Raw genomic sequence first — 72,089 nt, 5'->3', positions numbered from 1 at the left:
TCTTCATGGCTGATTAAGTGGTCAGTGGAAACTTGATGATAGCATGGTGGTCAAGCTTGTTTCTCCAGGGGGCGCTCTTCCCAGGATATCTGGGCTGCCTCCGGAGTCGCAGTGTCTTGGGACGCTGGAAGGTGGGTGAGGTGCAGATCTTCTTTTTTTGGGAGTCTGTGGACACATTTCAACACTGCCTTCTTGGCCTTTAAAGCCTTTGCTTTGGCTTTGGCTTTAGGAGGGGCAGGAGCTTCCTTCATTTTTGGTGCCATCTTGTGAAAAGCGAAAAACATTCATTATTTCAATAATAAGTTTTTTACAGTAAATCTGTCTAATAGTAGTTTCCAAAATACTTTTGGTAATTTTTAACCTTAAAGTTAAGCTAAGTAAAATATTTCCATTAAATATCTACATCATTTATAAATAAGATACAATACTAAAACATTAATTACTGAACATAAGTAATTCAAGTTTACATACTTTTGGCTTCTTATTTTTACAGAGAAACTAGATATTTTGGCCTGTTAATAAACATGTTTTTGCCTACCACACTGAGAAACTCAGACGGAGTGACACTCAGTCTCAAAAAAGAAAAAGAAAAAAAAGAAATATCTTTCTCTTAAGTTAACTCTTGTTTTTTTGTTTTTTTGTTTGTTTTTGTTTTTTTGAGATGGAGTCTCACTCTGTCGCCCAGGCTGGAGTGCAGTGGTGCGATCTCGGCTCACTGCAAACTCCGCCTCCTGGGTTCACACCATTCTCCTGCCTCAGCCTCCCGAGTAGCTGGGATTACAGGCGCCCACCACCACACCGGCTAATTTCTTGTATTTTTTAGTAGAGATGGGGTTTCACCGTGTTAGCCAGGATGGTCTTGATCTCCTGACTTCGTGATCCTGCCCATCGTCGGACTCCCAAAGTGCTGGGATTACAGGCGTGAGCCACCACACCTGGCCATCTCTTAAGCTAACTCTAAATCACAACAATTTTAGTAGATTACTGACTTTTCGTAAACATGAAATAGAGCATTTACTCTTGTTTCCATACTCACCCAGTGCCTTGCACCTTTCTCTAGAATTGTTGACATATTTCTGTACTCGAATGACTCTTACTTCCTCTATGAGCAGATATAGTTGTTAGCAAAAGTCCAGTAAAAATCTGTTCACCTTGTAACAGGACATAATTGGAAGTTTTACTTTGGAGCTAGTATCATACCTGCAGTAGGCTATGGTTACTAGAAATAGGCCTCATGATTTAGCGACAGTGTACCTCAGACTAGTTATCAGACCTTTAGCAATTGTAGAGGAACTAAGGTCTCGACTTTTAGTGGAGGTCATATTGGATTCTTACAAAGCACTCTGAGAAAAGCCAGTCTGGGATACACCTAGATGTGAAAGGTGGGCCCGTGTCACTTTGCAGCCTTATAGATTTCAGTAACGGAGGAGTCATTTCCTTGTAGGCCCAGGATATTTCAGGTGGCTATTTTGAGGGCCTCAAGCTAGACGAGTGAAGGTATCAGTGAGCATAAGCAAATATAAGGATCTGAAGCTGAAAGTTTGATGAGTATGTTCTTGAGCTTGCCAGCTCTTAGCCTCAATAAGGTTCCTCATTTTGAACAAGTCCAATCTGAGATTCAGTATGAAAACTTGCTAGCAAGTTTGAAGTCTTGTAAAGCACAGAGCTATCAGTGGTCAGACTCTTGTTCTTAGCTGCACTTACATAAATGATTCAGGCAAAATCTAACAAGGCTGAGACTTATTTTTGAAACAAGAAATAATCTTACTTTGATTATCTATGATCAAAGAATGATGGTTACTACAGAGATAAATTTTATGTCCTTCGAATGGAAAACTGTAAGTCGGATTGGGCATGGTGGCACCATGCCTATAATTCCAGCACTTTGGGAGGCCAGGAGTTCAATGACCAGCTCTGGGCAACATTGGTGAAACCTCATGTCTATTAAAAATCAGACAAAATTAGATGGGCATGATGGCATGTGCCTGTAGTGCCCAGCTAAGCTTCATTGGCCCAGGCTGAGGAGGGAGCGATCGCTGTGGCACCCAGGAGGTAGCAGGTTGCAGTAAGCATGAGATTGGTCACTCTTTTGCATCTCCAGCCTGGGAGATCAGATGCCAGACCCTGTCTGGCAAAAAAAAAAACATTCTTTGAGGACAAACTCAAACGTAACGTAAATGACGGGTAGATGGGTGCAGCAAAGCCAACATGGGGCACATGTAGTACCTACCCAGTAACAAACCTGCAGCATTGTGCACATGTACCCTAGAACTTAAAATAAAATAAAAAATTTAAATCAGAATAAAAGGAAATCTTATAAGCCCTTTCCCAACTGCAGGGGCCTGGTAAGTTCAATTAACTCAGCTTTTTGAGCTGAGGTAGAGGCCAGCAAGGCTTGTGCCTTGACTCTCTTGTGCTGACTAATAATAGCATATCTAGCCCTCCTGTTTTCCCGATGCATAAAACAACTTGCATCTGTTAACCACTCTTCCTTGGGATGATCAAGGGATTCATCTCTCTTAAGTCTGGCCTGCTAGAATAAATTTGTTTCATAACCTGTGACATGCTTTGGCTGTGTCCACAGTCGAATCTTATCTTGAATTGTAGCTCCCATAATTCCCATATATCGTGGGAGGGACCCAGTGGGAGGTAATCGAATCAGAGGATGGGTCTTTCCCATGCTGTTCTTGTGACAGTGAATAAGCCTCATGAGATCGGAGGTTTATTTATTTATTTATTTTTGAGACATAGTCTTGCTCCATTGCTCAGGCTGGAGTGCAGTAGCATGATCTCGGCTGACTGCAACCTCTGACTCCTGGGTTCAAGCGATTCTCCTGTCTCAGCCTCCCAAGTAGCTGGGATTACAGGCGCCCACCATCATGCCTGTCTAATTTTTGTACTTTTAGTATAGACGGGGTTTCACCATGTTGGCCAGGCTGGCCTCGATCTCCTCACCTCAGGTCATCCACTGCCTTGGCCTCCCAAAGTGCTGGGATTACAGCTGATGGTTTTATAAAGGGGAGTTTCCCTACACAAGCTCTTTTCCCTGCTGCCGTGTAAGAGATGTGACTTTGCTCCTCATTTGCCTTCTGCCATGAGTGTGAGGCCTCCCCAACCATGTGCAACTGTGAGTCAATTAAACCTCTTTCTTTAAATATAAATTATCCAGCCTTAGATATGTCTTTATTAGCAGCATGAGAACAGACTAATACAACGTGTATGCCAGAAAGGCTAGGAGCACCTGTGGACTCTGGCAGATAGGTAGCTGCGTTTATGGTTTGGCAGGCTTTAAGGGTTACGTCTGGAGTGTCTAGCAATAAGGCCTGATGCTTTCATAAATATTCTCCTATTATCCACTGGTGCCCTTTAGCTTCTAGGACCACCTTCCCTTGGTGTGGGGTCAAAAACCTGTAGGTGCTGTTCTAATGTTAGTTTATTAACTTTGCCTACTAGAAAAGTGGTAGCAGCAATAGCTCTAAGACATCAAGGCCACCCTGAGGCCACCTGGTCTATCTGCTTAGAAAATTAGGCTACTGGCCTTGGAATGTCCCCCAGTTTTGGGACAAGATTACCCAAGGTCTATGCCTTGCTTTTTGGCTACATAAAGGAAAAAATGCTTCGTCTAACTTGGGGACTCCCACGGCTGCAGCAGAGCCCAATTTCTCCTTGAGAGTAATGAAGGTTTGCTTGCAGTTCTAATTACATTCTAGGAGTTCTAAATCTTTCCCTTTAGTGTATCATATAAAGACTTGGCTACATATCCAAATCTGGGTACCCATAAACAGCAGTACCCAGCCATCTCCTTAAAAAGCCCACAGTCATTTGTTGGGCTGGGACCCTTGGATGACTAAAATAACTTTTATCTTCTAGGGATGTTGATCAGTTGTAGAGGTTAAGATAGATTCCAAATATTTAAGTCTTTGAGTCAAAATCTGTGCCCTGTATGGTGATACCATGTATCTGCAAGTTCCCAGAAAATTTACCAACTTAACAGTATTATTATTTGAGTCTTCTTTAGTTGAGCTAGCAATGAGCAAGTCACCTACATTCTAATAATTTTGTCCCTTTCCAACTGTAGATTTCTTAAGTCCTTAGCTAGAGCATTTTCAAATAAGTGGGGGCTATCCCAGAACCCTTCAGAGATGACTGTCCACGTTAGTTTTGAGGCTGAATGTGTATCTGGATCAGTCCATTCAAAGGCAAACATATTATGAATCTGGATGCAATAAGATGCAGAAAAATCCATCTTTCAGATTTAAGAATGTAAACCAGCTTGCATCCCCTGAGACTTGGTAAGTATTGGGGACAATGAGTTGTATAGAGACAACTGCATTTATTAATGCTCTAAGGTTTCTGACAAATCTGTACTTGCCATTAGGCTTTTCATCTGGTGACGTGCAAGTATTGTAAGGAGACTCTCATGGCCTTAGTAACTCATGTCATTAGGCTTTTCATCTGGTGACGTGCGAGTATTGTAAGGAGACTCTCACGGCCTTAGTAACTCATACGGCAAGAATTTGGCAGTAAGGGGTTGAATTTCCCCACTCATGCTTCTTGCCTTAAAATGTATTGTCTCTTCTGAGGGCGAGGAGCACTAGGCTGAAGTTGGATTTGAATGGAAGAGGTGTGTAGTGAGTTTCCCAAAGCCTGTGTGGCCCAAACCTCAATATTTACTTGAGACAACACCTCAGGTGGTAAATGTGACAGCTCATTCTTAACTTCTTTTTTCCCCTGAGGGGTCAGGAACAAAAGTAACACTCTCTATGCTTTATGATCTGTGAAGGTGACCATGACTTGGTCTGAGTCAATAAACCTCTCCCCAGTAAGAGGTCAGGCATTCAGACAGTACTAAAAAGGCAGGTGAGAAACCCAGAGGCCCTGGAGGACAACTTAGAAGATATGAAAAGCAGTGTTTTTGGGCTTGTCCATCATGAGAAGACAGGAGCCCATTGTATTGAATCAGGACAGAGTCATCTGCTCCCATATCTAATAAGAAATTAATGCTCCTACCTGCCACTTCAAGAGTCACCTGAGGCTCCTCCATCTCTTGATAGATAATAGTCCAATGGGAGTGGAGGTAGGAAGTATCAGGCCCTACCACTTTTGAGTCTGCTGGGCTCTGATGATGACTCCCTTGGAAGCACAGTGCATTTCCTTCGGCAGTGGCCGACCTTCTTACAGAAGGCACATTGATTGATATCCAAGGCACAGTGGCCCAGAGGCACAGACTGGGACTTTTACCTTCTCACTTCCTCTGCGAGGGCCAGGGGTTAAGGGGCTGCCTCTGAAGTGGTGGAGAGCACAAGGCTGCAGCTAGAAGCTGGGCCTCTTGGGAGATTTGCTTTATTTTATGTTTTCTCTGCCCTATTCCTGTGATGGAAAACTGCAAAATCCAAGTCTAAAATCTGATCCATGGGAGTCTGGAAGCCTAAGGCTGCTTTTGGCAGCTTCCTGCAGATATCAGAAGCAGACTGGGCTATAAAATAAACTCCTAGCAATGCCTGTCCCTTCTTTGAGTCAGGGTCAGTGTTAGTGTATTTCCTCAAAGTCTAAATTATCCACCCTTGTAATAAGGCTAGGTTTTCATCTTTTCCCTGAGTAATTTTCCAGACTTTGTAAAAATCAAAAAGCTTTATCACACTTTTTTTATTCCTTCAAGGAGTCAAATGATCATAATTTTTTCTCTCTATGTCCCACTTTCTTCCTAATTCATTTCCCTTTTCTAGATTCTAGTTCTCTTTTGGGTCCTAGTCAGGCACTGCTGTGCCTCCTACTTGATAGGTGTCAGGTCCCTGGTTGCAGGCTGCCACCCTGTTAGCTTGTGCTCTAGTCACTCCCATAATACTCTGCTTTTCTACCATGCAGCAGGTGAACATAAATATATGCAAATCTTGCCTGGTCAGATCATACATCAAGATTAGCCTCTCAAATTTGTCTATGAATTTTCCTGGAACTTCTGAAAACTGTTTTAGTTTTTCCTTGCATATGGCTAACTCAGACATAGAAAAGGGTCCGTATACCTATATAGTGTCCCTATTATCATCTGTCACTTCCCAGAGAGGGCAAACATTCAACTTTGCCAGCTGATAAGAGGCCCCACTGCGTGTTGTTCTGGTGAAGCTCAGGTGTTTTGAGAGTGGGGTATGTATGTAAGCCAGGACTCGAAGGGCAGGGAGAAGATGATGACAGGACACTAGAAAGCTCTGGAAAACCAGAAGAAATTAATAACATGTTGCACACCTCACCAGAACTGGAAGGAGTCTGACTGTGTTCTTATGGGGTGCTCGAACTGACAGGGGAGAGTTCAGCCCCAGCTAAGAAAAGCCTAATATTAAGAGGCACTTGCATTAAAAGGGTAATCAATTATCTGCCATCCCTATTTTGTCTTTTCCTCAATCAAACATATAGAAACCCATTTAAATTTTTTATCCTGACCAAGCATCAGAGAAGCCTCTATGTAAAGTATTTCCTCCTATTTAGTTTCTCTTCTATAAAACAAATTAAGCTGCAAAAAAGGGAGTCAGACTGAACAGGGGAAATGGGGAGGCTATAACTTGTGTATTGTAATGTATTAGTCCATTTTCACACTGCTATGACAAAACTCTTTCAGGAAAAAAGTGACATGCTGGGTTTAGAAAGTAGTGTCCAGCTGCCCTATATCAGCTCATCAAAGATGACCTTAAGGTTAAGAAATGAGAGAAAACTGTTAAGAAAAAGTCTCATGTTCTCCATCTTGAGGCTAATTGTTTGCAGGCGGTTGTCATAAAAGAGGCTGTCACTAAACAGGCATATCTGATCCTATCATGTAGGGCTGTTAAATACCACATTTCAACTCCTAGTCATAATGATGGAGAGGTTATTGCTGATCTTTTCTGATAACTAAGGTACAAAAATACTAGGTTCCAAGACATCTCTTTTTTCAGTGTCACTTGGACCAATGGCAAGTTAAATAAGCAATCAGCTAAAAGTCAGAGGATCACTGAGAAAGTAAAAGCTAAACTGTTTGGGGCCTCTTTCTTGGGGCAGCCTCCAGGCTACTACAAAACAGAATCGGTGAGCAGAAAGGTGACAAGATGCAGAGCACTCAGGTAAGGGACAAAGAGCACAAGGTGGACAGTCCAAAAAGAGAAAGTGGCAAACATCTTCTTTAGCTACTTTACACTGTTGGTGGGACTGTAAACTAGTTCAACCATTGTGGAAAAGAGTGTGGCGATTCCTTAAGGATCTACAACTAGAAATACCATTTGACCCAGCCATCCCATTACTGGGGATATACTCAAAGGATTATAAGTCATGCTGCTATAAAGACACATGCACACGTATGTTTATTGCACACTATTCACAATTGCAAAGACTTGGAATCAACCCAAATGTCCATCAGTGACAGACTGGATTAAGAAAATGTGGCACATATACACCATGGAATACTATGCAGCCATAAAAAAGGATGAGTTCGTGTCCTTTGTAGGGACATGGACGCAGCTGGAAACCATCATTCTCAGCAAACTATCGCAAGAACAGAAAACCAAATACCGCATGTTCTCACTCATAGGTGGGAATTGAACAATGAGATCACTTGGACACAGGAAGAGGAACATCACACACCGGGTCCTATTGTGGGGAGGGAGGAGGGACGAGGGATAGCATTAGGAGATACACCTAATGTAAATGATGAGTTAATGGGTGCAGCACACCAACATGGCACATGTATACATATGTAACAAACCTGCACATTGTGCACATGTACCCTAGATCTTAAAGTATAATAAAAAAAGAAAAAACTTGCCTTCCTGGAGGGTATTTGTAGCTAAAAATAAACTAGATTTCAACTTAGATTGCCACTAAAATACATTATAAACTACAAAGTATTACAAAAATACATATATAATATTAAGGCTATATGTGTATCTAAATTTTACCTAAATCTGAATTTGCTTTATTTGACAAAGTCTATAAACAACCCCAGGACAATAAAAATTTTATCCTTAGAAAGTTTGTACCAATCCCCTTTCATCCTATCCCCAACTGCACCTGCCTATGGGTTCCCAGCCTGCCCAGGCTCTGTAGCTTCCATACACTTCTTCCATTTCCAACCGCTCCTGTGTTGTATATTTTATAATAAATGGTTAAACACAAGTACAGTGTTTGGCTGAGTTCTGTGAGTATTTTAATCAAATTCTTAAACTTGAGAAGGGGGTTATGGGAGTCCCCATTTCTTAGTAGCTCAGAAGTATGTATGGGTACTTGTAGTTTGTGACTGGCATCTGCAGTAAGAGCAGTGTTGTGGGACTAAGCACTGGACTCTAGGGCCTGTGCGGACTTTGGGTGGTGTGAGATGTAAAATGTTAAACAACTAGTTGGTGTTGGAGAACTGCTTTGTATTCCTCAAACTCTACAGATGTAGTGTTAGAAGAAAGACATCGGCCAGGCGCGGTGGCTCACATCTGTAATCCCAACACTTTGGGAGGCTGAGGTGGGCAGATCACAAGGTCAGGAGGTTGAGATCAGCCTGACCAATATGGTGAAACCCCATCTCTACTAAAAATACAAAAATTAGCCGGGCATGGTGGTGGGTGCCTGTAGTCCCAGCTACTCAGGAGGCTGAGGCAGGAGAATCACTTGAACCCAGGAGGCGGAGGTTGCAGTGAGCTGAGATCGTGCCACTGCACTCCAGCCTAAGCGACAGAGTGAGAGTCTGTCTCAAAAAAAAAAAAAGAAGAAGAAGAAGAAGAAAAAGAAAGAACAAAGAAGAAGATATCACAGGGGCTGGAGCTGGAGAAAGACTGGGTGTCTGGGGAAGAAAGGCTCTCTTCTCCTGTATATAGGCTGTCACACTGCACATTCTCCTGTGATTCCAGATCTTCTCCCCAGGTGAGAGGGGACTAAAAACTTCAGAACAGACCCCCTTCGCCTACAGCTACCATCACATACATTTCACTCACTTATAAACATACTCTTAGGAGATATTAATGTGGCCATGCCCCTCCCAGAACTAAGTACCGCCCTCAGCAATCCCATCACAGTGCCTTCTCTTCTAGTTTCTTGCCAAAAACCTACACAAGTGCCCATGGGTATCCTGGTTTAGTTCTACCCTCAGACCCTGAATCTGCAGCAGCAATCTGTTCTCTCCACCACCTGTTAATAATCTCAACTGCCTGCATGGACACAGGAGTAATTCTGAGTATAGCCCCTCCTAGACCATTATCTTTAACACAAATCAGTCCTTCCACCTACCTTTTACTCTCCCCCACTCATGGATTTTTGGTGGCTCCTTTCTCTTTTCTACATTTTTCCCCACAGCCTCTCTTTTACATGTACACAGTGTGTCCAGGATCACCCATTAGATACCTAAATCCAGTGTATACTGAAATTCAGATGTCTGGAAGTTCAAGATCATGTCCATAATCCGGCTGTTGCTTTTCTTTAAAAAGCATTTAGCCTACATGTACATTTTTCTTTGCTTCTTTTGAAATATACATATATACAAATTATTTTAACAGCTAAATAAACCTTAACTTTTTTTTTTTTTTTTTTTGACTCAGGATTCTCTTTACCTAGGACCTGAGAACCATTACTTTGTTTTTGCTTTTGATTTGGCAAAGATTTGCTTTTGATTTGATTTTTCCCCCCCCCATTTTCAGCCTTTTAAAGAAGACACAGATTTGTTTAGAATAATAAAGCTCATTTTAAGGTCACACAAAAGTTGAGCACAAAGAATAGGATTCAATTCAGCAATACAGAGTAATGAAGAGTAAAAGACACTAAGTTTCTCCAACAGAAAACTAATCATCCAAGGCGATTATATTAAAGGTGATAATATCTGGAGCCTAAAGTATTTAACGCTGCAAAAGCAAGAACAGTTTAGGGTATAAACTGAGCAGTGGAATTTTTAGCTGTGCCTTGGTTTCTACTTATTACTTAAGAAAGATTAGCATAGTTTTGTGTAGTCTTTAGTAGACAACATGCATCCATGTAAATTAAACAGTATTTTCTACAATTGTGTGACTATAAGGCCACAATATTTATTTTGAATAAACCTCTTAAATAGTAATTTTAATATTAATATTATTAATTTGTTTGAAATATAAAGCATTATAGCTTTATTTAAGTTTATATAACTTTATTATAAGTATTAATTTGTTTGAATTAAGTTTATATAACTTTAATATAAGTATTAATTTGTTTGAAATATAAAGTATTATAAAATATTGTAATTAAGCTTACAGATAATTTTAAAAATATATACATTATGACTAGTATATTAAAATTATTTATATGTAGACATTTATATTTAATACCCAAAGAAAATTTACTACCACATTGCTATAGTAGATATTAACCTGACATGCTTATTAATTGATCCTATAGGTATAATTATAGGTCAACATAATTTTACAGCCTATTCTTTTATTTTACTAAATTAGGAATGCCACTATTCCAGGACAAATAAATGCAGGTGATGTGGCCACCCAAGAATCATAGTAGCTCTTTAGTTAGCTATCTTGCAGTCTCTGATATAACTCTACTATGTGAATAGAGCAAATTCCAATTCTTCATCAAAAAGTGCCGGTGGAGGTTGTCAGGTGTGTTACAGTATAGATTCCCAATCCAATGGCCAGCAGATGGAAGAGCAGCAGAGGTGGAAATTCTGCTCAGAATAAGCTCTCTTTCTTCATAATACTTGTGTGTCTCATGCTGAGAGTAGTACTGCACTTTCAGGTGTTTAGAGAAGAACTTCCTTGGGGGAATATTTTCTGGTCAATTTGACCAATGTTATATGTAATCTGAATTTGTCTTTAAGATTCTTTCAACCTCTTTTCTTCTCTCAGTACAGTTTTACTCAGACTGAGAGCTGTCTTTCTCTTCAATGCTCTGGGTATCTGTGTCTAAGCCCTATTACTATCACATGGTGTCTGTGAGTGAGGGGGCTGTCACTGTGAGAACTCCTGGAGCTCCTCTATCTAGATCCATGCTGTGTATCCAGCAATATTCTTTTTGTGTCACTATTATAAACAGAAACTGAGGCTGAAACATTGCTCCTGTTCCCCCTATCGCAAAAGTGCAATTCTACCCAGGAGCCCTGCAGGCTCTCCTCCCGCAGCTCAGGGACCCCGCTCTGTAACGCAGCACTGCAGTGCATCTGTGGCAGTTGTGTTCCATGTAAAATGTGAGCTGCCAGCTGTGGGCTGTGCCTCAGTGGTCGATGGCAGGGTTTGGGAGAGGACACAGGCCACCAGGAGAGGGCAAGCAGAATTGCTGCAGCCCAGGGCTTAGGGAGTAGGTCTCCATTGTTTGAAATATAAATAGCCAGCCCGGCACGGTGGCCCACGCCTGTAATCCCAGCACTTTGGGAGGCTGAGGTGGGCGGATCACAAGGTCAGGAGATCAAGACCGTCCTGACTAACATGGAGAAACCCCCACTTACTAGTAAAAAAAATGCAAAAATTAGCCAGGTGTGATGGCGAGCACCTGTAGTCCCAGCTACTCGGAATGCTGAGGCAGGAGAATGGCGTGAACCCAGGAGGCTGAGCTTGCAGGGAGCCGAGATCGCACCACTGCACTCCAGCCTGGGCAACAGAGCAAGACTCGGTCTCAAAAAAAAATATATATATATATATATAGCCAAGATGATAGTACCCTATCTCACTGTTTCTGTAAGAGATTGAGAGTGACTTAGAGCTGAAAGTAAGGTAGGCTTACCTGCAACAGGCACCTGGCTCTAAGTTGCAAAACTGCCTCCTATCATGATGTTGGAAGTTTATTGTTTCTTTGCATATAGCATATAACCAACCAGTATACACAGAAGACCTCCCCAATTACCAGGTGAGTTTAGGATGAACTATGTATGACTAATGGTTTGTACAGAAGGGAGGCAGGAGAATGGGGTCTGGAGGCAGAGAACTTAAGGCCAATTTGTGCTGACTTCCTAAAAGAAAAAAAAACCAAGGTCTGGAGGCAGGGACCCTAAGGCCAATTAAGGCAAACTTCCAACAGCTAAACCAAAAGAAAAAAATCCCATCTCCCCACACCTGAGTAGCAAAGGCTCAAAGGCTACTCTCCCTACAACCCTTCCCCTTCTACCACTTCTCAGATGGAAAGGGAAGGTGCCTTGGAGTGGCTGCAGGCCAAGCACCAGCCAACCCTTCATCTGCATAGGGTGCCAATTTACCTAAGCCTTTAGTTAGCCACGGACCAAATCCTTCATCCAGATCAGTGGTAGCTGATAGGGACCTCAAAAGGAGTAGTTAAAACCCAGAAAACTTCGTAACCACGACCTTGAGTCATTTGCTCAAGCCCACACCCACTTTATTCCTTACCTTAATAAATTTCTGCTTTTGATGCTTCCTTCCTGTGTTCCTTTGTTACTTTGTGCATTTTGTTCAATTATTTGTTCAAGTTGCCAAGGACCTGGACAACTCACTCGCGGTCTTCCTTCTGGGAACAGAAGTACAGGTAGATGTGGATGCATGTGATTGGTGCTTAAACTCACACAGTGCCCCACACCACAGGAGAAAAACACACAGTTACAGCCTGTGTGTCCAAATTAGGTCCAGATTAGGTCCAAAGACAAATAGCAAAATAAGAAGATTGCCTTTAATCTTTTCCCTCCACTTCTAAACTCTGGAGGACAAGGCGGTGAAGAGATCTGAAGACATGGTGCTCTCTCCTCCTGTGGCCCCAACATTCTTTGTTTATTGTCTGGTATTTGAAAGGAAGAGGAGCCTTTGATAGAGGAGGTGGTCGGAGGCTGGTTAGGCAGGTAGAGACAGAGGGTCTGGGGAGAAGGAAAACACCTGTAGGACCGCACCTGCACCACCCCTGTAGCTAGCGGGAAGAAATGTGGTTAAGAACTTCCTCTAAGGCCAGGATGTTGCTCCAAAGGGACTGTCCCAACTTAGGCACAGGCGCAATAAATCACCTAAGTGTCTTTAACTTGACCCAGCTCATTATAAGGTCATTAACATGACATTAGCATTGTGGTTTTAGCTCCCCCCCCCCCAAGTTTCACTTAGGCACTCATGGGTAACAACCAAAATGGAGTCACTGTGGCCAATCCCAAGCATCCGCAGATGCAACACCCTTAGTGGGGAACTTTACCCATCCCATTTGGGCAGAACCCACAGAAGACATACTTGTTCTTGCCACATAAAAGACCTAGACCTCAGCCTCATTTCTGGCAACCTGCTTTCAGGTCCCCTCTTGCTTCTGAGAACTTTCCTTTTGCTTAATAAATCTTACTTTGCCTTACTCACTCTCTGGCACCCGTGTGCTTCATTTTTTTTGGTCGTGGCACATTTTTTTTGGACCTGGCTCAATCAAGGAGACCACCACATCTCCACCAAACAGTAACTGGGAAACCGTGGTCTTCACGTGGATACTCTCAGCTTGCAGCCCCTGGTCTCTCTGGGGGCACTGTCCCACCCACCCTTGAGCCTGAGAAAAGTTGGTAGAGAGGCTGGTCCCTTACTTCCAGCAGAAAAGAAGTGTTCAGGCCCTCACTTCCCTGAGGGAAGAGAGGCCCTCATGGCTGCGCTCAATGTGGCAGCCACCTGCCATATGTAGCTACTGGGCACCTGGAATGTGACTGGTTTGAAGTAAAATGTGCTGCAAACATAAAATACACCGTGAGTGTAGAAGAATTAGATCAGAAATATACTTTATTTCTAATTGTATATTGATCACATATTAATACAATATTTTGGATACAATGGATTAAAAATTATTACCAACAATTTCACTCTAAAAATTATTTTTGACGTGGCTAATAAAAAACGGAAAATTCACAAATAGCTAACATTTTATATTTTAGAGGATTGCTTCCCTCTTAAATCAGGTGTCCTACTCAAAAGACTAGCGGCCAGAAGGGTTATGAAATCTAAAATATTAAAATAATTGTCATATTGCTTCCACTTGTGAAAAAGTGTGTGCCTGTGCATGCATGTGTGTGTGTGTGCGTCCGTATCTACGTGTGCGCGCGTGTACGTCTGTGTGTCCGTGCGTGCGTGTATTTTATAAGTGGACATAACCCTACACACAAGGTAAAAAAGAGACCCCTGGGCTGCTTCAGGTCAAGCCCGGAGAGAAAGCCCTGCCTGAAAGGGCCTGGAGGTCCCAGCTTGTCACTCTTGCCTCATCAGTGGAATGTGTGGTCGCGAATTCTGTTACTCAAGGCCCGAGGGCGGGGATTGGAGTATTATCCAATCAGAGTGTCGGACTGAGAACTGCCCAATCAGGCGCGCAGCCAGAGAGGAGGCGGCGGCTTCCGGGATCTGGCGCGGCCTTTTCCTCTGGCTCCTGCCAGGGCTTGGGTTACGGCTTCAGTTGTTTGCGTCCTCGGCTCCGGGAGGCCTCGGGGATTGGGCAGCAGCCTCAGCCTCCCGTCCCTCAGTGACCAGCGGGTATTGGATGATTTGTAGCTAAGACTCCCGGATCCCCTGAAGTGGGGAAATGGTGAGTGTGCGGGGCAGGGCGTCCCGAGGCTGTGGGGGCCACATAGGCAGCGGCGGGAAATGGCGGCGGCGGGACCGAGTCTGTGAACGGAGTCCCCGCTGCCGCCGCTCAGCCCTCTGTCCTCAGTCCCCTCCGGTGAGGGACCCGCGCTCCTGTCGGTCCCCGCACGGCGGCTCTGCCCAGCCTGCAGCCCTCCTCGTTCAGCTCTGCGCCCGCAGCCCCGCACCTTCCCCGGGCTGTGGGGTGAGGAGCTCACCGGGAAGACGCCGGCGCGGCGTGCGCGGGCACGTGTGGGAGGAGCTGTGGTCCGGGGTCCTGTCCCTACTTTACCCGGTTCCGAATGAGATGGAGGCCCCGTCAAAACATAGAGTTCATGTGAGGAAACGGGGACTCATTAATGGGACAGCGCCGGCCGCGGCTGGCGGTTTGGGGGCTGCCAGCGGGTCTTGAAGGAAAGGCTTTTGTGAGGTGTGTGAGGAAGGGAAGCCATTCACCCGCCCGCCCCAACTTTCCACCGGTCCCCTTGCCCTGAGCGCCTCCTCCGCGTGGCTGTTCCTGGGCGGCATCTTTTAGAATACGCTGGTGTCGTGTGCACAGCGCTTCGCTGGGTTCTGTGAGTGGTTCTGCCACATTATGGAACTTGAGGAGGGTGTGGGCGCCCCTGGTTTGTTGGAGACGTTCAGAAATGAAGACGGGTGTCCAGAGGCAGGGACTGGCGTCTGCAGGGGGGCAGTTGCGGGAAGAGCGCGGAGCTTGTGGGTCTGCGCTGACTCTGGGTGGGGTCGTTAGTGAGTGGCTGGACAGCCTGTTGAGGTTGGAGCATTGACGGGTGTTGAGGAAACTCCGCAAGTTTTCTGTCAGAAGAGAGACATGGCTGAGCCTGGGCTGGAGGGAGCCTGGTGTCTGCGGGAGGCGCGCCTGGGTTCTGCACATGCGCTGTCCCGCTGGGCACTGTCCGGTTCCTCCAGGTCTCCTCCTGGGGAGAGGGAACTGAGAACTCAGAGGAAAGGAGTTCTGAGGAACATCCCTTCCCTTCACCCTGCTGCCGGCCCCCACCCAATGCTAACCCACTCCTGAGCGCGCCCACCGGGTATTCGCATTGCCCCACTCCTCCCAGTACAGGGTTCCACCCTCAGGAATTGTGCCCATGGCTGCTTTGCTCCTAGCGTTTTCTGCCAAAAACACACACAGTGCCCAGAAGTCTCCTGGCTCATCTCAACCGCAGACACTGGATCTGTAGCAGGAACTTACTTCCTTCACCTACCCAGCCTTCTGGACCGCCTGATCCTAATCTCTTCTGTCTTTATAGATACAGGAATCAGAGCATAGCCCTGCCTCAGCCTGTACCTGTAGTACAAACCAGTGCTTTAGTCAGTCCTGCCCTGCTGCCACCCATGGCTCTTGATAGCTTCTTTCTCTCTTCTGCTTTTTCCTTCCCCACAAATTCTCTACGGTGTCCATCCCTCAGGTGCCTATGAGAATTCAGACGTTAGTGAGTTCAAGACAAGGTCTTTAGGCCTGGATGTTGTAGGAGCAAACACAAATTAGAAGAGGCTTAATGCTTTCTCTTTAGAATGAGGGAAGAATTTTTGCTCTTCTCCCTTTTCTTAAAGCATTTAGTTTGAGAACTTTTATATTTAAATATTTTCTCTGCTTCTTTGAAATATATGTAAGTCATTTTTTATCAGTTAAATAGGTCATTTGTCTTTTTTGGCTCCAAATTGCCTTCATCTGGGACCTGGGAACTATTGCTTTGAAATGTAAATAGCGAGAACATACACCCTATTTCACAGTTTCTGTAGGAGACTAGGAGGCTGCCTTCAGCAGGTACCTAGCCACATTGCAAATCTACATCCTGTCATGAAGATGTGGATGTTTTTTTCTTTAATTGTTAGAAAAAATTAGAAAACCCAGATGACCTCTCAGATTACAAGGTGAAATTATAATAAATCGTGTATAACAAATGGTGCTTTCAAGGCTTCTACTTGAGATTTAATTATGGTGACTTTCTGTGTTTGCATTCTCTTAGATTGCTTGTGATGCACATCACATTTTGATTTAATTATACAACAAAACATTTTCTTGCGGTTCTGTTATTGTGGAGACTTTTTTAGGATTGCAGATGTTTTAGCTTTTAGTTATATTTTCCACACACTGTCCAGAATTACCAGATGTTGTACACAAAATGTCCAGCAGTCTTCACTTCAGAAAACATTCTTTCTTAAGATTCCAGTCACAACCTAAAATTGTGCGGCAAAGTGTTTCCCAAATCTGCAAACAGAATGGTCTCTCTCTTGGGATCTACAGTCCTTTCTAGAGCAGTTAGACTAAATTTCTACAAAAATAACTTTTCAGGACAGTAATCAGTTATTTCACCTCCTTCAGTGCTCCTGGCATCTTCCATTCTGACACTGATTTCAGAGATTTGGGGCCCATAAACCTAACCAGAATCACACATACGCATCGATTAAACCTGAGAAATTCTGCTCCGTCCCACCTCCCCTTCCCCAAATGCCCACAAATGTGCATAGCTCACCAGCCCTCCAAGACCTAAATGTGCAGTTCTAGATTCTGAATTTATGTCCTGGAATTTGATAAAAGAACTTTTATCTGAGAAATATAAGTTTTTAAATGTATCAGACCCAGAGATGTGTTAAAAAGAGACCACACTCACATACTGTTCCCCTCCTTGAACTATTTGTCTTTTGAAATTGCTTGCTTTTGCCACAGGTGTCTGTAAATTAACCTAATAATGCCACGCTGGACACTATAACCCATATCCTATAGCTTAACTATGTATATGACCAATCACTAACCAATGTTACTTCTATAAACCAATAAGAATATCTGACACCTTTCTATCAGTCTGCTCTCTGGCTTCCTTTTTGCCTTTAAAAATATGCTTGTAACTGCTTCTAATTGGAGTGTATATTCAGGGCAACTTTATACTCCAGGATTGCAGTCTTCAAGCTTTGGCTCAAACTCTGTACTTATGTTTACCCCAGTTTTTTCCTTTTAGCTCAAAATATTCTTTAGAATGTGTTGAAGGAGGCTTCATGAGGTCTTTCCTCTGATTTTACTCTGCTTCCTGTAACTCAAGAATGCAGCACACATTGATCTCACCTAGAATCTGCACGTAAAAGCTGGCCTCTGCCTAAGAGTCACAAGACAGGGCCAGACTGTGGGTTGAAGAGATACAGAAAAGTCACAGAAGGTGTTTTCTGCATCATGAGAGGTCAACATAGACATCTTAAGCCCCACTTTCAGAGTGGAGCCCTTTGAGTTTTCTGGATCTTGTCCAGTGACCTGCTACAGCTGTGTAAGAGGCTTCTGGTGTGAACACAATGCTGTGACAGAATCTGTAAATGTAAACAAGCACCTTAGCAGTGGGAAGTCAAGGCCACTAAATATCCAGAGCCATAATCCCAACTATGCCTCCCTGTGTTACTAGAGTACTTTTGTCCTTCCCCTGCCTAGTTAGCTGATCAGGGACAGGGGATATCACATCCGGATCCAGGATCTGCAGCTCCATCAGGGCAGTTCCATTTTCTGTTTGCACCTCGCAAAGTCAGCCTGAGTCTCTCCTGCCTGGATCACTATGGGGGCATCAGCCCAGGGTCACTGGGGACACTCTCAGCAGCGTCAGTGAGTATTTGAGACATTTGAGGATGTCCTGTGCAGACTGGGGTCAGTGTTTCATATGGTCATTAGGAAAAGAGATGACATAGTCATGGTCCCTACCATCAAGGAACTTGCATTCTAGAGCACATGAATAAATGATTAAATTCACTGTCATGTATTCAGTACAAAGATGAAAACTGTACAGGAGACTTAAGCTTCATTTGGGTTACTTCCCTTTTATTGTTTGGTGAGTTTTGATGCCACCACCTGCAGGGCTGTTTATGGACAAAAGAGAAGTCATTATTTGTATTGTGTTTGCCTTGCTAAGAATAAATATTTAGCTTCAAATATAATTGGTCGGGAAAAACAAAAGGGTTTTGGTTAAATTCCTTGTTATTGTATGTTACAGATGGGGAAGTGGCAAAATAGATAAAAATTACACAAACTCTGGGAATCAAATTTCTCTTGGATGGGCTTAGAAAAGACAAAACTGAAACTACTTAGTGGCCTAGAAAGCAGAAGCCTAGGGCCCATTTTCTGTCCCAACTCTGCCCAGATCCACCATCTACTGAACCTTGACCCCACACTGCAATGCCTCACAGAACTGCTTAGAGAAGATGAGAGTTTGGGGTAGCTATTCGTACTCTCTCCAGAGCTGGTGCTCCCAATTTCCTGAAACCCAAAAGCAGATAAATGGGGAAAAGCAATGTACTTTGGGGCCTTAAATTATTTTACAAAAAATTAAAACCAGTATTTCTAGAGACATCCCATCCAGCAACCTGTTCTCCATCTTTGCAGTTTCAGTGGATTTTTCACAAGTCTCATAGTAACTACAAACACAAAAATAAAAAATTCCTGAATTGTACTTAAAATTTTCTTCTATGTCTGTCCCATTTATCTACATTGAGCTATTATTCTATGTATTTTTTTTTAAATCACCGATAGGAAAACAAGAAAAAACAGAAAATGCTGGGACCCTGCATTTAAATCCTGGAAAGTATGACACACTTTGTGCCCACCTCCCAGGATGCTATGAGAATTAGCACACATCATATGAGCTTCCCAGCACAGTGCTCTGTTACATACTCCTGAGCACATAGTACATGCTCCATAAATATCGCATTAATGCATGTGGATGTGCTGTTTTTCAAATGCAGACTTACTCAGACATTGCAACCATCTCCAGCCTCTGTAACCTTTAAAGGGCTTGCAGAGAATGCCATCTTTCAAGATGATGATTGCTGGTCTTGTCTTCAGATGAAAAGTATTTGTATTGTGATAGGGGTGTTGGGGTAAGGGACTCTGCTGTGTCTGCTTTCTCTAGCTGAGTGGTACTGTAATGGATCTAGGGGGAGAAGCATCAGCATTAACGGGAGACTTGCTGTAAAAAGCTAATTCGTGGACCCTTTTCAAACCTGCAGAATTGTGTAACTTACAGTGAGGCCTAGAATACCAAATTTATATGCACATTGAAGCTTGAGAGGCAATGTTTAACTAAGTAACCCTCAGCCCAGTCTTCCAGTAGAATCACATGGCAGTTTGAAGAGAAACAGTCACCTGTTCCCTCCCTACAGATCCTGTTAAGTTTCTTGTGTGACATTAACAGCAAGGCCAGGGTCAAGCGTGAGGGCTTCCATACTTTAATGAGACGTGAGTTCACCTTTTGTTCCAGGAGGTCATAGGACCTGCTTTGCTCCGTTTTGGTAGGGACAGGTGAGTGTAGCCTATATTTCTACTGCAGCAACAAAAATTGCTGGCATGCCCTCCTTTTTCCTCAGAGTTATAGAATACTTTAGATAACATTACTGTGTTAAAAGTCATTTTATCAGATAATTCCAGTCAGTCCCATAAGTCACAACTAGTTCTCTTATTTCACTTATGGTCAAATTAAGAACTCTGTCACATGATAAATATGTGTTTTCAGGAACTCTTAACATTCAGGGATGTGGCCATAGAATTCTCCCCTGAAGAGTGGAAATGCCTGGATCCTTCCCAGCAGAATTTATATAAAGACGTGATGTTGGAGAACTACAGAAACCTGGTTTCCCTGGGTAAGGATAACTTTTAATACGTACTTCCTAGTACTTTATCAGAGTTTCATTTTCTTTCTTTGTAGAATGTCTCTTGGGAGCTTCTGCTTTGCATTAATTAATTTTCAGTTCCTTTCTACAAGAAAAAAATTGGGAATTTGCTCGTGTAAAAAAAAATCTTTAGGATGTTTCATCATTGCATAAACCTTCTCTTTTCTTGAACTAATTTGTGTTCTTCACTCTAGGATAGTAGTAATTCTAGAAATCCAGTGATGTAAAATACTGTTTTCCACATCTTAAAATCCAATTTGCACCACTTATTTTTGATTCAGTAGTACTGGGTAGTGGAACTTAGAACCCGCAGATTTAAAATATTTAAGTATTCTAAAGATTCTGTCAGGAAACAATTTTTGGATTAAATTTCTTTATTCTACTTAGCATAGTAATAGATTGGTCATTGGAGTATCCCCAGCAATAGTCATGTTAATTTTTTTTTTTAATAAAACAGGTTTTGTGATCTCCAACCCAGACCTGGTCACCTGTCTGGAGCAAATAAAAGAGCCCTACAACTTGAAGATACATGAGACAGCAGCCAAACCCCCAGGTAGGTGAGAGTGAATGAAGGAGAGGACACAGGCAAGGAGGCAAAAGGTCAGGAAGGAAGCCAGGCCTTCAAATGTAGTTTGGGAAACTGTGCCAATGAAAATAATTTCTGAGAAGGCTGCATTTTTTCTCTTATTCACAAATAGAGTCATCTTCTGTTCCATGCTCTTAAATCTTCTAAGAATTTCCTTTTTTTCTTCAGTGATCTCCATTCAAGTTTACAGGGAGAGCCAGTGTCCACTTTATCGCTTGTAAGGGGCTGCATGATCTGACTGCTGTTGCATTGCTTTTAGAGACATAGGAGTATTTGTATTATTGAAGACCTCTATGTTAAAGTATTTTTTCAAATATTATTTTTGCATCAGGCCTAAAATATGTAAGGTGAGTAGTGGACATAATGGGATTTGGTTTAGAAATCCCAGGAACACGAAGGACAGATGTTGCATCTTTTCCGCTTAGTGATTTTTAATCCTGTAGAAGTTGCAAATGTAATTCTACAAAAACTCTTACTCAGAAGTTTATCAGAACAATAAGTATTTTTCCAAACATGAAAAAAATGTTATTTTACTTCAAAATGTTATTTAGTATAAACTGAAATTTGTGATTTAAACTCTATATATTCAAATTTTCAAATTATAATATAGTTTAAAGCACAGGTTTTCAAACTCTTGGCTTCCCTGGGCCACTTTGGAAGAAGATTTGTCTTGGGCCACACTTAAAATTATAAAATACATAAACAATAATGATAGCTGATGAGCTAAGAAACAAGAAATAGGTTTGTGAATAATTTTTGTGATACCGCAAAAAGTCTTCACACTCAAAGGATTGGATACCATTGGTTTAAAGTATCTACTCACCTTCTAGATTTTTCTTTTTTTTTTTTTTTTTTGAGACGGAGTCTTGCTCTGTCACCAAGGCTGGAGTGCAGTGACATGACCTCGGCTCAGTGCAACCTCCGCCACCCTGCAACCTCCACCTCCTGGGTTCAAACGATTCTTCTGCCTCAGTCTCCCGAGTAACTGGGATTACGGGTGCCTGCCACGGGGTTTCACCATGTTGGCCAGGCTGGTTTTGAACTCCTGACCTCAAGTGATCTGCCCACCTCCGCCTTCCAAAGTGCTAGAATTACAGGCGTGAGCCACCACGCCCAGCCTAACTTCTAGATTTCTTAAATGCACTATGTCATTAACCAGCTTAGAACATTCCTAAGTGTATGTTAAGCTCTCATTTGTTAACCTTATTTCTTAATAAACTATTATCTTATAATTTTGTGTTATTTAGTAGGAAGCCTACTGGGATTCTGTCATTGAACTATAATCCATCTATGTATAGAACTATGTGTCACACACATACACATACCTATATAAGTCATATATGTGTATAGGAAATTCTCACTTAACATTGTTGATAGGTTCTTGGAAACTAAGTAAAGCAACATATTGTTTAAGCAAACTAATTTTACCAGAGTTTAATTGATAAAAACAAGTTATGTTTAAATGGCATATAGCAACATTGTTTCCTTTAAAGATGCAGTTTTCAAGAACATATTTTGAACACTAAATGAGGACTTAGATATATCTGGGTTTGTGTGATATGGATTTTTCTGATAAAATTGTATAACTATATATTTAATTTGTACAATGTAATGATTTGATATGCATATACATTTTGAAACAAAATATTGTCAAGTTGATGAACACATCTGTTACCTCACATAGATAACCATTTTTTTGGTCATAAGAATACTTAAGGTCTACTGTTGTAGCAAATTATAAGCATACATTACAGTATTACTGTAAAGACAATGGTGTTTTGCTAATCTAATGCTAATGTACATTAGCTTTCTCAGACTTACTCAACTTATAACTAAAAATTTGTACTCTTTAAACAGCATCTCCTCATATTCCCACCCTCAGGCACTAACAACCACCATTCTATTCTCTGTTCCTATGAGTTTACATGTTTAGATTCCCCCCATCTAACTGAGAACGTGCAGTTTCTTTGTGTTTGGCTTATTTCACTTAGCGTAATATCTTCAAGGTCTATCAATGTTGTAAATGGCTAGATTTCGTTCTCTTTTATGGCTGAATAGTATTCTACTGTGTGTGTATATATAAATGTTTTTGACTATTTTAAACAAAACTAAAATGAACATGGGGCTGAAGATATTTCTTTGAGGTACTAATTTTATTTCCTTTGGTAGTATACCCAGAGGTGGTATTCATACTTCCATTTTTATTTTTTACTGATATTTATGATGACTTTATCAATTTATATCTCACTAATGGCATACAGGATTTCCCTTGTATGTATGTCTTCTTTGTGGGAAAAACAAAACAACTAACCTTTTGCCTATTTTTGAATAGGTTATCATCACTATTGTTTTGCTTTGAATTGCAGAAGTTTCTTACACATTTTGGGTATTAACTATCAGATATATGGCTTGCAAATGTTTTTCTATTTTGTAGGATTTTTTTTTTTTTTTTTTTGAGGCGGAGTCTCGCTCTGTCGCGCCCAGGCTGGAGTGCAGTGGCGCGATCTCCCGGGTTTACGCCATTCTCCTGCCTCAGCCTCCCGAGTAGCTGGGACTACAGGCGCCGCCACTACGCCCGGCTAATTTTTTGTATTTTTAGTAGAGACGGGGTTTCACTGTGTTAGCCAGGATGGTCTCGATCTCCTGACCTCGTGATCCGCCCGTCTCAGCCTCCCAAAGTGCTGGGATTACAGGCTTGAGCCACCGCGCCCGGCCTGTAGGATTTTTTTAAATGTCATTTTTTTCCTTTACTGTACAGAAGCTGTTCACTTTGATGCAGTCCCACTCTTTTGTTCTTTTCTTCTGTTGCTGTGCTTTTGATGACATACCAAATTGCCAAGACCAGTATCAACAAGGTTTTTCCATATGTTTTATTCAGGAGTTTTACGTTGTTGTTGTTTTTTTTTTTTTTAATGAGGCAGAGTCTGGCTCTGTCGCCCAGGCTGGAGTGCAGTGGCCGGATCTCAGCTCACTGCAAGCTCCGCCTCCCTGGGTTCACGCCATTCTCCTGCCTCAGCCTCCCGAGTAGCTGGGACTACAGGCGCCCGCCATCACGCCCGGCTAATTTTTTTGTATTTTTAGTAGAGACGGGGGTTTCACCGTGTTAGCCAGGATGGTCTCGATCTCCTGACCTTATGATCCGCCCGCCTCGGCCTCCCAAAGTGCTGGGATTACAGGCGTGAGCCACTGCGCCCGGCCAGTTTTACGCTTTTATGTCTTGCATTTAAGTCTTTTATTTTGAGTTAATTTTGGGGTGTGGCATAAGAAAATTTTATTTATGGTATAATCTAATTTTATTCTTTTGCTTGTGGATATCCAATTTTTTTGGTACCATGTATTGACAAGACTATACTTTCTGCATTGTATATTTTTGGTGGCCTTGTCAAAGTTGTCATAGTTGACCTTGTATGCATGGATGTGTTTCTGGGCTCCCTGTTGTGTTGCATTGGTGTTTGTATCTGTTTTTATGCACATACCATACTCTTTTGATTACTGTGACCTTTAAGTAAAGTTTGAAATTAGAAAGTATCATGCCCCCAGCTTTGTTCTTTCTCAAGATTGCTCAGGGTATTTTAAGTTATTTAAGATTACACTTATATTTTACAATTGTGTTTTCTATTACTGTGAAAAATGCCACTAAAATTCTGATAGGGATCACATTGAATCTACAGGTCACTTCCTTGACAATATTAGTTATCCTAATGGAATATATTTTCATTTATTTGTACCTACTTCAATTTCTGTCATCAATAACTTAACTGTATTAGTGTATACATTTTTATCTCATCCTTTACTATTTTAATTTATTTTATGTATTTACTTATTTTTTGAGACAGATTCTCGCTGTGTCACCCAGGCTGGAGTGCAGTGGCGTTAGCTCACTGCAACCCCTGCCTCTCAGGTTCAAGGGATTCTCCTGCCTCAGCCTCCCGAGTAGCTGGGATTACAGGCACGCGCCATCACGCCTGGCTAATTTTTTTGTATTTTTAGTGGAGATGGGGTTTTGCCGTGCTGGCCAGGCTGGTCTGGAACTCCTGGTCTCAAGTGTTCTCCCCACCTCGGCATCCCAATGTGCTGGGATTACAGGTGTGAGCCACTGTGCTCGGCCCCTTTACATTTATTTTGATTAAGTTCCTTATTTTTATACTATTGCAATTGGAAACTTTTTCTTTTTTTTTGGAAAGTTTGTTGTTACTATATGGAAATGCAACAGACATTTGTTTGTAGGGTCAGGTGCAGTGCTTCATTTCTGTAATCCCTGCACACTTTCAGAGGTTAGAGGCCAAGGAAGGTGGATCACTTGAGCACAGGAGTTTGAGATAAGCCCGGGCAACAGAGTGAGACCCTATCTCAAACAAACAAACAAAACCCCACAAGTATTTTTTTGTTGATTATGTATCCTGATACCTTAATGAATGCATTTATTAGTTCAGTTTTTGTTGTTTTACTCTAGGGTTTTTTATATATGCATGATCATATTATCTACAAACAGTAACGTTTTTACTTTTATTCCAAGCTGGAAAGCTTTATTATTTTCCTTGTCTAATTGTTCTGATACAAAACTTTTGGTAATATGTTAAGTACCTTAAGTACTTAACAAGCTGTGGCCCTGGAGGCATGCTTGCAGATCTTGGTCTCAGCTTTGGTCCCTGAAACAGCCCCATGTCTGTACGTTTGAAGGATCTAACAACTCTTACAGTTTCTATAAACTGTCTTTGGCAAATAAAGATCTCCTTTTATTGGGTCCCCAGGCTGATGAGATTATCTCTGGGGTTGCTAAGAAGAAAGGTCGTAGCTGGGTCACGAGGGTGCTGCTGAGTCTGTTGTTTGAATGGCATATAGCAGCATTGTTTCATTTAAAGATGCAGTTTTCAAGAACCTATTTTGAACATTAAGTGAAGACCTACCATACATCCATTTTGAGTGATATGGGGTCTGCCTTTGATGGTTGTATTACCAGAGATTTGGACAGTCATGGATTCTTTCTGGGCCATGGAAAGATTAAATATCCTTGAGGACATTAATCTATATGGCAGGCAGTAGGGTAGGGTTTTGAAGTTTGTCTGCATATGATGGGCGAAATGCCATGTGTATGAATGGGATTGGCTTCTACTAACTACCTGGGAAAAGTTTTCACAAGTCTCTGTGTGGGTCTGGGTGTGTACAACTGGCCATGAACTGTGGCTGTGAGCGCTAGAACTGAGTCACAGGGCTGCTTCAGGGACCACAGCTGAGGCCAAGATCTGCAGGCCTGCCTCCAGGGCCATGACTGGGTGTGTTTCCCTGCAGATCTCTTGACAGGAAGGACCACTTTTGGATTATAACTGAAGGAGTTTGAAAGAGGTTGCAGAACTGCTTCATAATCTTCAGTAAAACCAAGCTTGGTGCCCCATTTCCTTATCTGTAGCCATGTCTGTGGACCCTTGAGTTGGCCACCTGGGTGAGGGCCTGCTTTACCCAAATAACCCTTTTTGATCTTTGGCACCACTGAGGTTTCACAACCCTAACCATAGGCAAGCACCTTTCTACTTCCGTTTTCCAGGAGTTTACTATTTAAAATATCTTGTATATGTGGAATCATACACTGTCACTTTGTTGGTGTCTTATTTCACTTAATGGCTTTAAGATTTATCCTTATTGTAGCAACTGACGAGATATTTTCATTTGAGGCTAAAGAATATTTCATTGTATGTATAAGCCACATCTTTTTAAATCATTCTTCTATTGAAGGTGTTTGAGTTTTTTCACTTTTTGGCTTTTGTAAATTATATGGTTTGGATCTGTGTCCCCATTCAAATCTCATGTCAAATTGCATTCCCTAGTGTTGGAGGTGGGCCTGGTGGGAGGTGATTGGATCATAGGGTTGGCTTCTCATGAATAGTTTAGCACCAGCCCCTTTGGTACTGTCTTTGCCATAGTGAGTGACTTCTCCTGAGATCTCATTTTTCAAAAGCATGTGGCACCTTCCCTCTTGTGCTCTCTTGCTCCTGCTCCCACCATGTGAGATGACTCACTGTCCCTTTCTGCCATGACTGGAAGCTTTTCAAGGCCTCCCCTAAAGCAGAAGCTGCTATGCTTGCTGTACAGCCTGCAGAACCATAAGCCAATTAAACCTCTTTTTAAAAATAAATTACTAAGTCTCAGGAATGTTTTTATAGCAGTGCAAGAATAAAACAGTGAATATTACTGCAGTAGACATGGATGTGCAAATACTTCTTTCAGGTATACATTGCACACTTCAAGTAGATGCTCAGAAGTGGAATTACTGGGTCATACAATAACTTGATTTTTAATTTTTGGGGGAACCTTTACACATTTTTCATGTGGCTGCATCATGTTTTTTCCACCAACAGTGTACAAGGGTTTCAATTTCTCTACATTGTTGACAATATATATTATTTTTTGTTTGCTTGATATTGGCCATCCTAATTAATGCACAGTAATACCTCATTGTGGTTTTTCTTTACATTTTTCTAAAGATTAGAACTTTTTTTCAATAATTGTTTGTGTATTTCCTCTTTGGAGAAACATTTTCATCTCCTATTAGTCATGTAACTTTTTGTTTTTTGTTTTTTGGAGTTGTTCTGGATGTTATCTTCTGTCAAATATATGCATATATTTTGGCTTTTCTGCTGCTTAGGTGGGACTCTTACTACATATTTAATGTGAAGAGATAAATTTAATGTAGTCCCACTTTTCTGTGCTTTTAAATTTTTTGCTCATGTATTTGATGTTACATGCAAGAAAACATTGCTGAGATCAATGTCATAATCTTTCTTCCTATATTTAACTCACTCAAGACAGTTTTTGTATATGGTTCAGGGGAAGGATCCAACCTCAGTATTTTCATATGGATATAGAGTTTTCCAACACGATTTATTGAAGAGACTGTCTTTTTCTTATTGTGTGGTTATTGCAACCTTGTTGAAGATCATTTGAACATGTACACAATGATTTGTTTTTGAGTTCTGGGCTCTGTTCCGTCATCTATTTGTCTTCTTGCAAGTACCACACTATTTTTATTTATTTAGTTTTGTTATCTGTTCTAAAAACAGGAAACATCGTGCCTGTAACTTTGTTCTTGTTTTCTAAGAATGTTTGGGCTATCAGTGGTCCTTTGAAATTCCATGTAAAAGTAAGAATTGTAAAAAATACTTTTTCACAAAGTATCATTTTTATTTTCATTAGGATTACATTGAATTTTAATATCACTGTGTAGTATGGTCATTTAACAATATTAAATCAACTGACACAAATAAAAATATGTTCAAGAGTGTGTTGAGTTTCACATATTTTTGAATTTGGCAATTTTACTTCTGCTTTTGATTTCTAGTTTTATTACAGGTGGTATGAAAGGATGTGTTGTATAATTCAGTGTTGTATAATGAGAACTAGGCTCAATACTTTGATGACCAAACAATCTATCTGTACAACAAACCTCCATGACAGAAGTTTACCTGTATAAGAAACCTGCACATCATATACTCTGATCTTAAAATAAAGTTTAAAAAAAAAAAAAAAGTTGTTTTGCATTCTAACAGGTTGTCCATGAAACAACAGCTACTCATTTTCTTCTCCACTTAACCCCGACACACTTTAGTCTTCTTTCTGTTTCTATGAGTTTAACTACTTTAGGTATCTTACATAAGTGGAATTATATTGTTACTCTCCTTTTGTGCCTGGGCTTCTTCCACATAAATAAAGCCTTAAAAATGTATCCTTATTGTGGATTTAGCAAAATTTTCTACTTTAAAGAAGCTGAATAATATTTAATTATTTATATATTTGAAATTGTCTTTATTCATTTATTTAAGAAAAGTTGGTTCTTTTCACATACTTGCTTTTGTAGATAATGCTACCGTGAATATGGATGTGTAAATTACTCTTCCTTTGATAATATGTGCAAGGGATTATTTGTGTGCTCTGTTCTGTTTCACTGGTATTTTATAAAGTATTTCAATTACTATAACTTTATAATAGGTTTTTGAAATCAGGATGTATGGTGCTTCTGATGTTGTTTCTCTTTTTGACAGTTGTTCGGCACTTCTGGTCTCTTTAGTTCTGATATGCTTTTAGGATTGCTTTTTTTTTTTTTTGAGATGGAGTCTCACTCTGTTGCCCAGGCTGGAGTGCAGTGGCGCAATCTCAGCTCATTACAAGCTCCAGCTCATTACAAGCTCCGCCTCCCGGGTTCACGCCATTCTCCTGCCTCAGCCTCCTGAGTAGCTGGGACTACAGGTACCCACCACCGCACCCTGCTAGTTTTTTGTATTTTTAGTAGAGACGGGGTTTCACAGTGTTAGCCAGGATGGTCTCAATCTCCTGACCTCGTGATCTGCCCGACTCGGCCCCCCAGAGTGCTGAGATTACAGGCGTGAGCCACTGCGCCCAACCAGGATTGCTTCTTATGTTAATGCAAAATATGCATAGCTGTCATCCGAAGTATACCACCATCTCCTTCAGCACTCTACATCAGGGGAAACAAAATTCCTCTTTGGACAGTCCCTCAAAAGACAGGAATGTAGATATACATTCCACGTTTCTCTTTCTTTCCTGAGGAAGAAGCATAGAGTTGGGAGTTTCTCCTGGGTTGCACTATGCTATATTGGGAGGAGGTCAGGCTGTGCTGGGCATATGTAATAAAATTTTTCTTCTCTTCTACATGTTTTTGGCATTGTGCTCAACTGAAGTAGTACAAATTCTTAACTACGTTCAGTAATTCTCACAAAGGCAATGTGATCAGCATGGTGTTAAGTTCATATATCTGTGAAGAAATGAGGACCAGTGGTGTTTGTTTTTACACTTTTCATTTTAAATTTATATTTTATTTATTATTATAATTTTTGTGAGTACATAGTACCTATATGTATCTATGGGTTATGTGAGTTATTTTGATGAAGGCATGAAATGCATAAAAATCATATCAGCATAAATGGTTATTCATTGCCTCAAGTATTCTTTGTTTTACGAACAATATAATAACATTCTTTTAGTTACTTAAAAATGTACAATTTAATTGCTTTTGACTATAGTCCCTCTGTTGTACTAGCAACTATTAAATCTTACCCTTTCTAATTATTTTTGTATCCATTAATCTTCCCCACTTCCCCCAACCCCTCACTATACCTTCCAGCGTCTGGTAACAATCCTTCTGCTCTCTATCTCCGTGAATTAAATCAATTTAGTTTTTAGCTCCAGCAAATGTGTGAGAACATGCAAAGTTTGCCATCATGGGCCTGGCTTATTTCTCTTAACATAATGACTTCTAGTTCTATCCATGTTGTTGCAAATGACAGTATCTTATTCTTTTTTATGATTGAAAAGTACTCTGTTGTGTATTTGTACCATATTTGCTTTATCCATTCATCTGTTGATAGACAGATAATGGATAAATCTTGGCTAATGTGAACACTGCTGCAGTAAAATGGAGGTGCAAATATCTCTTTGATGTCCTGATTTATGTACATACCTAGGAATGGGATTATTGGATAATATAGTAGCTCTATTTTTCATTTTTTGAGGAACCTCTAAGCTGTCCTGCATAGTGGTTGGACTAATTTACATTCACATCAAGAGAATAGTAGAGTTTTTTTCTCCACATCCTCACCGGCATTTGTTATTGCCTGACTTTTGGATAAGAGCCATTGTAATCGGGGGCGAGATAATACCTCATTGTCATTTTGATTTGCATTTCTCTGATGATAATGATGTTGAGCACCTCATCATATACCTTTTTGTTATTTGTATGCCCTCTTTTGAGAAATGTCTATAAACATTCTTTGCACATTCATAATCAGATTATTTGATCTTATCCTATAAAGCTGTTCTGGTTATTGATGGGCAGTTTGCAAATATTTTCTCTCATTTTGTGTGTCCTCTCTTTGTTTATTGTTTCATTTGCTGTTTAGAAGCTCTTTATGGTGATTGTTTTGTTTGCTGTTTAGAAGCTCTTTAACTTGATGTGATTCTGTTTGTTCAGTTTTGCATTGGCTCCCTGTGCTTGTGGGGGTATTATTCAAGACATTTTTGCCCAGCTTAATTTCCTGGAGAGTTTCACCAATGTTTTCTTGTAGTAGTTTCATAGTTTGATGCGGGGGTCTGCCCACAGACCCTGACCCAAACGACGGATGAATAAAGTACACTGATACACAGATACTCTGTTTTGCCAGTCTAGCTGATGTCCGGGCCACTTACAGACTCCCCGGAGAGTTCTGTAAACAGTTTTGACTGTGGCCCTGACCAGCTAGTGAGACGCATGTTTGTTTAGTAAAGATAAATTGACAAAGGCTTGAGTCAACACTACTAGAGAGTAATTGACATTGTGGACTTCCCAAGTAGAAAGCAATTAAGCATAGATAGAAAACTATCTTTAATATTTTTCCCACCAGCTTGATTGAATCCCTACAGTTCGAGGTGTTAGATTTAAGTCTCTAATCCATTTTGATTTAATTTTTTATATGGCCAGAGATAGGGGTCTAGTTTCGTTCTTCTGAATATGAATATTGAGTTTTTATAGCAGTTTCCCTGATAAACACCTTTTTTTCTTTTCTTTTTTTTTTTTTTTTTTTTTTTTTTTTTTAAGACAGAGACTTGCTTTGTCACCCAGGCTGGAGTTCAGTGGCACAGTCTTGGCTCACTGCAACCTCTGCCTTCCAGGTTCAAGCAATTCTCCCACCTCAGCCTCTGGAGTAGCTGGGACTACAGGCTTGCACCCCCACATCCGACTAATTTTTGTATTTTTATTAGAGACAGGGTTTCATCATGTTGGCCACTCCGGTCTCAAACTCCTGATTCAGGAGTTTGAGAAAGTGATCCACCTGTCTCAGCCCTTTTAGAGTTCTGGGATTAGGCATGAGTCAGCATGCTAAGCCCCCAATAAATATTCTTGCCACCTTTATCAAAAATAAGTTTGCTGTAGATGTATGGATTTCTATTTGTGTTTTGTCTACTGTTTTACTGATCAGCCCCATGCTGTTCTAATTACTGTAGCTCTGTAATATCATTTATAGTTAAATAGTATGATTCCTCCAGTTTCTTTTTTCTTACGGTGACTTTGGCTATTCTGAGTCTTTTGTGGTTCTGTCTACGTTGTAGAATTGTTTTTTCTATTTCTGTGAAGAATGTCATTGATCATTTGATAGGGGTTGCATTAAATCTGTAGTTTGCTTCAGGTAGTATTGACATTTAGAAAGTATTGATTCTTTTTATTCATGAACATAAAATATCTTTCCTTTTTTTGTCTTTTTAAATTTCTTGCATTAGTATTTCATAGTATTCATTGTAGAGACCTTTCACTTCTCTGCTTAAGTTAATTTCCTAGGTATTTGATTTTAATTTGTAGCTATTGTAAATGGGATTACTCTCTTGATTTCTTTTTCACATCGTTCACTGTTGGCATGTGGAAACACTACTAATTTTTAAATCCTGTATTTTGACTAAATTTATTAGTTCTAATAGTGTTCTAGTTAGGTTTTTTTCAAATATAAAACTACATCATCTGCAAACAAAGATATAATTTGACTTCTTTCTTTCCAATTTGGATGCCCTTTAATTTTTTGTTCTCTTGTCAGATTGCTCTGGCTGGCACTTCCAGTACTATGTTGAATAACAGTGGTGAAAACATGCATCTTTTTTCAGGTGCAGACACCTTATCAGAATGTGCTTGGATTTAGGTTCCCAACTTTAGAAGGTAATTCGGCCTCATCCATCCTATTGTCTTTTCCTGGTCCTAGGTTTCAGAACTGTCTGGAAGGACCACAGATGCCTATGGTGGTCATGTCTCTTGGAATGTCTAGGGAATAACAGCTACTACATCATCTCCTCATGGTGGACGCCTGAGGTTTAGGATGGAGCCTCAGGGGAGCATCTGAGTGCCCTGATGCTGAGAGCACTCATCTTGTTTACTTTTCATCCAAAAAACCAAATCCTTGTGGCATTGAGATTTTATTTCTCCAAATCCAGTTTCCATGTTTTAGAGACACATGGCTGGTCAGCCAATGGAATGCTGATATTGATGGGAAAGGCAGAAATAATTCCTACCATCTGGATTTTTTCAGAATAGTGAAGGGAGAAAAAGTATCCCCAACAACATTGAATGTTCATTCTAGCAAGGTGATACAAGGACCTGCAAAACAAAAAATGTACTCCAGGCACACAGGCACACAGTGCAGAGGCCCTTGGGAGGGTGGTCATTGAGGATTTCAATGAGCAGGATGGGGGTGGGAGGATCTATATCATAGGATGGCCTAACTTGCCACTTGAGTCAGACATACCATTCCAGCCAGTACTGCCACTCCCTGGGTTTGTCATCTTGAAAAGATTATTTACTTATTTCAGCTTTCATTTTTATTAACTGCACACTGCATTCTATTGGTAGAGCTTGAAAAATAGGAAAATATTGTCAAAGAGGCATAAAAATACGAATTTTAAAAAAATATAGTGATGTATTTTATTTGTCAAAAATTCTTACTTTCATTTTTTTTCCCTGACCATGGATAGTAAGTTTCTGAAATCTGTACATTTTGGGAGTTATTTTACACAGAATCTCAGGGCTTAGTTATAAAGATATTACTGGGTGAAAAGAAGTAGAAAAAATTTCTCTTCTTTTATGGCTGCAGAAAAGTGAATACATTTCCACAAGAAATTGTGGTAGATAAATTGGTGATTTATAGAGATTTGCCAAAACATCAGTTTCTTTTTTCTACATGGTGGAGAATTTGTGACAGTGGATAAGTCTACTCTGTATCCTGTTACCTGCATGTTTGAGTTTAATGTTAAATTCTATGGACTAGGACTTGACATTCCTGGAAGTGCTCATAAATGATTGCTTAATTATTTGTTACTATGGAAATAATACCTAAATGACATGTTTGCTGTCTGAAATTGATATTTTGCCTTTTCTCGTTGAAGTATGAAATGTAAGTGCCTTCCAATTTCCATTTCTCCTGTAAACATCAGCACTGAGTTTGAGGAATTCTGCTGGATTCTTCAAACACTGAGTTCCTTTTGTAGAAAACGAAGGGGATAACCTTGACTGGGAATCAGACCTAAGCCCGTTAACTGCAGGGTAAGGCCAATCTTGACACTGTCAAAGGAGGTAATCAATAGCCCAGTTGTTACTTACTGGGGAACCTTTCCTGCAGGTGTCCCAGCGTGGCTCAAATTAGACATGGAAGGAGCCTTTATACTGAGAAGCTGCAGAACCCTGGAAAGCTGAGGATCCATAGGTAGATTCAGTGAGAGTTGGGATAGGAGGTTGTTTCTGATGTCCTCTGAGAGGGGGTAATTGTTATTGTCATGGGGCTCTTCCTAGATATTGTCAAATAAATTTCAGTGAGATAAGAAGTGACTTTATTCTAAGGAATATTGCATTGGGGAAAGCACCAAGCATAAGACGTGCAAGCATCTCCAAAATGAGGCAGAAAAGGGCTATTTGTCATGTGGAGGAGCAGACAAGATTAGAAAGAAGGTGTGAGGGAGAGGGCAGAATGGAGAATGGCAAAATCAGATTCAGGATCGGAGAATGTTTCACCCTGACGTCAACCTGTTCTTGGGAGGGACATGAAGAGGGGTTGTATGCTATCTCAGACTGAAGGTGGAGCAGAGTCCAGGGGCCTGGGTAAAGGAGAGAAACTTAAGTAAAGTTTGGTTAACCAGTATTCTGTTGCGAACACTGGAGACAAAATTATTTGTTTATGAGGGAAAAATGAGAATTTAGAGTCTGTGAATTTGAGATACCTAAAGAGGGAGCATCATCAAAGTCAATGAAAAGGCTGTAAGCTTTTTTTTTTTTTTTTGAGACGGAGTCTCGCTCTGTTGCCCAGGCTGGAGTGCAGTGGCGCGATCTCGGCTCACTGCAAGCTCCACCTCCCGGGGTCACGCCATTCTCCCGCCTCAGCCTCCAAGTAGCTGGGACTACAGGCGCCCGCCACCACGCCCGGCTAGTTTTTTTGTATTTTTAGTAGAGACGGGGTTTCACCATGTTAGCCAGGATGGTGTCGATCTCCTGACCTCGTGATCCACCCGCCTCGGCCTCCCAAAGTGCTGGGATTACAGGCTTGAGCCACCGCGCCCGGCCGCTGTAAGCTTTTTTTATAGGGCACAAAGGATTGGAGAGACCATAGTTAAAACTACCAAGATTCACTAACCCACCTCCTCTTTTCCCTCACTTTGTTTTGTCCTATATATTTTTTCCCTTTCTTTTACTGAATTGTACCCAACATTAATAATCTGGTAAAAATAGGTAAAGTGTTTTTGTTAAGCTCTGTGAGTGGTTTTATCAAATCCTTTAATTGAGGGAGGGAGTTATGGAAGCCCAGGATTTATAGGCAGTTGCTCTGAAGTATAGATGGGTCCCTGGGGCTTGTGACTGGCATGTGGAGTGGAAGCAGTATTGTGGGACTGAGCCGTGAGCCGGTGGGGTCTATACTGACCCTGGTGTTGTCAGAATTGAGTTGTTGGACACCCATTTGGTGATGGAAGATTGGTTGGTGTTCAGCAAACTCCATATATTTGGTGTTAGAATAAAGATATCAGATCGGGTGCGGTGATTCACGCCTGTAGTCCTAACACTTTGGGAGGCCACAGAGGGCAGATCGCTTGAGCTCAGGGGTTCAACACCAGCCTGGGCAATATGGTGAAATCTTATGTCTACCAAAAATTTTTTTAAAAATTAGCTTGGCAAGGTGGTGCACACCTGTAGTCCCAGCTGGGGCTGAGGCAGGAGGATCACTTGAAGACTGGAATGTTGAGGCTCGCCAGATTTATGATGTATCCTGGAGAATGTTCCATGTGTGTTTGAGAAGAATATAAGTATACTGTTGGGTGAAAGGTTATCTATATATGTCTTTTAGGTGTAGTTCTTTAGTGCTATGCAAGTACATTATTTTCTCTGTCTGAATGATGTGTTGTATTAAGTAGGGCAATAAAGTCCCCGAGTATTATCATATTTGTCTGTTTTTCTGCATCTGTTAATATATTTTCATATTTTTGAAACAGGTCTCAGTTAATTTAGAAAGTTTATTTTGCCAAGGTCAAGGACACGCACACCTGTGACAGGAAGTCCTGGAGACATGTGCCCCAGGTGGTCGGGGAACAACTTAATTTTATACATTTTAAGGAGACATAAGACAGCAGACAATACACGTAAGAAGTACATTGATTCAGTCTGGAAAGGTGGGACAACTTGAAGCAAAGGTGGGAAGACTCGAAGTGAGGAGGGGGCTTCCAGGTCGTAGGTAGATAAGAGACAAATGATTATATTCTTTTGAGTTTCTGATTAGCCTCTCCAAAGGAGGCAGTCAGATACACATCTGTGTCAGTGGCAGAGAGGTGAGTGAATAGAATGGGAGGTAGGTTGGCACTAAGCAGTTCCCAGCTTGACTTTTCCCTTTAGCTTAGTGATTTGGAGGCCCCAAAATTTATTTTCCTTTTACAATATATTTATGTGCTCCTATATTGGGTATGTATATATTTTTAATTGTTATATTATTTTGACAAATTAGCCTTTTATTACCATATAGTAAAGTTCTTTTTGTAGTGACAGATTTTTTTTTTCCTAAAAATCTCTTTTGTCTGAGAGTCTGAAAGATACACTCTTTTAGTTATTATTGACATGGAATATTCTTTTTCATCCTTGAACCATTAATGTATGTGTGTCCTTAACTGTAAGTCTCTTATGTGCAGCATATTGTTGATTTTATTTATCTATTCAGACATTTTGTGAATGCTTTATTTTTTGCTTCAATAACAATATCCTAGAGTTGGTAGTTTATAAAGAATAAAAGTTTGCTTAGCACACAATCCTGGATGCCAAGAAGTCCAAGAGCATGCCATTCCCATCTGATGAGAATCAGACTTCCGCATCACAACATGACTAAAGGCTTGAGGATGACAGAATGTGTGTGCACCAGAGCTCACTTTGATAATAGACCCACTCTCATGATGACTAGCCCACTGTGGAAATACTGATACCAATCCTTTCCTGAGAGTAGAGCGCTCATGACCTAATGACTTCTTAAGGGCCTCATTCTCACAATGGCAGTTAAATTTTAACATGAAGTTTGGAGAGGACTCTCAAACCATAGCAATGTGTTTTCATTGGATAATTAAATCTTTATATATTTAAAAGAATTACTGATTGGTAAGAACTTATTACTGCCATTTTGTTCATTGTTTTCTGACCATTTAGTAGTTTCTGTTTTGTAATTGTTACATGCTGTCTTCCCCTGTATTTTCTTGAGTTTTGTTTTGTTTTCGTTGTTGGATGCTTTCATTCTTTTTCTTTTGTATGTATCTACTACAGTGTTGTTTTTTGTTTTTTGTTTTTTAATTTCCAAGAGACTTACATAAAATATCTCATAGTTATAAAGTCTAGTTTAAGATAACAATTTAACTTTCTGTTTTATACAGATAGGGTCTTGCTTTATCCCGGGCTGTAGTGCAATGGTGCATTCACAGCTCAGTGCAGCCTTCACCTCCCCAGGCTCAAGCAATTCTCCCATCACAGCCTCCTGAGTAGCTAGGATTACAAGTACGTGCCCCCATGTCCGGCTAATTTTGTCAGTATTTTTTGTAGAGACAGGGTTTTGCCATGTTGCTTAGGCTGGTCTTGAACTTCTAGGCTCAAACGATTCACCTACTTTGGCTTCCCAAAGTGCTGGGATTACCAGCATGAGCCATCAGACCCAGCCACTTGTTTTAAGTAAATAGCTTTCTGAAATCTGTATTTTATTTTATGTATTTATTTTAGAGACAGGGTCCTGCTATATAGAGCCAGGCTGGTTTTGACCTCCTGGCCACAAGCAAGAGTTAACTTCTGTATGTAGAAAAACCAAACAGTTGTACTCCCTACAACACATTATTTATGTCATACAATTTTTTATATTGTATACCCATTAACAAATTATCAAGGTTATGTATTTTAATACTTTTTTTGTAACTTAGTACCAGAGTTAAAAGTGACTTATGTACCATAATTATAGTTCTATAGCTGTCTACATTTGACTGTATGTATATATATTTTCCGGTAAGATTTATACTTTTATATGTTTTCTTGTTGTAAATTAGGAGTCCATTACAACCTGAAAAATTCTTTTTTTTTTTTTTTTTTTTTTTGAGACGGAGTCTCGCTCTGTCGCCCGGGCTGGAGTGCAGTGGCCGGATCTCAGCTCACTGCAAGCTCCGCCTCCCAGGTTCACGCCATTCTCCTGCCTCAGCCTCCTGAGTAGCTGGGACTACAGGCGCCCGCCACCTCGCCCGGCTAGTTTTTGTATTTTTTAGTAGAGACGGGGTTTCACCGTGTTAGCCAGGATGGTCTCGATCTCTTGACCTCGTGATCCGCCTGTCTCGGCCTCCCAAAGTGCTGGGATTACAGGCTTGAGCCACCGCGCCCGGCCTGAAAAATTCTTATTAGGGTTTCCTGTAAGGTCAAATGATTACACATTTCCTCAACTTATTTGTTTAATCTGAGAATATATTGATTGCTATTTCATTTCTAAAGAACAGTTTTGTCAGGTATAGTCTTCTTCATTGTCAAAGTTTTTTCTTTTTCTCTCTCCATCTTCACTTTAAATATATGATCTCACACCTGTCTGGCTTGCATGGTTTCTGCTGAGCAATCTGCTGATAACCTTATAGGGTTCCCTTGTATGAGAAAAATTTCTTTTCTTTTAAGAATTTCTCTTTGTCTTTGAATTTTGGCAGTTTATGTGTTCTGGGCAATTTTTATTAGTTCCTTTTGCTATAGACATTTTAAGCTTCATAAAACTGAATGTATTCCTTCTAAGATTGGAAAAATTTAAGACATATATTTAAACAAATTTTTAAGATTTTTCTCTCTTTACCCTGAACATGCTAAAATATGTACATTTTTACAGTTTATTATGCAGTATGTGGCCCAAATGCTTTATTCACTCTTTCATTCTTTTTTTTTAATTAGGAACTTTCAAATGACTTAATTTTAACTTTGCTGATTTTTTTTTCTGTATAGCTATCTGTCTCCCGTTAAAAACTTTTTGTTATGTTTTGCGTTCTTCAGCTCCAGCATATCCATTTGGTTCTCTTTCTTTGCTATAATTGTAATTTTGTTCATGCATTCTTTCAAAAAAAAAAATTAGTGTTTTTTTCATCTCATTGAGATTCTTTAAGATAATTATTTTGAATTCTTAGCCATTTTTTAGATCTGTGTTTTGTTGTAAGTGGTTACTGGAAAATTTTCAGTTTCTTTTGGTGGTGTTATGTTTACCTGATCCTTTATTATCCATGAAGCCTTGTTTTGAAGTCCTTGCATCTGAAGGAGCAAATACCTTTTTCAGTCATTATAGCCTTGTTGGGAGGTAAATACTTCTGTTTGATCTCTGGGCTGATGATATTTCCACTGAGATTGCAATTACATCCTTTGGAGCCGGGCACATAACTACTACTGTGTCTGCAGTGAAGTTCATGTTTGGCAGACCTGTTATCAGGCCATCAGATTCTATTTTCTGGGAAGACTAGACTTTCTTCAGGAACTTTATCAATATGACCGGCACTGAGAAAAAAAAATCTCCAGTTATATATGCAGATGAGGGTGCTGATACAATAAATGTGAGCAGGTGTGGCTCCTGATGTGTGGTTCTTGCTGGATGTTTCAAAATGCTCTAACCTGGTCATTGGACAGGTTCCTGGATGAGTAGTACTGACCCTTGAACACAGCTGAGAGGGTGTGAAACTCATTCTTAGGGCTGCTTCAGGATACATAGCTGAAACCAAAGTCTTGGGGTTTGTTTCTGGGCTCATGGCATTTCTCCCTCTAGATTCCTGGGTGGGCAGTACTTCTCCCAGACTCTAGGTGACAGAGACTGGAGCTGGGTTATAGGGCTGTTTCCCGATTCACAGTGGGAATAAAGTTAACCAGCATGCCTACAGTGGCACATACAGGTGTCTTTTTTGGCAGGTCCCAGGTTAGGAAAAACTGCTCCTGGACTTTGGTTGCATGGACTTGGAGCCAGGTTATAGTGCCACATCAGGATCCATCATCAAATAAATACTGGCAAACCTACATCCAAGGGCCCAAATGGAAGTTTCTCTCTGTGGGTCCCTGTGTGTTTGGGATTTCTTCCACACCATGACTGACTTGTGCAAGGGGAGGATTTTAGGCTAATTCAGAGATCACAGATAGCACCAACAGACTTTTCACCTGAGACACAGGACATTATGAATTCTTCTAGGTGTCTTGGCAAATGATACTAGTGGCAGAAACAAAACCAAATGTTCTACAGCTAATTCTACAATGAGAATTGGACATATTTTTTATTCTGTAGCTTGGACTATGATGGGCAAGCATACCCATGCCACTCAAGGGCATGCCCTCTCAATATAACCTTCCTCAGTCTTGGGTTCTTCTGTTTTTATGACACATCTATATTACATTCAATATTTTATAGGTAAAAATTTTCTATTTTTTTCAACTCCATTTTACTGGGGAATTTTTTTCATGTAGGTTCTCCTCAATTATTTATTTATTTATTTATTTATTTATTTATTTATTTTTTGAGGCAGAGTCTCCCTCTGTTTACCCAGGCTGGAGTGCAGTGGCGCCATCTCACCGCACTCTCTGCCTCCCAAGTTCACGTCATTCTCCTGCCTCAGCCCCCTGAGTAGCTGGGACTACAGGTGACCTCAGATGATCCACTTGCCTCGGCCTCCCAAAGTGCTGGGATTACAGGCATGAGCCACCACCCCCGGCCAACACTTTCAAGTATATGGTCTAGTGGTGTTAAGTACATTTACTTTATTTTGCAATGGATCTCTATGAATTTTACCTTACAGAAGTAAAATTTAATACCCTATAAACAATAAGCTGCCCTTTTTTTCTCTCTTCAGCTCCTGAAGAACACCATTTTACTTACTCTCTATAATTTTATAATTCTCAGTGTAATTTACATAATGTCTGTTTCTGTTTGACTCTCATTTTATTTAAGGTAATGTTCTAAGCTTTCGTAAGATGTGTCAATATCTTTCTGTTTTAAAATGAAATAATATTTAATTGTGTGTATATGTCACATTTTAAAAATCTGATACTGATCTCTAAAGGGACATTTGTGTTGTTTCCAGGAATTGTCTTTTGTAAATAACAATGAATGAACGTGCATGTGTAAATATCTATTTAAAGTCCTGCTTTATCATGTGGATAACTAATATTTCTAGTACCATTTATTGAAAAGACTGTCTTTTTCCAGCTGTGTGTTCTGGACATCTTTGTTAAAAATCACTGGGCTGTAGGTTCATGAATTTGTTACTAGGCTCACTGGATACTTTGATCTCTCTGTTTTTATGCCAATATTTTGCTGTCTTGCTTATTATAGCTTTATAGTATATTTTGGAGTCAGGTAATGCAGTATCTCCAGCTTTGGTTTTGTTGTTGTTGTTTGTTTGTTTTGCTCAGGATTACTTTGGCTATTTAGGGGTCTTTGGTTGTTCCCTATAAATTTTAAGCTAGTTTTTTTTTTTCATTTCTTTGAAAAAAGCCATTGGTATTTTGATAGAGATTTTATTGATCCTGTAGGTCACCTTGGGTAGTATAGCCACATTTTTAATATTATTTCAATTCATGAGCAAAAAAATATTTTTTCAAATTTTCATGTCTTTTTCAGTTTCTTACCAATGTTTTATAATTTTCAGTTTAGAGTGTTCACCTTTTTAATTAAGTTTGCTGCTAAACATCTTTATTTTTTAGTGTGGATGGTGTGGATACAGAAGCAGCATTGGGCAAAATTGAATGTGTCTTTTTTTTTTGAGACAGAGTTTAACTCTTGTTGCCCAGGCTGGAGTGCAATGGCGTGATCTCAGCTCACTGCAACCACCACATCCCAGGTTCAAGCAGTTCTCCTGCCTCAGCCTCCGGAGTAGCTGGGATTACAGGCGTACACCACCCAGCTAATTTTGTATTTTTAGTAGAGATGGGGTTTCTCCATGTTTAGGCTGGTCTCGAACTCCTGACCCCAGGTGATCCGCCCGCCTCAGCCCCCCATAGTGCTGGGATTACAGGCGTGAGCCACCGCACCCAGCCTGGACATGTCTTTGTGACTTAAAAAACTCAACGAATTAGATATAGATGGTATATACCTCAACACAATAAAGGCCATATGTGACAAGTCAATGGCTCATATCATACTGGACAGGAAAGGGAAAACTTTATTTTTCATTTTGTTATTTTTGTCGTGCGCATCTGTGTAAAGAGACCCCCAAAGGGCTTTGTGTGAGCAATAAAGCTTTTTAATCACCTGGGTGCAGGCGGGCTGAGTCCGAAAAGAGAGTCAGCAAAGGGAGATAGGGGTGGGGCAATTTTATAGGTTTGGGTAGGTAATGGAAAATTACAGTCAAAGGGGTTGTTTTCTGGTGGGTAGGGACGGGGTCACAAGGTGCTCTGTGGGGGAGTTTCTGAGCCAGGAGAAGGAATTTCTCCAGGTAGTGTCATCACTTAAGGCAGGAACTAGCCATTTTTACTTCTTTTGTGATTTCTTCAATTGCCTCAGGCCATCTGGATGTATATGTGCAGGCTTGGGCTCAGAGGCCTGACAATTTTACTTTTAAGTTCTGGGATACATGTGCAGAACGTGCAGGTTTGTTATGTAAGTATACATTTGCCATGGTGGTTTGCTGCACCTATCAACCCATCATCTAGGTTTTAAGCCCTGCACTTATTAGGTATTTGTCCTAATGCTCTCCCTCCTGTTGCCCCCCACCCCTCAACAGGCCGCTGTGTGTGATGTTCCCTCCCTGTGTCCATGTGTTCTCATTGTTCAGCTCCCACTTATGAATGAGAACATGTGGTGGTTGATTTTCTGTTCCTGTGTTTGTTTGCTGAGAATGATGGTTTCCAGCTTCATGCATGTCCCTGCAAAGGACGTGAACTCATTCTTTTTTATGGCTGCAAGAGCAGAAAACTTAGGGTGTTTTCATTTTATATTATAATTGCATATGACAATATTTCACTGTGTACACTAAGTGTGGAGCACAAATCAAATATAGGTCAGTGATGTGCCTGTTTCCACTATAAGAGTCTCTGTTTATCTGTATGCATATTGTTCCTTATTATGAGTTGTGTACTTGTTCTGTTTGTATACAATGGTGATTTTACCCTGCCTAGGTGAGTAGTCATTGAAATTCTTCTACTTTTACCCTCCATTTATTTATAAATCTATGTTTTTCTGTGTGTCAGAGAAACGCTTTTGTGATTTGAAGATAATTTCAAAAACCGTCTTACCACTGTATCTGTTTTAGATATTATTTTTGATTGTCAACACATAAACTTTACAGTCTTAAATATTTTTTTAATATTCAGCTTAGTCATATTAATTATATTGATATTGTTACTCACTATATCTTTAGCACATGTTTATCTTGCAAAGCTAACACTTAGTACTCATTAAACAACTAACTACCTTTTCTGTTTTCTGGCCCTTTACAAAAATAATTCTGTTTTCTGTTTTCTCTTTTAGAGTCAAACTGCTTTAGGTATCTCATGTGAGTTGATTCATACAGTTTCTCTTCATGGTTGACTTCATGTTGCACAATGTCATCAAGATTTATCTTTCTTATACTTGTTATTGTAGCAGGACGAGCCACAGACAAAACCTCTCAGATACGGAGTGTAAAAGGAAGGGCTTTATTCAGCTGGGAGCATCGGCAAGCTACTGCCTTAAAATCCGAGCTCCCTGAGTGCACAATTTCTGCCCCTTTTAAGGGCTCACAACACTAAAGATTTTACTTAAAAGGGTCGTGATTGATTTGAGTAAGCAGGGTATACGTGGCAGGGGCTGCATGCACCAGTGGTCAGAGAGAAACAGCAGGGCAGGGAGTTTCACAATGTTCTTCTATACAACGTCTGAAATCTATGAATAACATCCGTTTCTAAGTTATGAGTTGATTTTTAACTACTGGGTTTAGGCCAGGCAGGCCCAGGCCTGATTTTGGGTCTGGCGCCAGGCTGCCTGTCTTTGGTTTTACTTCCTTGTTTTTTCTTAAAACATATACTGAGTATAAAACAATATGAGAAGGGTCTCTCTCTTTCCTCATTATGATACTTTTTGCTTTTTACAAGCTGGAGTGATATTGTAATATTTTTTATTTATTTGGTGAGAGAAATTTGCATTGCTTTCATTTATTTGCTTTCAGTAACAATGCTACAATAATTATGAGGGTAGAAATTACTCTTCATGTGACCGTATGTGTGTGAGTGTGTATTTTTGCTGGATTTTTTATTTTATTGATCTAGCTGTTCACCTGTATACCCATACCAGATTTTTTTAGTTCTTTAACTTTGTATATGTTTTGATATCATGAACTGTGGTGCATTTGTTTCTCTTTTTGAAGATTGTGGGGTGCTTCATTGTCCCTTGAAATTCCCTATAATTTGGGGGTTGCTATATCTGTTTCTGCAAAAATTTAATTAAAAATTTGACAGGTTGCATTTAATCTGTAGATTACATCGAACATCTAGATATCTCATATTATTTGAAACTTTGAACAAGAGCATGCTAAAGTTTATGTTTAATTCTATAAATGTCCTTTTGTGTGTGTGTATGTGTGTGTGATGGAGTTTCATTCTTGTTGCCCAGGCTGGAGTGCAACGGTGTGATCTTCAGCTCACCGCAACCTCTGCCTCCCAGGTTCAAGTAATTCTCCTGCCTCAGCCTCCTGAGTAGCTGGGATTACAGGCATGCACCACCACACCTGGCTAATTTTGTATTCTTAGTAGAGATGGGGTTTCTCCATGTTGGTCTGGCTAGTCTCAAACTCCTGACCTCAAGTGGTCCGCTTGCCTTGGCCTCCCAAAGTGCTTGGATTATAGGCATGAGTTACCGCGCCCAGCCAGTTTTCTTTTTTTAATTAGTTTCTACTCTCATTCCAGGTTGGTCATTAAAAGTAAGCTATAAAGTTTCTATTTTAAAAAATTTGTTAAGACTTTTTGGTAGCCTAACAGGTGGTCTATCAAGGAGAATATTTTATGAGCTATTCAGAAGGGTATGTATTCTGCTTTTGTTTAAGAGTGTTCTCTACAATTCTATTAGACATAATTGTTTTATACTGCTCTGAAGTCTTCTATTTCCTTATGAGTATTCTTTTCTAATTGCTCATTACAGAAGTTGAGGTATTACTATATTGCTCTCTATGTCTTCCGTTACTTCTGTTAGTATTTGCTTTATGTATTTGGAACCCTAATGTAAGACACACACAAATATATGTATATACACACATTTTTCAGGGGTTCCTAGTAAATGAACATTTCTAATATAATGTTCTTCTTTGTCTCTTATGAGCTTTTAGTTAAAATAAGTTTTATGAAATAGGATAGTTTTTTACTTTAGATATACTTTGGGTAATATAATTTTGACCTCTTCAATTTGGTTCTTTGCATAAAGTTTTTTCTTTCCTCTTGCCTTTTTCAGTCTCCTTTAATCATTAGATCTCAAGTGACTCTTGTAGAAAAGCAAGTTGTGGCCAGGCGCGGTGGCTCACACCTGTAATCCCAGCACATTGGGAGGCCGAGGCAGGCGGATCACGAGGTCAGGAGATCGAGACCATCCTGGCTAACACGGTGAAACCCCGTCTCTACTAAAAATACAAAAACAAAATTAGCTGGGTGTGGTGGCAGGCGCCTGTAGTCCCAGCTACTCAGGAGGCGGAGGCGGGAGAATGGCATAAACCCGGCAGGGGGAGCTTGCAGTGAGCCAAGGTCATGCCACTGCACTCCAGCCTGGTTGACAGAGTGAGACTCTGTCTCAAAACAAAAAAAAAAAAAAAGAAAGAAAGTTGTATCTTGTTTTTTGATTTCTTAAATAAATTTATTTGGTGCATGTATTTCCAATGGAAAGCTTACTCATAAATATTTAAATAATTTACTGAAATGGAAAGGCTTATTCATGTTATTTTATTGTTTTGATTATTGTATTTTTGTCTCTTATTTTCTTTTTCTGTCTTTGCATCCTTTTGACTTTTGTATTGATAGATTTTTACTTCTTTTTTTTTATGTATCTGTACAGGTACTTTGTGGTATCTTGGAAATTACATAAAATTTCTTAAAGTTAAAATAATATATTTTAAACTGGTAATTTCAGTTGCTTTTGAAAATTTTTCCTCATTACATCTGCCCTCAACTTTGTTATTAATGTCACTAATTATATTTTTATGTTGTATTTTTATTAACAGATTATGATGAAAAGTTTATGATCATTTTTATGGTCTTTAAAATTTTAGAGAATAATTAAAATGTTTTCTGCACTATCATGATAATGGTACAGAACCTTACATTTGTATATGTTCATGTCTTTCCCAAAAAGTTATTTATTTTCATATGTTTTGTTTTCTTGCATCATGCTATTTTCAGTGGAAGATGCTTTCTTCAGCATTTCTTTTATCTTGCACTTTTATCTTGCAGCTCCTAAGATTCTCTGTCTTTGACTTCTGAAAACTTTGCTTATATATGTGCCTTTTTATAAATCTGTGTGTATGTATCCTAGTTGAAGTTCATTGAGCTTCTTCATTTTTTACATCCTTCTTTTACTTTTGGAAATTTCTCATTACTTTTGTATTTTTCACCTCCGTAATTTTTTTTTTTTTATATTTTAACATTTTCATCGATATTCTCATTTGTCTTCTTGTATTTTAGTTGTATGTGTTCCCCTTTAGCTCATTGAGGATTATTCAGGTTAAATTTTTTAAATTTCTGCATCTTCATTGTTTTATGGTCGTTTTCTGAAAAGTTTTAAATCTTTTAATTGGGCCATGTTGCCCTGATATTTTGTATATATTGTAACATTTGTTTGTTATTTGAACATTAACAAAAAGGTATTTGTCACAATCATTTCAGTGTTGCTTTGTCCTGACATGGTCTGAAACCAATTGTCTTTGACAGAGATAATGGGAGCCTCTCATACATGTTCTAAGGATGTGTCTTGTCTGGAATTTTGTGTTTGTTTTTCAGTTAAAAGGGATTGTTCATGTTTCTTCTTATGGTCTCTAATCACTCTTCTACCTATTCCCTGTATTTAACACTGCAGCCTGCTCCTGAAACATTTGCATTTGGTCTTAGCTGACCCATAGCACCATTTCTCTCAGGTCTCTGTGTTATTGGAGACAGAAACCAGATTTTGTAAAGACCCCAAAAAGCCAGAAGTAAGGATATGTGTATCAGTATTTTTCTTCTAAGTAAGAAGCCAGGAGTTAACAGTTTACTCCTATAGGCACAATGCTATATTGGGGAGGAGGAAAGCTGTGGTGAGTAAATGTAACAAACTTTCCTTTCTGTTCCATGTGGTTCTTAGTATTGTGGTTACCTGTGGCATTGCATACAATTAACTCGTTTACAGATTTTGCACAAAGGCATTTTGGTCAGTATATTTTTGTTACATGTCTGTGAAGAAATTATGGCCTGTGATATTTTGTTATGCTATCTTACTAATGTAGTTTGTATACATTTTCTATATTGTAAAGTATATTCATATGAATCTAGTAGGATAATTTGTTATTTTTATTTCTTTCAGCTATGTGTTCTCCTTTCAGCCAAGACCTTTCACCAGTGCAGGGGATAGAAGATTCATTCCAAAAACTTGTACTGAGAAGATACGAGAAATGTGGATATGAGAATTTACAATTAAGAAAGGGCTGTAAACATGTGAATGAGTGTAAGGTGCAGAAAGGAGTTAATAGTGGAGTTTATCAATGCTTGTCAACTACCCAAAGCAAAATATTTCAATGTAATACATGTGTTAAAGTTTTTAGTAAGCTTTCAAATTCAAACAAACATAAGACAAGACATACTGGAGAGAAACCCTTTAAATGTACAGAATGTGGCAGATCATTTTACATGTCACACCTAATTGAACATACAGGAATTCATGCTGGAGAGAAACCCTGCAAATGTGAAAAATGCAGCAAAGCCTTTAATAGGTCGACATCACTTACTAAACATAAGAGAATTCATACTGGAGAGAAACCCTACACATGTGAAGAATGTGGGAAAGCCTTTAGACGGTCCACAGTTCTGAATGAACATAAGAAAATTCATACTGGAGAGAAACCCTACAAATGTGAAGAATGTGGCAAAGCCTTTACAAGGTCCACAACGCTGAATGAACACAAGAAAATTCATACTGGAGAGAAGCCCTACAAATGTAAAGAATGTGGCAAAACCTTTAGATGGTCCACAAGCCTGAACGAACATAAGAATATTCATACTGGAGAGAAACCCTACAAATGTGAAGAATGTGGCAAAGCCTTTAGACAGTCCAGGAGTCTGAATGAACATAAAAATATTCATACCGGAGAAAAACCCTACACATGTGAAAAATGTGGCAAAGCCTTTAACCAATCCTCAAGTCTTATTATACACAGGAGCATTCATTCTGAACAAAAACTTTACAAATGTGAAGAATGTGGCAAAGCCTTTACTTGGTCCTCATCCCTTAATAAACATAAGAGAATTCATACTGGAGAGAAACCCTACACATGTGAAGAATGTGGCAAAGCCTTTTATCGGTCCTCACACCTTGCTAAACATAAGAGAATTCATACTGGAGAGAAACCCTACCCATGTGAAGAATGTGGCAAAGCTTTCAACCAATCCTCGACCCTTATATTACACAAGAGAATTCATTCTGGACAAAAACCTTACAAATGTGAAGAATGTGGCAAAGCCTTTACACGGTCCACAACACTGAATGAACATAAGAAAATTCATACTGGTGAGAAACCCTACAAATGTGAAGAATGTGGCAGAGCTTTCATATGGTCCGCAAGCCTGAATGAACATAAGAATATTCATACTGGAGAGAAACCCTACAAATGTAAAGAATGTGGCAAAGCTTTTAACCAGTCCTCAGGCCTTATTATACACAGGAGCATTCATTCTGAACAAAAGCTTTACAAATGCGAAGAATGCGGCAAAGCCTTTACTCGGTCCACAGCCCTGAATGAACACAAGAAAATTCATTCTGGAGAGAAACCCTACAAATGTAAAGAATGTGGCAAAGCCTATAACTTATCCTCAACCCTTACTAAACATAGGAGAATTCATACCGGAGAGAAACCCTTCACATGTGAAGAATGTGGCAAAGCCTTCAATTGGTCTTCATCCCTTACTAAACATAAGATAATTCATACTGGAGAGAAATTCTACAAATGTGAACAATGTGGCAAAGCTTTTCATCGGCCCTCAACCCTTACTGTACACAAGCGAATTCATACTGGCGAGGAACATAGTTGAATGACATTTCTAGTTCTCTCTTCTAGTGTCTTTAAACAGCAAATAAATTGAAGAATATTGTTCCCATATAAACTTTTATTATTTTTCTTATTTAAAATTTTTAAAAATTTCTGTAGGTGCATAGTATGTGTATATATTTATGGCTTATTTGGGTTATTTTGATACAGGCATATGACATGTAATTATCATATCAGAGTAAATGAGTTGTTCATCACAAGCATTTATTCTTTGTATTACACACAGTCCAGTAAATATACTTTATTTAGATTTTATTTTATTTTATTTTATTTTATTTTATTTTATTTTGAGATAGAGTCTTGCTCTGTCACCCAGGCTAGAGTGCAATGGTGCAATCTTGGCTCACTGCAACCTCCATCTGCCAGGTTCAAACAATTCTCCTGCCTCAGCCTCATGAGTAGCTGTGACTACAGGCACGTGCCACCATGCCTAGCTAATTTTTGTATTTTTAGTAGAGATGAGGTTTCACAATGCTGGCCAGGATGTTCTCAAACTCCTGACCTCATGATCTGCCCACCTTGGCCTCCCAAAGTGCTGGGATTACAGGCGTGAGCCATCACACCCGGCCACTTTAATTATTTTTAAATGTACAATTTTTTTTTTACTACAGGTCGTTTTATGATTATAATAACTATATAAGTATAATTATAATTCACACATTTATAAGTCATTAATGCTTTTTAAAAAGTTCCATATTTATCTTTGAACATGCAGTATCTCTTTCTGCAAATAAATACAGACTTTAGTTTTGATTGACATGGAGTTAAATATGTAAATGTATTGCTCTAAAGATAAAATTTAGGTGTAAGAAAATTATGGGACAAGCAGTTGTGTTTATGTGAGAGTTTGTATCTATTTTCCAAAGAAAATTGCAATATTGGAACAAAGATTATTTTAATAAGGTGGATAATTTACTAGGAATCTAGAAACCTAAAACATTCTGAAATCAGATCTATATTGTATTACAGTAAAATTTAATGGACCATTGTTGAGACTGTCCCCATGCAAATTCTGTTATTTGTCTGTTACTCATGCTAGAAGCTATAATTGACTTCTTTCTTATTTTTTTTTATTTTTATGAAGTATTATGTGAGCTGGTCAGAAATTACAGTTTTATAAAATTTAGTAGTGCACACAAAATTTTTAGATGCAAGTTCACAATTTATGTATTAAGTTATATTTTAGTTAGAACATTTCATTTTGTTGCTTTAATTGGATAACCCTATATGAGCTGTTTAATTATGCCTTTCACTATTTATAATTGACATAAATGAGTTTATTGTGCCAATTTGTTCAGGTAAGTACTGGGAAAACTTTATAATTCATGGGATGTTTTGATAAATATAGTAAACATAAGAAAGTACTGGGTGTGTAATAAATGCTCCATAATTAGCCATAAATAATAATCTTTCTGGAGTGAGTTTGTAGCTCCAAGTAAGAGAATGAAAATGTATATAGTGAAGAAATGGCAGTCTGCATTTGGAGAGAACATCTGTTCCCAGGCTGCAGAACTGACTCATTCTGAATTTAAAGAGTATCTCTGATTTTATTTTCTAATTATCTTCAGTTTGGGGATAGCTGTGTTTATTCCCAGCTATGTATGCCTCACAGCCCTTCTTCTTTGTGTTATGGCTACAGTCTTCTCACTGTTCTCTTTTTGCCATGTAATTTCATAGACTTTCTACATTCTGATTAGAAGTTTGAAATTTTTAATGTGGTAAATTGTTTTTAACTGAAGTGTTTGAGGTTATTTATAGCTTATCAATGCAATGTTTAGATCACTTAATTGAGATAAGTCATTTACTGTCCACAGGGGCATTGGTGGAACATGAAGTGAAACACCAGGACCTGGTTCTGGAATTATGGAGGCCAACTCCAGTCCCCAGTGTGGGCCCCAGCCTCTGGCACACTGGTGCATGCCAAATGTACTTCTCAGACCACCGCTACTCTGATCAGGGCCCTTGCTGCTGTCACTGTTGTCATCTGTGCTTGCAGTCCTCTGGTGCCTGGAAGTTCTGTTCTCCAGGTAGCAGATGACTTTGCTCCAAGCATTCACATCTTTTTATTCCATCTGTACAGGAGTACTTTATAATTCTGAATGTCTTCTAAACATCATTTTACTTAAGATAGCTCATATAAATGGGATGTATACTCTTTGTCACTATGTTTGTGGTATATTTCACTGAATATAATGTCTTAAAGTTTTATGCTTATTGTAGCATGGGCATAATTTGCTGTTTGAAGGTACAGCCATATTCCATTGCCTACTTATGCCATGTTTTATCCATTTATCAAGAAACTTAAGTAGCTATCACCTTGTGGGGGGAGGGTTGGAAAATGCTCTTAAAAATGTGTATGCTAATGTCTATTCCAGGTCCTGCTTTGCATACATAGATTCCCAGAAGTATACCTGGATGGTATAATTTCTCTTTTCTTTCTCTTCTTTTTCTTTCTTTCTCTTTTTTTTTTTTTTTTTTTTTTTTTGAGATTGGGTTTCACTTTGTCACCCAGGCTAGAGTGCAGTGGTGCAATAATGGCTCACTGCAGCCTTGACATCCCAGGCTCAAATGATCCTTCCACCTCAGTCACCCAAGTAGCTGGGACTACAGGCACATGCCAGCATACCTGGCTAATTTTTGTATTTTTTCGAGAGAGAGGGTCTCACTGTGTTGCCCAGGCTGAACTCAAAATTCTGAGCCTAAGTAATTCTCCCACTTTAGCCTCCTAAAGTGTTGAAATTACAGGCATGAGCCACAGTTTGTTTTTAATATTTTGGAAAACCTGCATCCTACTTATATTGAGGGCTGCATTATTCTTTTCCACCAGCAGTGCATAGAGGTTCCAAATCCTACATACTTGACAACATTGATTACTTTTTATTTGTTGAATAGTGGCCATTGCTAATGGGTGAGACTTCAAGATTTTACTTTGCATTCTTCTCATAAGTGATTTTGATTGTCTTTTCAAATTCCTCTTGGTCATTTGCATAACTACTTTTAGGAAATGTCTTTGAAGACACTGGTCCATTTAAAAAGAGTTATTCACCCTTGGTGGTGGTTATGTTTCAGAAGTCAAATGGTGAATGGCATTTGTACTCCACTTAGTGTTTCCCTTGATGTGTGGATGTGCAGAAGGTTTTGAAAGTTTGATATAGTACCTTTTCTAATTATCTTATTGCTTCTGCTTTTAATGTGATACTCCAAAAGCCATCCAAAACCAATGTTACTAAGCTTCTCCCTATATTTTCTTCTAAGTGTTCAAGAGTTATGTCTTTTTAAGTTTTATGTTTAGTGTATGTAAAATGTTTTATTTGCATTGAAGAGAAAGGTCCAAGTTCATTATCTTTCTTTTTTTTTTTTTCATTCATTTAGACGTTGAGTTTTCTCACACCATTGGTTGGCGAGTCTGACCTTTTCTTCACTGTTTGGTCATAGTAACCTAGTAAAAGATTATTTGATAATATTTGCACAGGCTTATTTCTGGGTTCTTTGTTCTGTCATGTGTTTGTTTTTTTCTTTATGCCATTACCACATTGGTTTTATTTTTGTAGCTTTGGAATCTGTTTTGACATCATGAGATGTGGTATTTCTTTGTTTTTTTCTAAAGCTGTTGGCTATTCATGTTCCCTTGAGACTACACATGAATTTTAGAATTATATAAAATATCTCTGCCAAATAAGTAACATTGGAATTTTAATAAGGATGACATTGAATTTGTGCAATACTCAGAAGTATTGACAGCTTAACAATATTACATCTCCTGACGGAGAAACATGCATTTGTGTCTGTGGTGTGTTTGTGAGTGTGTGGATTGGCATCAGAGATAGTGCTGAGATGCAAGAGAAAGAGTTCAAAGTGTTTCCTTGGCCTTTCTCTGGTCTCCTGCACAACTCGTATCCACTGGTTAGCCTACCTTCAACTGGTTTATCTTCTTAAATATATCATTGTCAAGTTGGTAGGACAATAAAAATTCCTTTCACAAGTTGAAGACATTTGTCTACTTTTGGCCCAATCTCACACCCAAAGACCCAGAAAGTTGGAAGTTAGGGAAGATAAATTCTCTGTGGTAGATTTGTAGGTTAATTTGTTTTATTGAATTGTGTTTTTATTTTCTAATTTTTTGACATCGTGTCATTTAATCAGAACAAGACACCATGTATGTTTTATCCTTGCCTATATTTTCATGTCCATATAAAATGGAAAGAGAACAAAAGAAAGAGACATAAAAAACAAAGGAAATAATGTAAAATGAGAAGAGCGAATAAAGGAAGCAAAAAGAGGAAAATGCAAGTTTAAAAGTGCTAGAAATTAGAACTAAGAAAGCATCTGTGCTGTGTAATCACCATTTTGTTGTACAAGGCCCAAACCAACAGGTCCTCCTGAAACAGAGATGTCAGACTGCAAATAACTCCTGAACATTTTCTATTTTTACGGTATTTTATTCTTTCCCTAAGTTACTTCACTTTGTTTTGTCAGCTGAAACTAAACCCAGATATATTCATTTGTATTTACACTGCTACGAAGAAATACCTGAGAATGGGTAATTTATAAAGGAAAGAGATGGCTGGGTGTGGTATCTCACGCTTGTAATCCCAACATTTTCAGAGGCTGAGTTAGGTGGGTCACAAGGTCAGGAGTTTGAGACCAGCTTGGCCAACATGGTGAAACCCCATCTCTACTAAAAATACAAAAATTAGCCAGGTATGGTGGCTGGCGCTGTAATCCCAGCTACTCAGGAGGCTGAGGCAGGAAAATCACTTGGATCCGGGAGGCGGAGGTTGCAGTGAGCCAAGATCATGCCAGAACAGCATAGGGGAACCACGCCCACAATCTAATAAACACCCGTGAATTCCCTCCCGAAATGTAGGGATTACAGTTCAGATTACAATTCAAGATCAAATTTGGGTAGATACACAAAGCCAGACCTTATTATTCCACCTTTGGTCACTCCCAAATCACATGTTTCTCACATTCCAAAACCCAATTATGCCTTCCCAACATATCCCCAAAGTCTTATTTCAGCATTAACCCAAAAAGTCTAAGTCCATAGTCTCATCTGAGACAAGGCAAGTCCCTTCCTATAAGCCTGTGAAATCAAAAGCAAGTTAGCTACTTCCAAGATATAATGGGGGTACAGGCATTGGGTAAATATACCCATTTCAAATGGAGAAATTGGCCAAAATAAAGGGGCTGCAGGCCCCACCCAAGTCCAAAATTCAGTAGGGCAGTCATTAAACCTTAAAGTGATCTTGTGAATCACATTTAATTCACACCGATGCAAGAGGTGAGCTTTCACAGCCTTGGGCAGCTTCACCTCTGTGGCTTTGCAGGGTAGTCTCCCTCCCTGCTGCTTCACAGTCTGGTGTTGGGTGTCTGTGACTTTCTGGCACACAATGCAAGCTGAGGGTGGATCTACCATTCTTGGTTCTGGAGAACTTTGCCTTCTTCTCACAGCTTCAGTAGGCAGTGCCCCAGTGGGGACTCTGTGTGTAGGCCTCAACTCGACATTTTTTTCTGCACTGCCCTAGCAGAGATTCTCCATGAGGGTTCAGCCCCTGCAGCAAACTTCTGCCTGGACATCCAGGCATTTCCACACATTCTCTGAAATCTAAACTGAGGCGTCTAAACTTCAATTCTGTGTGCCTACAGGACCAACACCATGAGGAAGATGCCAAGGCTTGGAGCTTACATCTTTGAAGCAATGGCTCAAGCTGTACCTTGGCCCCTTTTAGCCTTGGCTGGAGTGACTGGAATCCAGGGAACCAAGTCCTGAGACCACACGGCAGGGTTTCCTGGGCCCAGCCAATGAAATTTTTTTTGTCTCCTAGGCCTCCAGGCCTGTGACAGGAGGGGATGCCACAAAGGTCTCTAACATGCCCTGAAGGCATTTTCCCCATTGCCTTGGTGATGAACGTTTGCTCCTCACTTCTACAGCCAGCTTCACTTTCTTCTGAGAAAATGGGTCTTTTCTACCACATCATTAAGTTGTGAATTGTCTAAACTTTTATGCTCTGTCAACTTTTGGATGTTTTTGCTGCTTAATTTCTTTTGCCATATACCATAAATTATCTCTCAAGTTCAACCTTCCACAGATCTCTAGGACAGGAGCAAAATGCCACCAGTCTCTTTGCTAAAGCATAGCATGGGTCACCTTTATTCCAGTTCCCAACAAGTTCCTCACCTCCACCTGAGACCATCTCAGTCTGGACTTCATTGTCCATCACTACCAGCTTTTTGGTCAAAGCGATTCAACAAGTCTCTAGGAAGTCCAAACTTTGCTACATCTTTCCTTCTTATAAGTCCTCCAAAATTCCAGCCTCTGCCTGTTACTCAGTTCCAAAGTCACTTCCACATTTTTGGGTATCCTTATAGCAGTGCCCCACTGCGTCAGTACCAATTTACTGATAAGTTTATTTTCATGCTGCTGTGAAGAAATACTTGAGACTAATTTGGAAGAAAAGAGGTTGCAGTGACTTAGCGTTTTGCATAGCTGCTAAGACCTCAGGAATCTTATAGTCATGGTGGAAAGGGAACCACACACATCCTACTTTACATGGTGGCAGGAGAGAGAAGTGTTGTGCAAAGGGTTAAGAAAAGCTTCTTACAAAACCATCAGATCTCGTGGGAACTCACTATCATGAGAACAGCATAAGGGAATCCATGATCTAATCACCTATGATATCTCTCCCTGAAAATGTGGGGATTGCAATTTGAATTAAAATTGAAAATGAGATTTAGCTGGGGACACAGAGCCAGACCATATCATCAGATCTCTAACAATATTTTACTTTGTTACTATAATCCAGGTCCAAATAATAAAAATTAAAATGTTTTCTAGTCATGGTTGTTTTGTTTAAAGTAGCCTGGGCAGATTGATCAATTGTTATATGAAGTTGGGACAGAAATCATTTATTAGCATTCTGAACCAGGATCCTGGCCAAGAAGAGAAATTCTCTAGAAAGGAGCCAAGGGGTACATATATAAGAAAAATTCTTGGCCAGGTTCAGTGAAAATCACAAGCTCTCGTGAGACAGAATTCTGGCTGGCTCTGTGGACAAAAAGCCCAACTTTGGGGAATTCAATCCAGGACCTATCTACCTTCAATCTTTTGCTGACCTTTGGATGGGGTTGTTGTGGGTTTTGTTGTTGTTGTTGTTGTTGTTGTTGTTTTACAATCTGGCCACTATTTTGTAGGGTGACTGTGGTTTGCTGGGGCTCCACTCCAGGCCCTAGTCACCTTGGATTTTCCAGTACCTGGAAGTATCATCAGGGAAGGCTGAAAACCAGCAAAGATAGCAGCCTGCCCCTTCCTCTGGGATCTCCATCCTAGGGGGATACTGACCTGTTCCCTGCCTGAATGCATCTGTAGGAGGTGGCTGGAGGCCATGGTTTGGAAGAAAAAGTCTGGCTGTGTTTTGGTAGAGCATCTGTGCTGTTGATAGATGTAGGAGGCAGATGAGGGAACCTGCCCAGGTCTTGTCTGCACAAGCCCACAATAAACTGGAGACCCACCAGTGCACTGGGAGAATGGGATGGAGCCAATGGAAAGTTCACGCTTTGTGCAGGGGGAGAGGAACCTGACCTCTTTAGTTCCTATGTGGTGGCCTGGTGTTCAAGATTCCCTCTCACTTTGCTCTTTGCTGAGAGGTTGGTTTTTTTGTTTGTTTGTTTGTTTTCTTTTCCTTTTTACCCAATAAATTCTGCTCACCCTTTAGGGTGACTGGGAGCCTAATCTTTCCTTAGTATGATAAGAACTCAGTTTTAGCTGAGCTAAGGAGAAAATTCTAAAAAATGTTGGTGCCCAGACATGGGCCTTGAGGAAGGGCAAGATGCAAACCCAGAATCTTTTCCCCTTTTGCTTCTAAGCCTTTTCATCCTTGTACTTCTGAGAATAGAGGAAACAGCACACCAACCCACCCCAACAGTCGCACGTGCACATGAGATGGACCAGTGAATGGTCACTCCCCTGCACCCTCTGGGTTGGAGCCAGAGTGCATGGCTTGGGCAGTGAGTTCTCTGCCACTTATCTGCAGTTTCTCCCCCTCCTCTGACCAAGGACTCCAGCTCTGTTCGAGCCCTGGAGAAAATAATCCATTTGCATAAGAAGCTTCCCTGTCCTACCCTTAAACCTTTTTTATTCATTTTCTCCACGCCATTAGCAGTTAACTTTTAAGTGAGAGGGTTTTCCCCCTCTTTTAGAGAACATGTTACTAGGCCAGTACACCAAGTATCACTGTGTATATTCTCTGTAAAGTTTTAATTATTTAAAAAAAAAAAATTGTGAAGTTGGTCTTAAGCTGTATACAATCTGGTGGCCTTTGCATGTCTTCCTGTTTGGTCCGTAGGGATCTTTGCTGCAGGCCTCCATTTTGTTTTATGTCCTTGGGAGCATGACCTGTAACCACATGGCAATATTTTGCTTTAACCTCTGCAGTCTGGGTTCAGTCCTGGGTAAAGGAATGAGTACTTGTGAGTTGGTATCTGTGTGACTGTTGCCATTTGGTGATTATCTTCTCTTCATGAACAATTCTTGAGTTTTATCTTAAACCTTCCTTTTTCTGGGTTGCCTTTAAAGGTTTTAGATTTTGTGGCCAGGCGCGATGGTTCACGTCTGTAATTCCAGCACTTTGGGAGGCAGAGGCAGCTGGATCACAAGGTCAGGAGTTCGAGACCAGCCTGGCCAAGATGGTGAAACCTCATCTCTACTAAAAATACAAAAATTAGCTGGGCGTGGTGGTGGGCACCTATAATCCCAGTTACTCAGAGGCTGAGACAGGAGAATTGCTTGAACTCAGGAGGCAGAGGTTACAGTGAGCCAAGATTGCTGCACTCTAGCCTGGGCAACAGAGCAAGACTCCATCTCAGAAAAATAATAATAAAATAGATTTTGTGAGAACTGCTAACCCCTTTGAAACTCACAGTTAAATCATAACTTTAATTGGTGCTTGTTGGTTTCACCTGTACAGTTACTTTTAGGAAAGTCTGAAAGCCAGAAATATTGGCTGCTTGGCACAGCTAAAGCAGGTAATGGGGAATTTAAAAGAATTTTCTTAAAGTACATTCAGCTTAATTAAAAGTGCATATCCAAATTTCATATATATATATATATATACACACACTTGTGTATATATATATGCACACACACACATATATATATTTTGTTTGTTTGTTTATTTTATTTTTTTTTGAGACTGATCTCACTCTGTAGCCAAGCTGGAGTGCAGGGGTGTGATCTCGGCTCACTGCAACCTCCGCTTCCTGGGTCCAAGTGATTCTCCAGTCTCAGCCTCCCGAGTAGCTGGTACTACAGACGCACACCACCACACCCAGCTAATTTTTGTATTTTTAGTAGAGACAGGGTTTCACCATGTTGGCCAGGATGATCTCAATCTCTTGACCTTGTGTTCCACCTGCCTTAGCCTCCCAAAGTGCTGGGATTACAGGCATGAGCCACCATGCCTGGCCCAAGTTATAGGTATATTTAAAGGCATTTTTTTTTTATTGGACCTTGTTTTGCTGAATTCTCAGTTTTCTCCATTTTCTCCATTTTGTTTTTCCACTCTTAATACATGCATGAGAGGCCAATAATCTAATTAGGAGATTGGGAAACAAAACATCGTATAGCTACTGGATTCTTTTTTGCCTATCTGTGTAGTTACATATGTGCTATATCTATGTAATGTCTATTTTTATAAAGCTGTAATTGACCTAGAGAAAAACGAGTTCTTGGGTCAGATATTTTTTGAAGGGAAGGTAAAAGCCGTGGTACATTGAAGTTCACAAGACTTTAATCATTGAGAACTAAAAACAGACTTAGCAATTATTGGTAAAAAGCAGAAGTCGTCAAAATACACATTTTTGTTTAGGGTTAAAGGATTGTTCTGAATTAGATAAGACAAAGATAAAAGTTTAAATGAGTTATAAAAAGTTTCTATAAAATTCATCTTGCCAAAGATTTTGTCTATGAACATTAAATTGCAAAGGGTATTTTATGTTTTTTTGGTAAATTAAGCATTTAAATAATAGCACAACAAGGTACTCTTAAGGCACTAATCTGCTCTTTAGAAAAATTTGTGAAGTGTTATAAAAGGGCTTTACTTTTGTAAATTTTTTTAAACAATTGTGACAAATAACATGGTAATCTGGAATTATTTCATAACATCAAGTGTTTTAAACCTCTAACATTTCTTCCCAAAATCAAGCTTCAGTTTCAAAATTGTCTTTCCTCATGCCTGACTTTTGAATGCTACAGAGCGCCACTGGAGTATCCAAAAGAGATAAACCGGATTATTTGACATATTTAGTTACGTGGGATTGCCAAAATGGTGTTCAGTTTTCTTTAGGTTATATTTTGGTAAATGATACTAATCTAATATATGTTCCAAAATTGTATGGGATTTCTAATATTCTAATGTCTTGAGTATATGCTATCAAAATTAAGGGTTTTATGTTAAGTTATTATAAACCAGAGAGATTATCAAACTTCTTTGTCAATTGTGTTTCTGACTATAACTACCCTGGACATTTTGTTATTCAAAGACGATCGTTGTCTTGTTTAGATCCTTTTCAAGAGATGGTTTATAAGAAGCTACAGAACTGTTACAGGTGCTCTCAAATGCAGGTTTCCAAATAACTTTGGAGATCATGACATTGAAATAAAGTTCACAAATATCAAGCAGAACAAGAGTTAGCTAAATGGACTGAACTAATAGAAAACTGAAATTATTATTATTATTATTTTTTACTTATGCTTGGACCATTGCTAATTCTTATTTTGTTTTTCAGAGTCAAGGAAACTTATTTTGAGCTATTTATAACCTTTAATAATTGAGTAAGGTATACTCCTATGAAGAAAATTTGGAGCACATTTATCTTTTTCTCTCTGCCTGGCTTCTCTAGAACTTCAAAACTAGTTGTGAGTATTCTTAACTTATGACAATATAGTTGTTTGCATCAGTGCAATAAGAATTCATTTTTCTTTCTCAACAGGATACAACTGGAGAAACTGGTTGTTTCACCAAGGCTTTGACTGGAAGGGTACATTTCCCTTTAAGGAGTTAAGCTTGACTTGTAGAGACAATAAAAGCCTCTTGGAAAAACGGGCCTTATACTTTGTTACACAGTCCCCATACAAGGTTCCTAACCTGCAGTGAGTAAAGAATGTCACTTTCCAACAGGCCCAGGAACCACATGCTCTTGGGACCTCAAGAAGAGAGAATATAAACCCATGGTTGGACTTAGCTTTGGAAAGCCCTATCTGAGATTCTTTGTGGTACAGAGTTCCATCAAAGCCAATCTAAAAGGCCTATATAGAAATAATTATTCTTGCTGTATTTTATGCAAATAATCAGGCCAAGTATATGACTGAAGACTATTTTGCAAACAACACTGTCCTATCATGGTTTTTTTTTTTTGTTTGCTTTTTGTTTTAGATGGAGTCTCATTCTGTCACCCAGGCTGGATGGCAGTGGCACGATCTCGGCTCACTACAACCTCCGCCTGCCAGGTTCAAGTGATTCTCCTGACTCAGCCTCCCGAGTAGTTGGGATTACAGGCACACATCACAATGCCCAGCTAGTTTTTCTTTTTTTTTTTTTAATAGAGATGGCGTTTCACTATGTTGGTCAGGCTGGTCTCAAGCTCCTGACCTCATGATTCACCTGCCTCAGCCTCCCAAAGTGCTGGGATTACAGTTGTGAGCCACCACACCCAGCCCATTTAATACAAATGAGAGAAAAATTCTTTTTTTTTTTTTTTGAGACAGAGTCTCGCTCTTTCACCCAGGCTGGAGAACAGTGGCATGATCTTGGCTCACTGCATGCTTCACCTCCCAGGTTCACGCCATTCTCCTGCCCTAGCCTCCCAAGTAGCTGGGACTACAGGTGCCCGCCACCACACCCAGCCAATTTTTTGTATTTTTAGCAGAGACGGGGCTTCACAGTTTTAGCCAGGATGGTCTGGATCTCCTGACCTCGTGATCTGCCCGCCTTGGCCTCCCAAGAGAGAGAAATTCAGTTTCAATACTTATCATCATTAAATTCTAGACTCATTGGTTGTCTTTAAGTTTTTGCCTTCCTTTTAGATTAAACCTGCTTATTCCTATAAACCAACCATCAATCTCTGGCTACAGCTCAGAAGGAACAAAAGGGATGGGTAATGTGAAAACCTGGATCAACATTCTAGTTCTGGGCAATTATTATGCAAATCCTGTCAGTTGGTAGGAATAAATAGGGTGCCCACCCAAATCTTAGCAAGCATAACTATAGCCACTAGTTATCTGGGTATGTCATAAGACATCCTTTTCTCTCCCTTGTTAAAGGAGGACTCAGTTCCACAGTTTCACCTTAGCATTTAGCTTATGACAGTCTATGCAACCACTCAGAGACACATTTTTGTCCCAATCTCAATTCCAATCTTCAGGTCAACGCCCTAGGAAAGAAAACTGGATCTGCGGGATTAGGAGGCAGATGATAATGGAGATTAGAAGGCACAGTGTAGGTGAGCATGACTAATTCCTGCTGATTAAGACAAACTTCCAGTTTCATAGATAAAGGTAATCTCTCGTACCCATGGCATAAATGAGGTTTAGGGAATTCCAAACTCCTGACAGCAGAGCATATAGGGTGTATGGGGGTAAGAGCGGATATAACCCCCTAGGCCTCCCTGTTAATGTGGGTAAAAGCCACATTGACACCCATGGGCAGCACCCTGTTGCAGTCACCAGGACTTAGGGATACAAGGATGGAAGGGGTAACGAAGATGCTCTTCCTTTCCTCCCTCACATACTCTGAGTATTTTCTAGGAAGAGAACAGAACCAGGGATGCCTGCTCCCCTCTTTCTAGATGAGTAGCCATTCATCTTCAGTCTGAACCTATTTTGATTGCATTCTGAATCCCTGGGACTCCTTTGAGAAAAAAATGCCTTTTTTCCTTTCTCCTCCTCTGTCCTCTTCACTGACAGGTAATTGTGTCTCTGTAATATGGAACACTCACTTCAGATGCATCCTCCAAACTAGGAAAAGTTAATTTCCAAAACCTTAAACTGGTTGGCTTAGGACTGGCTGACAAAAGGGTTTGCCAGAAGACTGACATGCTGGCAAAAGCATGCAAGTTGTTTTGCCAGCTGGGCTTTTGGCCTCCCTCTCCCTGTGCAAACTGGTAAAAGGCTTTGGGATTTTTAAGCTGTCCTTACCCCCACCACTGCTTTGTTTTAATACATGTTTTCTAATAACCTGGTTTGTCTCTTCACCTTCAGGCCATCAAAGTCCAAAACATTATGCAAACAGACTGGAGCCTCAAACAATAACCTTTTCTTGCCAGGAACCCTTAGATAGGCCCCTGAGGGAGATCAGACTGCTGTTTTCTGAAAACAGTACCGCCTGTCAGCAGGAAGCAGTTAAGATTGGTCTCCATCCTTATCTTTGTTCTAACGGCAGTTAGATGTACTTCTTTAGGGTGGAAGATGATAGATGCAGGAGGCAGCTGAGGGAACCTGCCCAGGGCGTTGTATGTGTATGCCTGCAATGGACTAGTTACCCACCTGCAGCTGGAAGAGTGGGGTGGAGCCACGGGACGTTTACACCTTTTGCAGAAGGGAGGAGCCTGGCAGCTTCAGTTCCTGTGTGGTTGCCTGATGTTCAAGATTCCCTCTTGGTTTGCTGAGAGTCGTTTTTCCTTTTTCCTTTTCACCCAATAAATTCTGCTGCTTATCCATCAGTGTGTCGGTGAGCCTAATCTTTCCTGGCCATGTGACAAGAACCCAGCTTTAGCTAAGGAGAAAATTCTGAAACACTGTGTTGGGGATTCCTTCATCCCCTGATTGGTTTGGGCACTCCAAGTCCCACAGGCTTCATTGGCTGAGATGCACAAACAGCAAAAGTGATAGCCCACCATGCCCTCCTGGGCATTCCATCTCAAAGAAACTAGAACTCTGATGGACTTAGAACATAAACAGGGGTGGTAGGAATCTCTGGTTGGGAGGACACTCCCAGTAAGGAGGAATGAATTGGGGTCCCATTTAAAGAAAAAGTCAACCCATGCCTCAACAAAACAGCAATGCCAATGGTGAGGCACTACCTCTACCCTGGTCAGCTTGGACTCTCCAAAGCCTGCTGGCTGGAATGACTGAGTCACCCAAAGGACAAAGATGGCAGCCTGGCCCCTCTCCCTGGGCACGCCATCCCAGACAAAAATCAGAATTCTGACATAGAATATGGGTGGGGGTGCCTGGAGGCCCCTGCTGGGAGGAGTCACCCAGTGAGCGGAATGAATGGGAGTCCCATTTAAAGAAGTTGGCCACATGTTCGTAAAGCAGCTGTGCTGTGCTATGGGGTTTCTTCCTCATTTGCATCATTAGGACTCTTCAAAGCCCACAGGCTGCAATGGCTGCATTATCCAAAGAGCAAAAAGGGTGGCTCACCTCTCCTGTCAGGGAGTCTCACCCATCTCAAGCAGGTGCTACTCTGTTGCCAGTGGCTGTCTGGAATTCTGAGCCAGTGGGTTTTATCTTATGAGGTGCCATGGAAGTGAGACCAACAGGAATTTCTTAAGCCTGTACTTCAAGAAAAAAATATTTTTGTGTCTGAAGTTAAAAATGAAAGAGGAAGAAACTTGATTTGAGAGCTGACATGTCCTTTCCTCAGGGTTGTCAGTCCCTGGCAGGCTTTCACTCACAACACTCTAGAGTTCACAAAATGTTCCTATATCCCATCTCCTCTCTGATCTTTATACCCTGAGGCTGTGCAGAATAGGGGCTTGAGTTCCATTTTGCAGATGAAAAAGCTGAGGCTCGGAAAGAAAAAGATAATACACAAAGTTTGAGGCAGAGCTGGAACTAGAACACAAGATTCTCAAACCAATGCTTTTCCCATCATTAAATCATTCCTAGGGCTAGGAATCCATTAAGACTCCAAAAGATAGAGCACTATTCAATGCATCCCATCAACATTAGACCTTACCCACCCCAGAAAACTAAGCAGCTCTGGGACCCTGAGGTGGAGAACTCAAAGAGAATGATGCCTACATTTGCACATCTGATCTCCAATCCAAACTGCCACTCAGCTACAGAACCTCACTTTCTCAGCCTCAGCCTTTTCTGCTGTAAAATGGAACTACAGAAGGCATCAAAAACCTAAGGATAAGGGCAGAACTCTACTCTGAATGCAGGAGTGACTGTAAGGTGGATAGCACTCCTTGACTTTTGGTTTAAACACATGGATAATATGTTGTGTTTCTTTGTGTCACCTCCATTGTGTCTGGTTCATGGATCCAGATCCTGGGGGCTTCTAACCAACCCTTTGCTAACTGATGGATAGATAGATGAATGGGTGAGTAGATGAAAAGATAGATATAGAAAGACGGATGGATGTGTGGATCCTCAGGGGAAGCAGAAAGAAGTAAACAGGAAGTCAAAGAATGAGGTGATGATTGACGGATGGAGAGTCCATGCATGAAATAGAGGCATAGTCTCCAGACCTCATAACTCCACCCAGCCCCAGCACAACCTACCTTGGGGTAGCAGTGACATGCTTCAAATGATGCCCTCAGTCACCATGACAGCTTCAGAAGGTGCCATAGATCTGGAGCCAATCATAGCTCATAAGAAAGGCGCAGTCAGCCAGCAGAAAAAAAACCATCATGATAAAGTGCATTTTGAAGCTCTTCTCATCTGCTATGGCTTCTTGATCAGGCCCTAGTCTATTCAATGCTGGCCGAGGGGGTGCATGTCATCCAGGATACACACCGAGACAGGCTCACAGGTGGGGGACAAAGCTCCGGAATAAGCAAATTGAGGCTTAAAATTAAAGGGAGAGTAAGACCCCTTCAGGTCCAGACACAGTCCCTGGACCCACAAGTTCAGCACAGCAAGAGGCAGAACAATTGAGTGGACAAGTGCACCCACCCACCCACTCACCTTCTCTCCTCACCCTCCTGCCTTTTCTGCAGGCTAACCAGTCCTGTAGGGCATGTATGAATATGAGTGAGAGAGTATGCAGGAAAGAGAGAAGGGAAGGTCACCAGGGCTGGACCCAGGCAAGGCTTTGACATCACCTTATTTGCCTACTATAGGGATGAACTAGGTGGAAACATGGCCGTATTATTACACTATATTAATACAAATACACCTTCCAGCCCTAGGAAGCAGCATACAATTCTGTAGCCAAGAGATGTTAGAATGCTGCTGGAGGATTCCAGGATCTCACAGGCTAGATTTCAGAGTTCTGAATTTTAGACTTTTCAAGGACATGTGCCCATCTGGGGTTCAGGCATAATCGACTATATTTACTGATGGTGACTGTGTGCATGCCACCATAACATGTTACACCATTAACTCACTTAAGGGACTCCATGAGGCAGATACTGCTATCTTGACTTTACAGAGGACACTGAGCACAGGATAGTAACTTCCCCATGGTCACACAGCTGGAAATAGCAGAGCAGCTGGAATGTGAACCCAGAGTCTGTGTGCTTAACCACAGTGCAATCCTGCATAACTACAGAACAAGCTTATATATGTGAGCTCTGATGACAAGGCAAGCTGACTGGGTTTAGATCCTGGCTCCTCGACTCTGGGCAGTGTGGTCTTGACCTGGCTATGCTTCAGTTTCCTCCTCTGTAAAATGAGCATAATAACAGTGCCTTCTAGGTTTGGAGCTGTCCCCAGGTTTAGCCTCTCTGTGTTTTTCTGTCCCCTTCACACTCTGGCCACCATCCAGTCCTGCTTATAATAAGCTCCTCCCATTCCACACCAAGGCTCTGGTAAATTAATGTCTGTGCAGGGTGTGAATGACTGACAGTAACTAACTCAATTTCCTAGCAGCCTAATCCAGAAGGATGCCTTACTAAAAATAATATTCTAATTCGGGATAAATTTTAATTGTAATTAATTCCTGGGGACAGGCTGGTGAAAAAATTTCCTGGGGACAGTCTAATGTAAAAAATCCATTTCCTTTACAGGATTACAAGAAAATAAGAACTATCACTATCTCTAAAAGACGATGTTCACTTGCAGTGTTTATGAGGTTAAATGTCTGATGCAGGATAAAAGACTTTCATTTGGCTCCTTGACTTTCTGGATTTTTGGATTTTCCTGATTTTGGTCATCACTTTCTCTCTCCTCCTCAGCATGGCTGTGCTTGTTCCCTAACCCCACACCTGTGCTCACACTAGGCCTTCTGCCTGGTAGTCCAACCCACAGACCCTTTTTCATTTTTTTTCTAGACAATTAAGTTGAGCTCATGGTGACTTTTAATATGCCAGTCAATATTAATAAAACACAAGTCAAAGACAAATGCAAACATTTTACGTCAAAATCAGTGAGAAAAAAATGGACAAATTCTTTTTTTTTTTTTTTTTTTTGCAAAATACATTAGCCAGTATTAGTAGTCAAATGGCTAATCACAGACAAAAAAATCTATTTTGTAAGAAACTTGGAATGTCAGAAATAATTCTGGCATTACAAACAGCTGTGTAGAGGATCACCAAGATGAGTTTATAAACACATACACATGAGAGAAACCAGGCAAAACATTGAACAACAGACTAACAATACGATCAAATACAAAACTGGGAAGGAAGGAAGAGGTATTTTTCTACGAGTCAGGGAAGTATATCACCAGAACAAAATTAGAAAACTCAATAATTATTGAAAAATTGAGAAAACTCAATGATTACTACAAAATTCCAAAGCTTTAAAGTTCAAAGAAAAAAAAAAGGCCAATAGCTGCTTTTCATCAGGACCAGCTGTACACTTTACATATTTGTTTCAAAAAGAAGCCTATTAACAACAGTGATTGTTTAATGCTACAAGTTTACAGCAAAGACAAAACTGAAATAGCAAATTCATAAGGCTTTAGAATTATCCCATGTCTCATGCAATGCCTACAAACTGCTCCCAGTTGGATATACAAGTATAATTCACTTAAATATATATATAATATATATATATATATGGGTGTGTGTTTGTGTGTGTATAGAGAGAGAAAGAGAGAGAAATTTCATACACAGATACATTGAAGGCTGAGTAGGAATGAGTGGTTTTAGCATTTGCCTTATTGAGAGCATATGTTTGTCATCATTCCCTTGAGTCCTTTCAGGTCACCAAGGGAAAAGATACCTTCATTACAGTGCGACAGCACACTGAGAGCAACACACCACCACAGCGATTAATTTTGGAAAGGCTGCGTTAATATCCACCAGTGACTGACATTTTACAGAAGACAGACTGGTAAGACTATAGAAAAACCTGAAAAAGTTATGGTCAAAATACGGTTTTCAACTGTAATTCACAAATAAAAGTCCTAATCAGTAAAACCACTGACACCAATAGAAAGAGTAATTGCAAATTGGATTCTAGCAGTGATTTCGACCTAGCTTGCTTTTCTCATAGTGTTTTTTGTGGGGTGAGTAGGTGGGGAATGAGTAGTTTAGTATACTGGAAGGCTCTCAGAGCACTTTGTTTTCTTTCTAATAAGATGTTCTGTTCCTCTGTGTGGTGGACCTAGTGGCCTCTGATCAGTGAAGAGTGCTCCTTCCTCAGCTGCAGCTTTTACCATCTATGCTCTCATGAGTTCTTTTTGTAAAAGTGTATTTTTGAACGTTTCAGCATTCAATCCTATACATAGCGGTTCTCTACTCTTCCTAGAAGCGGACAGCAGCAGTGAATGCTTTATGACGGCCATTGCTGAAGGTCTTCTCTCTGAATCTGGATGAATCATAACTTTGAACAACTCTGTAAATTCTTGGGAAAGCACTTGAGGTATCCGAGGTAATCTATTCTCTCTGATTCCATGGCACTGGTCTCCATTCCTGGGAAGAGCACAGACCAGCAGCACAGACAACTATGAGGGCAAGTGCAAGGTATCTAAAAAAAAAAAAAAAAAAAAAAAAAGACCATCAGTCTCTTCAACTTGTGGGTTAGGGATCGTTGTTACATGCCCACAATCACGAATTATGCCCAGTTACCTTGATCTCCTTCAGAGGCAGCACTGGGGATTGAGGTTTGAGACATGGAAATGCTACAAGGTTTCTTAGCCATGTGAATCAAAGACATTGAATGAATATACCTCGAGCCCCGGCCAACACGCAGAAGGAGATCCTTCAACTCTCCTTCTTTAAAGTAACTCATGATTGGGTAATTTTCACTTATAGCATCAACTAAGCTTCCACCATCACGATATCCATTCTGTGGAAGCATACAAGCATCTGCCCAAGCAGACGAGTGTCAAACTACCCGAATGCGGTCCGAGCACTGTGTGAGCTCTTCTGTCACTTCTCTCAAAGGGTTCTGCTCATCAACAGAGCAGGTTAGTGACTTTTCTGATCGCTTAATGACATAAATCCAGCCTCTCCACGCTGTTAAAACAGAATCAAATTCTGCAGAGCCCATTTTCTCTGGCTCATGAAATTCTGTCGTAGGCCGAGAGTTCACATTGCTTTCAGTAACTGCAATTCTCTAAGCAGGTGTTTCGTCTTCAAACTCATCACCACCGGGTTCCATGTCTTCACCACAGGAGTCAATCCCAGTACCTGCTCGCTCTCCCACGACGCTGTCCCAGCAATGACGCGACACAGAATCCGGAGAGAAAAGGTGAGTATTCACTGGAGGAATGTGTCGTGGATCTGAAAGGAGCTGGGCACATTCCTCAGCCCCGGGCTCAAAACTCCCTGAGCCTAGTACAAACACATCCCATCCTCCCATCCCATCACATACTGCCATATATCTCTCCAACTCCCTGAGCCCAGTACAAACACCACCTGGAAAGTCTCCCATAAGGAGACAGCCGTTCAAGGTTACTGAAAGCGCGGGAGCCAAAAGAATTTCTTTGTTCCCCTGCAACTTTCGGGCTATAAAAAGCAAACGCTCGCATTGTTCGGGGCCCTCTTGTATACTGTGTAAAGGAGGGACCAAGTTCGAACTTGTAGTAAAGATCCTTGCGGCTTGGCTTTGACTCTGGACTCTGGTGGTCTTCTTTGGGGAACAAACAGTCTGGGCATAACAGATCAAACTCTTTTTCCTGATATTTCTGTGCCTCTCAAGAAGGAACTAAGCAGAGGTGAACAGACTCTCTGGGTGTGTGGCGCTGCGGGAGGCCTGCGCGGGGCACCGGGGTCCCACAGGGACCAGCAGACGCCCCCTCCGTGCCCGGCGCGCCCCGCAGGCCCGCACGAGGCTTTCCCAGGGCCTCAGCGCCCCGGCCGGGAAGAGCCGCCCAGGAAGCAGGCGGCCGCCGGGCTTCGACTTGCGACGAGGGGCCGACCCGCCCTGTGCCGTGGGTCGCCCCTGGCCCTCCGCCCGCCCCTCCGCGCTGGGCAGGGCTCCAGCCGCTTGTCCTCCAGCTCCCGGGCTCCGCGGGGCTCCACGCGGGTGGCAGCGGCCAGCGGTCCCCTGCAGGGCAGAGTCCTCCCTGCCCTCCTCCTGCTCCTCCTCCGCGCAGTCGCCGAGGGCGAGACCAACTTGTGCCGCAAGGTGCAGGCGGCCCGGGCTGCGGCTGCGGCTCAGGAAACGCATGGCCCTGGGTTCGGGGCGAGGACAGGAGAGCCCGGCTGCGAGGTCGGGACCCTGAGGTCCAGGGGCGGTCCGCGGCGTGCAGGTCCCTGGCGGTTCCTCTGCGCTGCGCTGCGCTGCGCTCCGGGCGCGCGGGATGCGGGCAGCGGCGGGACGGGCCGCACAGGCTGGGCGGCCGGGTTCTCCCTCCCGTTCCAAGGGCGGGCTCTCCTTCACTCACAGCCGCCATCGCCAGCCCTCAGCTCAGTCCCGGCTGCACTTGAGAGTTCAGCGGATTACTCGGGAAACGTGTGTAAAGTGCATTGGAAATGATGGATCGTCGGCAGGTTGCCTCCGGTTCCCTCTGCCCAGCTCTTTCGTCTCCCTCCAGCGCAAAGCAGGGGACAGACGAGAAGAGCCTGTTGTCTCCCAGCACAGGGCATGCTAACCAGTGTTTTCAGGATTCTTGGAGTGGGACCATCCCCACAGGACCCTCGCGAGGGAAGGGGAAAGCGCACACCGATTTGACAGATGCAGAACCCCCACCTCCTGTGGGCCCCACCTTCAAGACATAAGAATCCAATTGCTTCTCATCCCCCATGACTACTCATTGCCTGGTGTCAACCCCCTTCATCCCTCTCCCCCTAACAGATCTCCACTTCCATTGTTGACCCCGAAGTCCCTTTGCAACCCAACAGTAGGTGAAATCATATCAGTGCTCTGCACAGAACCATGGACTGGCTTCCTGTCTCATCAGAGTAAAAGCCAAAGGCTTTAAGATGACCCACAAGGTCCTGGAGAATTGGCCCATGCTGTCTGAGCATCACCCCTCTGAGTTTGCCTCCCACCGCACCGCCTCTCACTTGCTTCCCTCTGGCCACCCTGACCCTGTGCTGTTCCTGGAACACAGGGGCTCCCCAGGCCCCCTGCACCTGCTGTTTTTTCTGCTTGGACTGCCCTTCTTCCAGAGAGCGGCATAGCTGCCTCTAAAATTGCAGAACCTCCTCCCCCAGGGGTTCCCTGTCTTCCTTTCCCAATCTCTTTTACTCCATAGTCCTCATCACCATCTGTCACACTATCAACATTATTTATTCGTTTTGTCTGTTTTCTGTCTCCCCCAACTAGAACTCAAGCTTCCACAGGGTGGGGGCATTGTTTGGTTCACTGCTATAACCCCAGGGACTACAACATGGTAGGCTCTGGACATATATGTGAATGGAAAAACGGAGTCTAAGTGCCTGAGAGAAGGAGGTGGGAAAGGAAATACAGGCAGAAAACGTCCTGGGGTTAAGGCATCTGACATTTTTCACGGAGGTTACGCAAGGGAGAGAGAGAGGAATCAGATGTTAATTTTCAGTTAGGTAGAGAAAGACTCAACGGAGAAATAATTAGCATCTGGGTGAGTGGCAGGGGAGACTGCTGACTGAGAGGGGCTGGGTTAATGTAAAGACCTCCACGGGAATGGTTCGGCAGCCCACTCAGAGGCTAACAGAAGCCCCGGGGGGCCAAGGAAAGCACAGAAGAGGCCTGAGTTGTAAGGGTCCCTGACAGCCGAGCCTCTAGTGGCCGGTACAAGATGGGGTCTGAACAGTGGGTGAGGAAACTGGACAGTTGGACCCAAGAGGAAAAAGACCAGGAAGCAAAATGGAGCCTACTGGAGGCTACAGAGTGGCAGAGCTGGCACTCATGTGGCTCCTTGGTTAGGCACCCTGCCTTGGTTAGGCACCCTGGGGAACAAGGAGCCCCATTCAGTGAGGCCACTGCCACTTGGAAGCAGACAGTGGCTCACACTGGTCAGGAGACTGTCTCCCTCTGTGGCTCAGTGTTCTCTAAGGTGCTGGTGACCTTGAGCAAGTCATCGTCCCTGCTGTGGGCTTTCAGTTAGGACATAGATCGGTGGATGAGTGAGAGACAGAGACAGAGACAGAGGTGTTTCTGTGCTTCCTGCCCCTTCAGTGCCTGCCTGATACAGTGGTGCCTCTTGGTCACACCTGCTACTCATTAAGTCACCTTTCCAGGGGGAAATTCCTCACCTTGGGGATAGGAGTTTCCATTATTAACCCTTTAGGAATTGCAGAGGGTCTAATAAATCTGTGTGTGGCCATTTCAGGATCCCTTCAAGCCTACACCTCCAGACCCCTAGATCACCCTGGGTTAATACTGGAACAGGAGGGAGAAGCAATGACAGGAGAGAAAGAGAGGAAGGGAAGAGGCACAAAAGGGGATCGATCTGCAGTTTGGTGATGGGAGAGGGAGAGGGTCACAAAAGATCCTGGAGGTGAGGAGTTAGCCCAGGGAAGAGATTAAGAGAGGGAAGGCAGTGCAGGGGCCCCAGTGACACTGGCCAGAACAGAGGGCACAGGGGAGGGAGTGGAAGAGGTGAGAAAGTTAGAAAGGAAGGGAAGGCCCAGATCAAACCTCAAGGCCCCTTTCTCCGCAGACCAGTGTGAAGGTTGTCACTATTCAGAGTCCCAGAGGGCTGTGATACTGGTTTCCAACAACTCAATTTGGCCCAGTATCTGAGCTGAGAATAGACTCCAGGGTCCTTGGGCAGAAGCAGGGAGACCGATTCTGGCCCCTCACGCTGTGTGCCAGGGCTACT

General features: G+C 41.0%; 1 protein-coding gene and 1 pseudogene across 1 annotated transcript; one reads left to right on the top strand and one right to left on the bottom strand.

Moving 5' to 3' along the window:
- Positions 1-584, bottom strand: part of LOC110740834 — a 1,057-nt pseudogene extending 473 nt beyond the window's left edge.
- Positions 585-14,249: 13,665 nt separating this feature from the next.
- On the top strand, positions 14,250-49,057 carry LOC101000541 (zinc finger protein 595). The gene is made up of 4 exons (XM_009207163.3): positions 14,250-14,451; positions 19,997-20,123; positions 20,611-20,706; positions 47,265-49,057. Exons 1-4 carry the CDS (start codon positions 14,449-14,451, stop codon positions 48,983-48,985), a joined length of 1,947 nt encoding a protein of 648 aa, XP_009205427.1. The 5' UTR covers positions 14,250-14,448; the 3' UTR covers positions 48,986-49,057.
- The last annotated feature ends 23,032 nt before the right edge of the window (positions 49,058-72,089 follow it).

This window comes from Papio anubis, chromosome 3 (assembly GCF_008728515.1).
Source record: "Papio anubis isolate 15944 chromosome 3, Panubis1.0, whole genome shotgun sequence".
Lineage (NCBI taxonomy): Eukaryota > Metazoa > Chordata > Mammalia > Primates > Cercopithecidae > Papio > Papio anubis.
The sequence above is the reverse complement of the archived record's forward strand: the minus strand, read 5'-3'. Positions and strand labels throughout refer to the sequence as shown.

Excerpts from the sequence above, each read along its gene's own strand:
- LOC101000541 (XM_009207163.3), top strand. Across the intron at positions 20,124-20,610 it reads CAGAAACCTGGTTTCCCTGG|GTTTTGTGATCTCCAACCCA; the intron begins GTAAGGATAACT and ends TTAATAAAACAG. Across the intron at positions 20,707-47,264 it reads GACAGCAGCCAAACCCCCAG|CTATGTGTTCTCCTTTCAGC; the intron begins GTAGGTGAGAGT and ends TATTTCTTTCAG.